Source organism: Glycine soja, chromosome 18, assembly GCF_004193775.1.
Source record: "Glycine soja cultivar W05 chromosome 18, ASM419377v2, whole genome shotgun sequence".
Taxonomy (NCBI): domain Eukaryota; kingdom Viridiplantae; phylum Streptophyta; class Magnoliopsida; order Fabales; family Fabaceae; genus Glycine; species Glycine soja.
The window spans coordinates 48,961,679-49,033,767 of NC_041019.1; the positions used below are offsets into that span (position 1 = coordinate 48,961,679).

General features: G+C 30.4%; 3 protein-coding genes and 1 long non-coding RNA gene across 5 annotated transcripts; 2 read left to right on the plus strand and 2 right to left on the minus strand.

The window, feature by feature from the left end:
• The first annotated feature begins 3,090 nt into the window (after positions 1-3,090).
• Positions 3,091-5,268, plus strand: LOC114396454 (putative GDP-L-fucose synthase 2). The gene is made up of 3 exons (XM_028358435.1): positions 3,091-3,273; positions 3,464-3,550; positions 4,061-5,268. The coding sequence occupies exons 2-3, from the start codon at positions 3,529-3,531 to the stop codon at positions 5,017-5,019; spliced, it is 981 nt and encodes a 326-aa protein (XP_028214236.1). The 5' UTR covers positions 3,091-3,273; positions 3,464-3,528; the 3' UTR covers positions 5,020-5,268.
• A 1,251-nt stretch (positions 5,269-6,519) lies between these two features.
• On the minus strand, positions 6,520-10,628 carry LOC114396455. Of its 2 annotated transcripts, none has more exons than XR_003663302.1 (5): positions 10,127-10,628; positions 9,885-10,010; positions 8,618-8,687; positions 8,439-8,526; positions 6,520-6,865 (listed from the first exon to the last, which is right to left on the minus strand). It is a non-coding gene; the product is annotated as an uncharacterized LOC114396455 (long non-coding RNA). The 2 variants fall into 2 exon arrangements; XR_003663301.1 differs by lacking the exon at positions 6,520-6,865 and adding an exon at positions 6,920-7,246 and having other exon boundaries at positions 10,127-10,626.
• A 10,647-nt stretch (positions 10,629-21,275) lies between these two features.
• Positions 21,276-28,761, minus strand: LOC114397636 (protein SCAR2-like). The gene is made up of 9 exons (XM_028359778.1): positions 28,424-28,761; positions 26,368-26,531; positions 26,134-26,257; positions 25,897-26,026; positions 25,695-25,756; positions 22,386-25,584; positions 22,204-22,290; positions 21,982-22,089; positions 21,276-21,873 (listed from the first exon to the last, which is right to left on the minus strand). The coding sequence occupies exons 1-9, from the start codon at positions 28,576-28,578 to the stop codon at positions 21,823-21,825; spliced, it is 4,080 nt and encodes a 1,359-aa protein (XP_028215579.1). The 5' UTR covers positions 28,579-28,761; the 3' UTR covers positions 21,276-21,822.
• Positions 28,762-43,502: 14,741 nt separating this feature from the next.
• LOC114395874 (short-chain dehydrogenase reductase 2a-like) lies at positions 43,503-45,169 on the plus strand. The gene is made up of 2 exons (XM_028357742.1): positions 43,503-43,715; positions 44,207-45,169. The coding sequence occupies exons 1-2, from the start codon at positions 43,522-43,524 to the stop codon at positions 45,021-45,023; spliced, it is 1,011 nt and encodes a 336-aa protein (XP_028213543.1). The 5' UTR covers positions 43,503-43,521; the 3' UTR covers positions 45,024-45,169.
• The last annotated feature ends 26,920 nt before the right edge of the window (positions 45,170-72,089 follow it).

The window sequence follows — 72,089 nt, forward strand, 5'->3', positions numbered from 1 at the left end:
ATAATTTAATATTCATCTTCCCTTTCTTTTTTAATCATTGTAAACATAACATTATGATAAATGCTTAAAAAAATAGAAAAACAAGCATAAGTTACAACAAACATAACAATAAGCATAATATTTATTAATAAGTACAATATGTATATTGCTCTAAAATTTCTATTGTGACATTACTTTACCTAAAATATGAAACTCAAACAAAAATGCACAATCACTAATTTAATCCTTACAAAAAAATGAGATCCAACTTGATTTTAACACTACCTAATGTTATTGCACAATCATTAAGTTAATCCTTATAGAAGAATGAGATCTGACTAATTCGTCCCTAAATGTGTCACGTAAGTCTTTCATTAACGATATTAGATGAATAGATTTATCGCATTTTTTTTTTCACTTTCAAAGATTAAAATTTAAATTTTTATCTTTGGATGACGAATTTATCATCATTCTACACATTTAAAGACAAAAAACAACTATTTACCTATAGAATAATAAAAATATTTCTAAACCCTTTCTAGTATATATTTTACTTTCAAGTTTCAAGAGCCTTACTTTAAACTATTTATTGATATAATAACGCATGATATTCAACTATTTACGTGAGACTTGGAGTCTTGAACCACAAATTGTGAACACACAAAATACATTAAGAACCACATAAGACATCCTTCAAAAAAAAAAAACACAAGACACATTTGTTATTTATCAGTCCATTGCATTAGTATTTTAAAACATTGTGGAAGACTAGAATATCACTGAATCACTGAGTCTGAAACCACAATAGTTAAAAAAAAAAAAAAAAAAAAAAAAAACAAGTTGGATAGAGTTTTGGACAGAAAAATAAAATATTCATAGAAAAAATTTATTGTTACAAGGGTATGTATTTCCTCACTAAAATCATAACACTTATAGAAGATAGAGTTTTTTTTACAGCAGTACATAAAATTTAATTATATATATTATTGCTATAAAATATTTTTACATAAATGTCTAATTATATTTTAAAGTCTTTATTATGTCATCTTGTTCTTTAATAGGAAAAATGAAATATTTTTCAATTAATTTTTAGTAAAAATATTTTATATTGAATCATATAATATATAAATTACACTCTAATACATTGATTTTTTTAATTATAATTTTTTAAGAAAAAATTAAGAATAGTAAATGACAAGAATATATATATATATATATATATATATATATATATATATATAAAAGAATTTTTTTACATTCTTGATGTATTTAAACGAATATTAACATAAATAATAATAATTTGTGTTTACTAATCAAATGGTTCAGAATTTAAAATTTGATCTGAATTATATTTTTTTGGGAGTACACTCGGGTGAGATGAGTTATGAACTTTTTAAAAATTATAAAATTACTTATTTTATTTCAAAAAATTAACTTAAACAAACTTATTTATACTCAAAGAAATTTTAAAAGACTTATAAATTGTTGATTGGAGTGATCTTCAATTTAATTTTTTTAAGTAAAATCTTAAATTTGAGAGTCTTGTATATAAAAAAATATAATAAAATTTTACTAAAAGAGTTCAGTTAAATTTCAGATAAGAGATTAATTATTTTTAAAACTAATAAATATTGTACGTGGTGTTCGAAATTTTTGTTTGAAGAGCAAGTCCCTCACCACAAAATTCCTTCACGGAGAGAGACGAAATACACTCTGTTTTGGGTGTACGGGACAGATAAAATACATTATATATGCAAGTCTGGAGGAAGATAACTTGGTTGTCATGACATGCAATCACTTGTACTGTAAGTCTCAACCATTGTCGGTGCTCAAGGACTCACGAAAATTTAAGGAAGTTGCTGTGTTTACTGAAAAAATTACTACTAGTACTTGATGCATGTTGATGCGAATTTTGCATAGCTTTTACTTATTCCCAAAATTTTACTATTCTCCATTTTTATTTTGGCATTTGACATGAAAAACATAAAACGGTGTATCCCCCTGCCCAATTTCAGTGTATTAGAAATTGGTAATGGGAGAATAATACTAAAATACATAAAGAGTGGAACTTTTTATTGATACTAAAATTCAGTGTATAAAATTAATATTTTTTAATGAGAATACATAATTAAATAAAATAAGATACAATAGTATATATATTCTAATATTTATTGTATTATAAATTAAAATACTCAATTTTAAGAGTGGAACTTTTTTTTTATTTTTTTCCTCTTTCAATTAAATATTTTCAATATTCTTATTTTCTTTTTATGGTTTAATTATAATTTTAGTACTTCACATATTACAAATGTGTAAATTTTGTCTTTTAGTTCTAATTTAGTCAATTCAATCTTTCAAATATTATAATTATGTAATTTTAATTTCTTTTCATCAGTAAGTAAATGTCATTGATTTGTGCCACATACATGATGATAGTGTTGGCAGGATGACTAATTTGACATACTTATCTAAATTGACATGTTTGATTTTATTCATTCAAGTTTTATAATTCTCTAATTTTAATTTCTTAAATTTTACATTAGTTATAAGATTGATTTTGTAGATGAAAATAAAATTGAAGAGAGAGAACGTCAACTCAAATCATTTTCGCTAAAAAAAAGTTAACAAAAGTAACAATTAATATTTATTTTAAAAAAAAAAATAATTTTATAATTATATGATTTTAGTGTTCTTAATTCTAGTTTGATGTGCTAAGGCTGTAGAAAAATATTTTATTATTAAAATACACTTATATATACATATATATATATATATATATATATATATATAAAATATAAGAAATATTTATTATATTTAATGTATTTAATAAACACTTATTATATGTTTAGTAAATACTCATATTATATATTATATATTTAGTTTAATAAATGTTTTCCATATTTATTAAATATATAATAAATATGCTGATCAGTATATTTTAATATTTATAATAAATATTTAATATATACCATTTATCATTTACAATTTACATACTAATAATTTTTGAAAGGTTTGAATAAAAATAGAAATATAAAATTGAACCACGAGTGAATGGACACAACGTTGTAAAAGATAATGTTCATATATATATATATATATATATATATGGTGAAAAACGAAATGAATAGCATCATAGAGTAAGTGAGTGAGAGAAGGAGATTCTGATTTGATCTCTCAGATCTGAGCTTACCGTCGCCGGAATCCAACTCAACCTGGGTCGGATTCTTGGGTATCATCGCATCGCCATTCGTTTTAGCCTCTCAATAAGAGATTTTAGTTCGCTTAAAATTCGAGGTAAAAATTTTTGTTTGCATCCGTCGTATTGGAAGTGGGTTTCAGATTTGAGACCTTAATTAGTGTCCTTCATTGATTTGGATGGTGGGGTGTTATATCTGTAGATGTTGAGCTTTATGTTCCTCTATAATGAGTTGCTTGTTTTTATTTTTACTTTGAATTTTTTGTTAATGTTATTGATTCGTCGCAGGTTTGATTTAAAGTTGAAAGTTGGAATAGCTTAACTGTTGTGTAAAACAACCAACACACACGAGCATGGGAAGCCAAGACAACAACGGTTTTTCTTCTCTTCATTCATGTCTTCTATCTGTGTATGATTGCATAGAGAATTATTCACTGAAACTCCTTGAAATGAATCCCTACTTGAATTGAATGTCTTAATTCTTGGATGAGTAGTGCTACACACCCTGAAAATTTTGTTAGAACTTAGAATTCAACTAGAATTTGACCAATTAAAGGGTGGTCTAAGAATTCAACTTTAAGGATTAGTTATATTGGTCTAAGAATCAACACCATTGCTGACACATTCTAGCAAAAAAAATGAGATTGATTTTCATGTACTGATAGTATAAGATTTTTATACTGTTAACTAGCCAGAAATCATCCTAGATATGACTTTTAAAATAGTTGTCCTTAAAGTTAACCTACTTATTATACATGATAAATCTGTGATTAGATGACAGTGTAAATGCATTCTTATTAAATTCAAAAAGAATTAGTCCATTCTTTTTGTAATTCTTTGATTTTAAATGTGTTCCTGATATTATTTCTTTTCGTGAATTTTCAGTAGAATTGTCATCCAATTCATTTCTAGCTTACAAATCTGCTAAGGTGTTTGTTGCTGGTCACCGGGGTCTTGTTGGCTCGGCCATTGGTCGCAAGCTCACCCAACTTGGGTTCACTAATCTAGTCTTGCGCTCCCATGCCGAGCTTGATCTCACTCGACAATCTGATGTTGAAGCCTTCTTTGCTTATGAAAAACCTGAATTTGTCATTGTAGCTGCAGCCAAAGTTGGTGGCATCCATGCCAACAACACCTACCCTGCTGATTTCATTGCCATCAACCTCCAAATCCAGACCAATGTCATCGATTCTGCATATCGCAATGGTGCTAAGAAACTGTTGTTTTTGGGTTCCTCTTGCATTTACCCCAAATTTGCACCCCAACCGATTCCGGAAGATGCTTTGCTTACTGGACCCTTAGAGCCCACAAATGAATGGTATGCCATTGCCAAGATTGCTGGGATCAAAATGTGCCAGGCTTACAGAATTCAGCATAAGTGGGATGCAATTTCGGGAATGCCCACCAACTTATATGGACCATATGACAATTTTCATCCCGAGAATTCGCATGTGTTACCTGCTCTCATGAGAAGGTTTCATGAGGCAAAGGTCAATGGTGCTAAGGAGGTGGTGGTGTGGGGCACCGGAAGTCCATTGAGGGAGTTCTTGCACGTTGACGATTTGGCAGACGCGGTTGTCTTCATGATGGGAAAGTATAGCGGACTGGAGCATTTGAATGTAGGGAGTGGAAAGGAGGTTACTATTAAGGAATTGGCTGAGTTGATGAAGGAAGTGGTGGGATTTGAAGGGGATCTTGTTTGGGATTCTACTAAGCCTGATGGGACTCCAAGGAAGCTGATGGATAGCTCCAAACTTGCAAGCCTGGGTTGGACACCAAAAGTCTCACTCAAGGATGGGCTTGCTGATACCTACAAGTGGTACTTGGAGAACGTAAATCTATGATTCAGATGGTTAAGCAGAATGTGCCGTGTCAAATTTTATAGGTACTTGTCATTTCACAACGAAGAATTTTTTGTTAAAAAAATAATTATCCAGAGAACAGTACTTGACCAATTTTTCTGTACCAATTATGTCATGTGCAATGAAAATTTCAGTGCTTTTTTTCGTGTTTTCAAAAGATCACGAGATTAAGAACCATTTGTTGAAAACTATGAACAGAGTTTTTATTTCACAATCATATTAAAGGCTCTATCTCTTGCGTTAGTAGTTTTGTTTCAAATATGCATTTCCTGCACCCCGTTATTTTCCCTAGAGTCTGGGCTTTCGGAAAACAATTTATGGATGTGCAGGAAGTTTTAGCCTCAAACCATCGACCCAGCATCACCATGTTGTTGTGGGCTTTCATCTTCATCACTACAAGCCACCATCCAGTCTGTTTACTGAATTTTATGTTTCGAATGTTTTTCTTTCTATACATGAAGGGCCCTCTAAGGCCACTATGTTTCTCATGTTAACAACATTTATCATGACAACATCTTTCAGAGAAAAAACACAATAAAAGTAAAACATCTGGTGATGGGAGAGCTTCGAGCGACAGTTTACTGCATCACCACTAACCACCATAGCCACCACCAACCACCATCTTGGTGGGAGAGCTTCAAGCGATAGTTTACTGCAGCTGCTCTTGGTGGGCATGACACCCACAAAACACCATAGCCACCACCAATCACCATCTCCTCCCTTAACGTTTACTGCATCATCTCTCTTCCCAACCCCATCACCACCGTGTCACGGGCCACCACATAACCTTCCTACACCATCACCACACCACCGCTCCACCATCATCATCAAATATGTCAAATTTGAGCCCAAAACCATCACCCATCACCAAATCCCAACAAAACAACATCAAAACCACCACCCCGTGTCGCAACCACCTCCATGGCTCCACCCATACCCAAAATTCTGCGCGCAACCCTCCCTCTATCACTGTAAACGTCACGCGCGCATAACTCTTACCATTGACTCTAAATCCCAATGTTTATTTGAATCTAAAATTAGAGTTTTGATTTGGGATAGTGAATCTAAATTGTAGGGTGACACAAAATTAGGGATGAAAAGTGACTTGCCAATTTGTATTCTGGTATGATGTTTGTTGAGGCTTGGAGAGAGGGAAGAGATAAATGGAGAAATGAAGGAGTGACGGCAGTCTCATTTTGCTCAATGGAGAAACATTCCAAAAAGCTATTCCCAAAAAGAATGGCTTTCCAAATGACGTAAATATTTTAAAAAAATCTTACGTGTAATTTCACTCAGGCAACAAGTATAGTGACATGACACGTGACATATCTGTGTGATTAATTAATAGTCACATAAGCAGATAACGGATTTTGACTAATTATCTCGGACAAAAAATTTCAAATATTAAGAACCCGATTTTAAAAAAATTTATTAAGGACCAAATGTCAAAAATATGTATATATCAAAGACCAAAAACATATTTAAAGCTTAAAACTAAGTTAACTCTACCTAATAATTAAGTGGTTAAGAGTTTAAGTAATTTATATGGTATGAGATAGTATATATTCAAACTTCAATGCCACAAATGTACCCCAAAATAAAATAATCTCCACCCAGTAATTCAATTTTCTTTTAATTCCAAGACGGGGTAGGGGGATTGGGTGGTATTTTTAAGATTGTAAGGATCAAACACTGCCCATGAATTAGAATTACATAACTGTCCTCCAAACCATGATGAATGTGTACATTTATTCCCCGCTCCCTCTCCAGAAATTTGTTTTCATTGCAATTAGATATCCAAAGTCCAAACCTTATCGTAAGAGATTAACTAGACGAGCACCAAAAAAAAAAAGTGGGATTAACTAGAAGGTAGCATAGAATGTAGCATGCCATAAAACCAGACAAATAAATATCTAAAACTTGGGTAAACATCATTTGGAAGCCTGAATCTGCATTTCGGATTTAGAAAGTATTAACTTATATACGCTCCTATTCTATTTGCATGATATGGTGATGTGTCAAGGAAAGGGAAAAAAGCCCCTCAATTAACAAGCAACAATTTCATCAAAAAGTAATAATATTTCCTTTTCTTTTTCCTTGATTAAAAAAAATGGTGTAGCATATCATACACAGATCAGGAAGCAAAATGATAACTGGAAATCACTAGAACATATGTGGTGGCTATGAAGAAGCAGGATGCCACACCTACCTAGAAAACAAAGGAGCGCAAGATCAATCTACAAAGAATGACAGTTTAATATGTCAATCAAGAATGGTCTGTTATAATGTGAAGCACTACAATGCAAAGACTCAGCAGTAAACCATTCCAAAAAAATCCATTAGCTCAATTCAGGAAACATATATTGTTCAAAATGATGTCTTCTGGAACAATGGCTCAGGCCAGTTATCCTACCACATTAGTTTCCATTGTAGTTTAATATGAGTATATTGCATTTCCAAATTCTTTACGTATTTTGTTCATTTGATGGAATGTGGAGGCTTAAAAAAAAAAGAATTGATTTTTATCAACACTGTTGCTTTGTTGTTTCACACTGCACAGACTTCGCCACAACACATTATAGTCTATTTAAACATAGTAGATTGACAATGACTTCATTTTTATCAACATTGAATGACAAAGATGCAATATTGTTCTTCAATGCTGTCCTCTAACTTTGAGCAAATAAAGATCGAATTGAGTATATGTTGACCCCAAAATCTATATGCTCCCCCATCCCAGCCCTTGCTAATGATCTAACTTCAAAACTTTCAGCAGACTTTCTCAGAAACACTATCAAACTTCAAGAAGGTTAAAAAGAAAGTGCCATAACCAACTCAATCACCAGATTAATTGCATGTAATATCATCTTTATCTTTTAAACCACATATTGAAATCTTATTCTCCCTCAAATTACATACAAAGTGATAAAGGATAAGCTTAGCATCTTGGCAAGTTGGCAGTCTTTATGTCTCTCTTTTTTAATGTGATTAATTACATCTCATTTTACAAGAACAACACTGTAGATAGGGGGAACAACAAACAAAATAAAAAGAGACATGTAACCTTTCAAGTTCAAGAGAAAGTAAGAACAATACAAACAAAATACTTGAAATTTCTGAAACCCCTCTCCCAGGTAGACTAGACACAAACTCTTAGACTCATGTAGAGAAGTTACATCACACGCCAAATTATGCAATACATATTTCTGGATCTCAGAACATAAAACCCATCATAACACTCCCAAGTCAGAAATAAATTTGAATTACTTGATACAAAATACACAACAATCTAAATAGGAAGAAATAAGGCACACAAGCCCAAGCCTCAAGCTTTTCTATTAGATAAAAAGAGTAAAATCACTAACAACACAAGGACAGGGTTGGGATCAGGATAAACTCACTTTTGAGAATTTTGGACATGAAATCAAATTTAGTCTGTTTAAGAATCTTCTTCCAATTCATCAGACTCAGAGTCACTTGCATTATAACCTAACGAAGATGCACCAAAATGAAAAATAGTCACACTAAATTACAAAGGAAAACAACGACGATATTCTGCTAGCAACAAAGGAGGATTTACCTGGACGTTTACCCCCAACTTTCCAAACTGAAGACCTAACCCTCGACACTTTAGTCAGCCAAATTCTTCCCTTCATTCCCAAACCAATAACATCAGCCTTGGAAACAAAAGAAAAAGACAGACATGTACATCTACATTCCACACATCGTTCAAAATTACACCATTGCTCTTTATATTCCATTAACGGTCCATATATTCCACATTTCACACTACGAACTCTTTATATCCATTTCTACAATTACTTCTGTGAAGTACACATTAAAACAACAAATCTGAAAACACAAATGATTGAGTTTTGACATTTTCAAAAGAAAACCTGACCTCATAATTGCAAGCTAAAAAGACTTTTCAAGCCATTACATCTACACTTGATAGAACTTCTTATATTGCTAGACACATGTAGATAGGGATATAAGCATGATATGTGTGTATGTTAGAATATACACGTATTAGGATCATAGAAAGAACTCAAATGCTTACTTCATCCTTTTACAATAATATTTAGATGAAGTTCCTTATGTACTTTTAGCGTTGTTCTCCAAGTATAATTTAAATTTCACATCAGTAACTGACACAACAAATGCTTGACTTTTAAAGAGTGCTGAATACCGAGGTAAAACTCCAATTTTGCTCAGAACTCGGAAGTCACCAAAAGCACTTAAAAGAACTGCAACTAAGTTGTCTTCTTTTTTCTTTTTTTTTTCAAAAGCTAATTCTTCTTTCTTTGGTCTAGTTACATTGACTCCTTGAAGCACTAGAAACCCCAAAATCAAAACTCAAAAGAAAACAAACAAAGGACAAAACTTATATGCAGTTTCTTAAGTCCTTTTTGGTGTTGTTCCCCCATCAAAATTAGAGTTTCACTTCAGTAATCTACGTAATAAAGGGTTGCTGCATTAAAAATCAACATAGGTCACTGAGGTAAAACTCCAGATAGGAGTAAATCACCAAAAGCACCCTAAAAAACTGCATACAGGTTTTTTTTTTTTTTTTGAGTGCATCAAGATATTCCCCAACCGACTAATTCCTTTCGAGGCATAAATATCACCAACGTGAGTATTATCTCTCCCAACAAAACAAAGTCTTCTCCATTCACATAGGTCAGAAATCAAACCCCTGACAACGTATATAAGTTTTGTCCAAAAACAAACCAACCCCAACCCAATGAGAGTTTCATTGAAGTAGACTGAATCCAAGACAACAACAACAACAAAAACAAACAAACAAACAAAACAAAATAAAACAAAGCAACAACACATCTTCTCACCATCTCTGGGAACACCATAGCCATGACAGTACATCTGACCACCCCTGACAGTGGCACACGCCCCGTGCTCTCTCTCCCACTGCTGCTCTCCATGTCTCAATTCCACAAACCGAGGCTTTCTTCTTCCTGAAAAGGGGTGAATTTTTCATATTTCTTCTGAAAAAACAAAATCAAGGGCATGCTTAGATTGAACTGGAACACACAGAGACCGAGAATTGCAATGCGGAACGTAAAGTTGGTACCTTTGTGCTTTAGGCAATGCTATGGCATGCACTTCGCCTAAGGTGGATCTCGCCACCTCTACTGGCGATTCAAGCAGTGGTTTCACAAACCGCTGGTTTGACTGGCGACTTTGCAGTTGCAGGCGCGTGCAGGAGGAACAGGTTGCAGGCTACGGGAGTGCAGGTGCAGGGAGCAGCCTTTGACTCCTTGGGCTTAGGAAATTAAAGAGGATTCGCCAGTAGGTTTGGCGATTTGGGCCAAGTAAAAGGAGTCGCTGCTGGCTTTTGCGGTTTAGGCACTTTAAATACTTGTCTCCGTGTTTCCCATTAATTCAGTGATTTCAACATTTGCAGTTTTAGTGCTCTTGAAAATTTGCAGTTTCAGTGTAAGTGTTCTTGAGAACATACTGAAATCTTCAAAAAGTGGTTCCTTATTTAAATTTGTTTCAAGGTTCCATTGAACGTTCGAAATTTCCAATGAACCATCTGCGGCATCAAATTATTTTTTTATAAATTAGTTTTATATTTCATATGCATGTTCCTTTGTGTTAAATACGTATCCTGTGTTCCCAATTACTTGTGATTTGAAAATTTGCAGTTTTAGTGTTCAGCGTTCTTGAGAACTTACCAAAATCTTCAAAAATTGTTTTCTTGTTTAAATTTGTTTCAAGGTTTCATTGAAGGTTCGAAATTTTCAATGAACCAACTGCGGCACCAAATCTTTTTTTAATTAATTTTTTTATCAATTAATTTTATATTTCATATGCCTCTTCTTTGTGATAAAAATTTGTGTATGGGTTGAAGTAAAAGTATATTGCGTGTAAAATAAGAAATTTTCTGCCATCATCTTTATTTCAAGAAAATATTTTAAATCTGGAAAAAATATTTTGACTTTTAACTGAATATTGTACTTTTTAATTAGGTTAGTGTTGATAATTTATTAGTGTGTTAAAAATTGATGAATAATGTACTTTTAGTTGTGTTTAAAATAAAAAAAATGTTGTAGCATCATATTTATTTGAAGTAAGTATTTTGGGTGTGAAAATTTTTTTAAATATCAAGTTGTAGTATTTTTTTAATTAGATTAGGTTTATGTTCATGGTTTGTTGGTGTGTTAAAAATTTATAAGCGTTCAACTTGAAGGGTGTTTAAAATAAATTTATACTTTTAAGTTTTTGGTTGGCATCATATTTATTTTAATATATTTGTAGTAATTTTTTAATTACCTATTTTATTTTGAAGTTATGATTGTTAAGATTAATTATTTATAATACTAATTTCGTTTATGATTTATTTTGCCTTTAAAATTATTACCTTAAAATTGTTCATGTTTTTTAAGTGTCTACCATTATATTTATTTGAAGTTAATAATTTTTTTAAGAATAAAGTTTTAATGTGAAGTTCCAGTAAAGAGACTTTTTGTGATTATATTTGATTATTTTAAATTTATTATGATTAATTATTTAAAATTTTGTTTTTGTAGATACATGATGAATCCGGTTATAACAGTGTTGTATTTCAATGGAAGGGTACATGAAGAGAATGATGGTGTAATATTTGAAGGCAGTAAAAAAGCGATTCAGATTAAACGTGAAATTAGTTTCAATGCTTTGAAGAAAAAATTTGGAGATAAGGTAAAGTTAGAAAATAATGAAATTATTTCTGCTATCAGTTGTAGATTTTTAGTGTCTGGAAAATATGTTGCGTTGCAAATTTGTGATGACGAAGATGTTGAAACCATGCTTGAAAGTTTTCAACAACAAGATCAAATGTCAGTTCTGGAATTATACATAGAAAAGGATGTGGTCGGTGGTTCTATGTTTCATTCGGCAAATTCTCTTAGATCATGTGGAAATAATTTATCTAATAATGAGGCGCAACCGCCAAGAAATGTGAGCAATTTACATGGTGATGAAGATGATGATGATTATTATCTTGTGTCTAACTCATACGTGGAAGAGTCTTTAGACGAAGATGATAGTATTAACGGTATATCTGATACAGACGATGAAGTCACCGACATCATTCAACCAGTAAGAATTGTTCACCCAACACAAGGTATAATTTCCTGTAAAAAATTACGTGAATATATTTATCATTTGATGAAAATTGTATTTAATGCTAAATAGATATGATTTGAATTTTTTTTGGACTATTAGGTGTACAAGGAATTCAAAATCCATTTTGGAATGATGCTTTGCATTATAATAATATCAACTGGAGTCATCCTGATGAGGAGGACATTTGTGGTTTGGAGATGCCATCGAGTTTTAATGTTGGCCAAGAATTATATGTTGGCATGGATTTTGATAGTAAAGATGCGGTCAAGAATGCAGTCAAACAATATGTTATGAAGGTGCATCAAAGTTTCAAAGTGGTTGAAAGCAAATCGAATAAGTATGTCGTTTGTTGCTTTAATAATAGCGCAGAGTGTCCTTGCCCTTTCTATATGAGGGCAATTTTATCTAAAAAAACTGATTCATGGAAAGTCACACAATGGGGTGGACCACACACATGTCTCAATATGACCATGACACAAGATCACGAGAAGCTTGACTTAGATTTAATTGTCACTTGTGTAGTAGGTACGTATTTTATGTTCATATTATGCTATTCTTTAGCGTTAATTGTCATCTAAATTTTGTTATTCTATTGACAGGCATGATCAGAGAAGATCCATCAATAAAAGTTTCTTTTATTCAAGAGAGGATTAACAGTGAATTTGCGTACAAGGTGTCATACAAAAAAGCTTGGTTGGCGAAACAAAAAGCCATTGCAATGGAATATGGCGATTGGGAAGAGTCATATGCGAAACTGTCGTCGTGGCTAACACACATGCAAAATCATTCTCCTGGATCATATTTTCAAATACTACATGATGATTTTATTATTGGGAATACGGTTAGTCGCGAACACCGTCAATTTCATAGAGTGTTTTGGACTTTTGGTCAATGTAAAGAGGCTTTCAAGTATTGTAAGCCAATCATACAAGTTGATGGCACACATTTGTACGGCAAATACCGTGGAACCCTCTTAATGGCCACATCACAAGATGGAAATGGTGGTGTCCTTCCTTTAGCATTCGCCGTGGTCGAAGGTGAGACGTTGACAGCGTGGTCATGGTTTTTGGCACACTTGCGTGAACATGTCACAGATAAAAATGGTATTTGTCTCATATCTGATCGTCACACGAGTATAAAGTCTGCTGTGGCTAACAAAGCACTTGGTTGGCAACCTCCCCACAGTTATCATGTTTACTGCGTCCGACACATAGCAAGCAATTTCAATCGCAAATTCAATAATGCCAAACAAAAAGAAATGTTAAAGAAATTGGGTAAGATTTCATATTTGATGGTCACGTTTATTTAAGTTTCATATATACTTAAAATTGTTATTCATAACTAATTTTATGCAGCCTACACTCCTTGCAAGCACATTTTTGATCAAAATTTAGAAAAATTTCGTCAACTGAGTCCAGCCATAGCAACATGGATTGATCGCATCTCAAAGGAAAAATGGACGATGACGTATGATAGAGAAGGACGTCGATATGGCCACATGACAACCAACCTCTCAGAATGTATCAATAAGGTTTTGAAGGATTGTCGCAACATTCCCATAACAACATTGGTCAAATCAACGTACAGTAGGTGTCGAAAGTACTTTGTTGAGCGTGGCCGCCAAGCCCAAAGACAGTTAAATGAAGGACAAGTATATTGTTCAAAGCTTATTAAAGAACTTAGGAAAAATCAAGAACAAGCTTGTACGCACATCGTTCGCGTGTATGATATCCACTCCACAAGGTTTGAAGTAGAGGAGATCTTCAACCCTATAACGCAACGTGGCGGACAAAAGTGGGCAGTTAACTTGAATGGTCATCATTGTCAATGCGGAAGGTATTCTGCGCTTCACTATCCATGTTCACACATTATTGCAGCTTGTGATTACGTGAACAAGAACTACTACCAATATATAAATGTTGTTTACACAAATGAGCACATCTTAAAAGCCTACTCCGCACAATGGTGGCCTCTAGGGAATGAAACGGCTATTCCTCCTTCTGATGACGCATGGACACTTATCCCTGATCCAACTACAATTCGTGCGAAAGGTCGACCAAAATCAACAAGGATAAGGAATGAGATGGATTGGCTCGAACCATCTGAGCACCGACAAAAATGTAGTAGATGTGGAGCAGAAGGGCACAACAGGCGTCGATGTCCAATGCAATCTGACCATGGGAGTTGTTCATTTAATTGATTTATGTATGCTACATGAGTGACTTGTATTGGTTTAAGTTGTCTTGAATGTATTTACTTTGTGGTCTTCAATGAAAACGTTAGTTAGAAACATTACATATTTTGGTTTCTGTAGCTTAGTTATTTCTTTAACGTTACTTATTTTGGAATGTAGCAGCCTTTTAATGGCTTATGTAGTTTAACCTTAGGCCCTACGCAGAAAACACTAAACCCTAAACCATAAACCTTAAAGCCTAAACTCTAACCCCTAAACCCTAAACCCCAAACCCTAAACCCTAAACCCTAAAACACTAATCCTTGAAATGTTTGCAGCTTGTGATGATGAACCTTATAATTTGAGCAAATAGGTCAGTGGAAAAGTCCAGACTAGTGCATGTAATGAAATAAAATTACATTTACAAGTTGAAATTGGTGTTCATCGTTAGTTAGTACCATTACTTATTTTCCTAAACCCTAATCCACACACCCTAAAACCTAAACCCTAATACACACACCCTAAACCTTAAACACTAAACCCTAATCCACACACCCAAAATCATAAACCCTAAACACTAAACACTAAACCCTAAACCATAAAGCCTAAACTCTAACACATAAACCCAAATCCACACACCTTAAACCCTAAAGCATAAACTCTAACCCTAAAACCCTAAAACCCAAACCCTAAACTCTAATCCACACACCCTAAACCTTAAAGACTGAACACTAAACGCTAAACCCTAAAGCCTAAACTCTAACCCCTAAACCCTAAATCCCAAACTCTAAACCCTAAACCCTACACCCCAAAACCTAATCCACACACCCTAAACCCTAAATACTAAACCCTAAACCTAAACCATAAACCCTAATCCACACGCCCCAAACCATAAACCCTAAAGCCTAAACTCTAACCCATAAACCCTAAACCCTAAACCCTACCCCATAAACCCTAAACACAAAACCATAAACCCTAATCCACACACCATAAACCCAAAAACTAAACCCTAAACCCTAATCCACACAACCTAAACCCTAAACCCAAACCATAAACACTAAACCACAAGACCTAAACCCTAATCCCCAAATCTATGCAGGTTCTGATGATGAACCATATAATTTGAGCAAATAGGTTGGTGGAAAAAGTCCAAACTCATGATGTAATGAAATAAAATTACATTTAGAAGTTGAAATTGGTGTTCATCGTTAGTTAGTACCATTACTTATTTTCATTTTTCTACTTTAGTTTTTTTTATAACTTTATTTATTATTCTAGTTTGATGCGCGACATAAACTGTATCCATAAGTAAGGCTTAATAAATGAGATACCATAAATTAAGTTTCAAATTCAAATTACAAACATACAACAACAATTTTAAACAGAGACATCAAAATCATTCATTATGGTGTACGTGATGGCGTGAGGATGTGCCACATGGTCGATCCCACCTTCGGGCTTGACGATCAGGATTTCTTCTTGCGCGCTGTCTCTGCCCTTCTTGCTCAGCTTCAGCAGAAAACTCGTGATGCAAATCAACCCCTTATAAGTCACCCATATCAGGTATTGCTCCGGGTACATTCCATTATGGAGCTAATGGGGCGTTAGGTGTTGCCATTGGGGCATCATGTTGCTGCAAAGGGGTCATAGTCGGCCATGAAAAATGAGGATGTATTTTCGCAACACCACCAAACGAATGTTCGCTTGCAGACATAACATTGTCATGACCTTCGAAAGAATACTGATACATCTGCGAAGGATACTGAGAAAATGTTGGTGGCATGTAATACATTCCATGGCCACGCTGCTCCATTTGTTGGGAAAAATCTTCCGCTTTAACAACCTCCCTTCGTCTATCAAAACCCCGAGTTTCAACACTTGATTGAAGCATGTGAAACAGTTGTGGGGGAAATCGACGCTCTGATGCTGAACCATGTACCACAGGCTCAGTGATCCTCTCTTGCTCTTCCGATAAATCGTTATCTTCTCCACATAAGGCACGAGATCATCAATTGTCCATGTGTTCCTCCCTTGTGGTGACACCATATACTGTAATGTCTCCGCAACTTCACCCTGCAATTATTAGGGTCAGGAAATTAATGTTGATGCTTTAAAAAATAAATTGAAGTTAAATATTTAAAAAGAAATAAATACCAATGTAGTTGTGTTTGCATTGTTTGGGTCGACAAACATCTTTGTTTTTCGCCTATACCAGACCATGTAATCGGAGTTAAAACTCAATAGGCCCTCCTGTCGAAGATAAATGTCGACCCTAAACTCAGCTCGATTGTTTCACTGACTAATCATTGGGGCCAACAGCTGGAACCAATTTTCATCTTGTTTGTCTTTCAGCGTTAGCCCATGGATATTTAGTGGTTGCGAAGGAGACTCTAGAATAGGTTGTTGCATTCCAAATTGTCGCAACACTCTTTCGGGTTGGTGCCACTCTACAACATGGAAACAAATGAGTGACACCACTATGCACCACGCTACACTACCAACCAAACAAATAGGAGGCAACGTCGACATAACAGTTATTGTGTAAGGCTCCCACAGAAACTGCATACAATTACACAGTTGTTAATTTTGACTTAAACATGACATTTTATTTATTATTTAACGAATACATAACGATTTTCTTACCTCATGTCGTTTCATGATATCCAATTTGCGACGAAAAACTATGAGATCATCATTGCCAATTGGTTTCCATGTCGCAGCCACCTACAAAAAAAATATGAAATAATTAGTGGCGACGCGTTACATTATTGATTATTTTCAAATGAAATCTTATTTTTAAAACAACTAACCTGTGTCCGAGTGGTTTATTTTCTATAACAGGAGGAGTCCTCTTTGGAGTCAAAGTCGTGCAGCGTTCCCATGCCCACATTTGGATTAAGATGCACATACCTCTGATTGATTTAATTTTTACCTTTGTGGTTGTTCTACGTTATCGGCATGGATATTTATTTGTGAAAAATGGTGAGCCAGCCAACTTAATATGACCACACTGCCTTGAAGTTCCCCTTCTTGTGGTCTGACTCCCAACAATTTTTCACACAATTCAGCCCAATCAAGATTAGTCTGACCAATTAATGGTGCTCCATCAACACGCAGACCTAATAATACAAAGACGTCTTGAAGAGTAATCGTACACTCTTCGCATCTCATGTGAAACGTATGTGTTTCGAGCCTCCATCTTTCAATCAAGGCTATAATTAATGACGAATTTATTTTTAGGTACCCATCTTCATTATCCAATAAAATTCAGATTGTCGAAGCAGATGAATAATTTCCTCTGATATTTCTTCTTGTCCTTGATAGATGAGGACAGCTCGTCTGATGTGTAATTTTATGTCTGGTTCCCCATTCCAAACATGTTCTAAAACATGTTTAGCTTGCATCCATAAAACGTCTCAATCTATTGGACCAGACTTAATGAGTATACTAGATGAAGATGACGACGAAGATGTCATTGATATTGTAAAATAAAATATGATACAAAAAATTGACAACAAAAATTTTACATTAAAATAATTAACTACAGTTACAAAAAATCAATTAAATATACATACCACATAATTAAAATCTGAATAAATAACAAAATACATCAATTTGAACAACAAAATATATGATACAAATAATAAAATTTAAATATACTATCCAAATAAATTAAAATACAAGCAAAACTTAAAATACTAACTAAAATACTCTACAAATAACAAAATTAAAATTTAAAATACATACATAAATTTAAATAAATGACCAAATTTTTTTTCCAATTAATATAATTTAAATTAAATAACATATATTATATAAATAAATTATAATAAATCCAAAAATTACTATGTAAACATAAATTTAAGCAATATATATAACATCAATAATATCATACAAACTAAATAAATTCCATACAAACATTCTAACTAAAAATAAGTACCATATCCATAATAACATTCTAACGTAATATATAAAATTTTAACTAAACCTAAACTATACAATAACTAAAACTAATTAATATTAACATTCAAACAAAATAATTTTACCATTCTAACTAATTAACTTACTAATAACTTACAATAACTAAAACTAACGTAATATATAAAATTTAAATATACTATCCAAATAAATTAAAATTCATGCAAAATTTAAAATACTAACTAAAATACTCTACAAATAACAAAATTAAAAATTAAAATACATATATAAATTTAAATAAATGACCAGATTTTTTTCCAATTAATAAAATTTAAATTAAATAACATATATTATACAAACATTCTAACTAAAAATAAATACCATATCCATAATAACGTTCTAACGTAATATATAAAATTTAAACTAAACCTAAACTATACAATAACTAAAACTAGTTAATATTAACATTCAAACAAAATAATTTTAACATTTAACTAATTAACATACTAAAAACTTATAATAACTAAAACTAATGTAAATATATAAAATTTAAACTAAACCTAAACTATACAATAACTAAAACTAATTAATATTAACATTCTAACTAATTAACATACTAATAACTTATAATAACTAAAATGAACGTAATATATAAAATTTAAACTAAACCTAAACTATACAATAACTAAAACTAATTAATTAATAAGAACTAAAACTAAACTATATAAAATTAATAAGTTACAGTATTTAAAACTATTTCATTATACATTAATTTAACAGAAACTAAACCTAAACTATATATAACAACTAAAACTAAATTATACAAAATTAATTTAACAAGAAACATCTAAATAAATAAAAGACACAATATATTAAATAAATAACTTACTAAGATTTTCAGAGGAAGAACACGAAGCAGAGATGAAGCTTCTCCTTCTCGCAAGAAATTTTTCTTGGTCAAAACTCAAACTCACTTTTTTTTACCAAGTACCAGCGCCTTGTTCAATTCGTTGAAGTGGATTTTATAATCCACTGGAGCTGAAATCGCCAGCACTAATGGCGATAACTGAAGCCAGTCAAAGCTCCAGCTTGCCACACTGTACCGTAGCCCTGCACTGCTGCACCATAGCCCTGCTCCTGCACCGTGTAGCCTGGGCGCCTGCACCTATAAAATCGCTAGTCAAACCAGCAGTTTGTGAAACCACTGGCTGACTCGCCAGTAGAGGTGGCGAGATCCACCTTAGGCGAAGTCGCTAGCCATGCTGGCGGTTTACGTGCCATGCGTCCATTCCGCAATGAACTCGCCATTGCCAATGGCGGTTTGCATGGTTTATGCATGCATGCTACGTTAAAAAGAGCACCATACCATGTCAGAATTGCTTTCAAAAGGACCCTATTTCGAGAATAAGTTTATAAAAGGGACCCCTTTTGGGTAATTTGTCATTATTAGGCGTCGTTCATAGCTTTTTTTTTCCTCCAACAGCGTTCTTGTTACTTATATATATATATATATATGAGAATTATGTGTCGATAGTGTGAAATTTTTTTTATTGGATAACACTGGAATAGGCAATTAAACTCTCTACTAACTTAATGTCATATTATCTCTCAAAGATGAAGGGAAGAAATCCAATAAGATTTCATTCATGAACAAAAAGTTATTTTAGGGTTTATTTTATCTATTTCATGATTAGAAGTGGGAGATACATTTTATACCACCACCATATCATTATGAATCAAGAGAGATAGTTCAAGAAATAATATATCTATTCATTCTATTAATAATTGACAGAGTAAGATATATTATATCTTACCATATTTGCTTTTTTTATTGATTCCTTCAAATTGAGTCAAAAATATTTCTTGAATGAATTATTCAATTCTAGAGATGAATGGAAAAATCACTCTTTATTGATTCTATCTCCTCTTTTTTATGAAGAGGATGAATCTTTTTACCGATGAATCATAAAAAAATGGGTTCAATCTTCTTGCAGGAATCATTTTTATAGACAACGCACGCTGAATTTATGAAAAAAGGGGTGATGAGCTTTAAGTGTGAGTAAACTCCACTCAAAGATTAGTCTCACGATCGATCCAAATGATTGAAACTTGTAGAAAACCTTGAGTGCCACTAAAGAACTTAAGATTCTAAATATAGTGGTATCAAATAATTTTTTTTCTCTCTCTCTATCTCTCATTCTCTCTCTCTATATATAATTTAAGAAAATAATTTATACAAATAATATAAAATAATTTACACCGCCATCTAATCATAATAACCACGATGTATAATAAATTTACTAGCTTTTACAATAATAACTTTAAACAAAATTTTATTTTTATAATTTTTATTATACCACTCATGTATATTTTTGTGATAAAATAATTTATGATTCAATTTTTTTAAAATTAATAATTAAAAATAGAAATAATAAATAAATAAGGATGTATATATATCAGCACACTTTTTTTTTAATTTAATCTTATTCATTCCTTAAAAAAAATAATCTTATTCAAATTTAAAATATCTATATATTTATATTCTATATAAGTAAAGTCGTTGATCTCGATAAAAAGAAAATTGTCATTTATTAAAATTTTACTTTAAAACAACAATTTTGATTTAATTAGATTTATAGTAAAATTATTCACATCAATGATATTTAATACACAATCTATACAACGATTTAAAATATTGTAATTTAGTATTGCAATTATTTTAATCAGAAAATATGAATGTAAATTGAAACACATTTTAGTGTTGATACGGACTTGATTTTAGCATGATGAAATATTGATTATTGTAATTAATGTTTAAAAGAAAACTTACACTGTATCTTTTAAAATGACATTTGCTCAATTGAAAATATAATTAATTTCATTCCTCAGATTATATTTAACATGCTACTAAATATTTTAAAAATTATTTTTTTTTCTTTTTGTTTAAAAATTAATACACCTAACAAAACAACATGAGATAGATAAATTGTTCTGAATCTATACAATTTTAATTTTAAAATATTGCTTTCAATTTTATACTATTATTTTGATTTTGGTTTTAAAACAGCTGGATACCGTACATCCAAGGTATTTTACACACGTGTACATATATACTATTGTATTGGACACAAACAGATGAGCTACATGATATATGAGGCAATTATGAGAAAACCACTACATCACTGAATTACAAAATTGATAACTCATAAAAACTTGACAACCACAACACGAATATACATGTTCTTATATGAAGAGGAAAAAAAAATTGTTGATAGGTTGTTCGTTGGTCTTGTTTGATACTGAGCCAGCCTGAGTCTGAATGAAGTGAGTTTGACCTTCGAAAAAGGCTCTGAATGGATGCTACGCTGTATGCCTGCTCCAATGTTCGTGCATCTATGTGTGAATTGGGAGGACTAGCAAAAAAACATATGCTGTCTGAAGTATATCATCATATACTATGAACATAGTGTAGGACAAAGAATCTTTTGTATGACTGTATCACGTAGTTTTCCTATTCATTACAGGGAAGTATGGCTCGCTCCAGTACTTTTCATTCCCCAGTAAGATCAAGAATCACTCCAACTATCTGCATCATCTTCATCGCTTCCAGCGAATGCCTAATTCAATAATGAACAATAGTTTAGTTAGTACTTAGTTGGTGCAGGAAGAGGAAGGGGTTGAGGAGCACAAGCTTGTTACAATAAATAAGAGAGTGAAAGAGAGACCTGGCGGATTGCATTTGCTTTTTCCAGGATGGCAGCGACCCTCAAGTTCGTTTTTGGACCCTGAATCCTGGGTGGTCGTTGAACCGCAGCAGGCCTCAAGTTGAATGACTGACAAAAAAAAATGTGCATATATATATATATATATATATATATATATGTTTTTTTAATTTTTTAAATACAAGAAACAAAAGGGTACAAGGTAAAAGTTGCTGGCTCTCTAACCTTCGATCTTATCATTTCTAACAGTGATTCTCTTCCATCTTCCTTTGGTGCTCTGGGGGGCATAACACGTTCAGTGACCTTCCTCAGCTGCAGTGGTTCGGAGGCAGTGTGTCATGCAAGAATTTTAAGATCACATAAAGACTAAAGAGTACATTATATGAGAACAAGAAAACTGTCATTACCCTGCTTTTGTCTAGAGCAGCAACAGGATCAATTACAGGATCCTCCTGAGGAAGAGGACGCTTATTCTTTGGCTTTCCATTTGGCGTCTCAGTATTATCACGCTTGGATGTTTGAGAAGATGTATCCAATGGAAACGCCATTTCTCCCTCTGAAGGTAGCAGGCTGTGATTGGTCTCCTCAATTTCTAGACTTGGCGGTGACATGGGTGAGGTTGAAGGATCTTCTTGTTCCCTTTCCAGATTAATCGAAGACTGCTCAAGAGTTTTAACTTCTAAACTAGTCTCTTCCATTAACTGACTTGGAGATTGTGTTGGTTTCTCTTTTGGAGAAATGGGATCATCTCCAGAATCTGGACATTCTGCAGGTAGCACTAAATGCAATTCTCCAGGTCTATCCTTTGTAACTTCTAAGCTGGTACCTTCCGTTAATTCACTAGGAGATTGAGTTGGTTTTTCTTGTTGTAAAATGGGATCAGCCCTAGAAACAACACATTCAGCAAGAAGTGATGGTGGGCATGGACTTGGATTTATTTCTCCCTCCAAAGCAACAGCATATCCAAGTGGAGACCTGTCCTGTAATGTTAAGAAAGGGTTCTGGATTTGGCTTTGTTCTGGAACTAGGAAATTATATTGACCATTTGCTTCATTTACCATTACAGGAAATTGAAAAGGAATAGAAACAGGCTGCTCTGACATTCCCACTGAAAACCCAGAAGAATATTGATGGATATTACTTTCCACAGCCATGACAGGCAAAAATAGATTCTGATACGGCAAGGTCTCTTTTTCAGAAGTTGGTAAACCAAATTGAGACTTATCATCAAGTTTATTGGGCTGTATTGGTTGGAGTGAGGCTAGGTTTACTTCTATGTCTTCTCTCTGTGTAAAAAGGGAAGCATGTTGAACCTTGCCCGTTCTCCATTGCATTGGAGGCAGAGGGGGCATAGGTGGCATCTCCTCTAGACTGTTTTTAGATGCCTTGGGTAAGAAGTCAGGAATTAGGGGTTTTAATGGATTCATGACACGTTTTGTTGGATTAATTCCCTGACCAGATAACCTTTGCGTGTCTAGCTCTGAACAAACAGGCACCGTTTTCAGGCCATTGATAGAAGAGCTATAATGGATTTTCTCCTTAATAGATGAATGTTGCATATTATTCCTAATTCCAGAATCAGAAGGATCGCATGGAACTGATCTGCTCATGCTCAACTGTACATCAATAGAAGTAATTTCAGGTTGATCCACTACCTTCTGTGCTGCTAATTCTGTCAAAGATTCTCTACTGTCTGCCTCACTGACTATCATCTCTTTCTCACAAGGATCTGCAAAAATAGAAAGAGTTTCTTCCAACTTTGTAAGATTACTCATTGGAGAAGATATGATATCTGAAGATGAATGTTTAATATGAACATCATCTTCAACTAGATCCAAACTGCAGGTGGATCCACTTATTTCATCACCAGGCAATATCCTTGGTACCTCTTCAAAATTCACTTGATGATCAGGAGGCAAAAATTCAACTTCTGCTAAATCTGGCTTGTTTCCACTTGTAAAATCAAAGCATAGCTCCTGTGTAATGCTGCTCTTTGATGTAGTCTCTGCAACAGGAAACAAATCTTCTGAGTTAAGCTGGGTAGCTATAATATCATCCTCAGATTTTAAATTTTGGACATCAAGCAGCAGCTTAGTATCTGGATTCAGGTCTACTTCCATAGATGGGCAAATGGGATCCTCCCCTTGTAAACCAACATCTCCACTAACCAATATTTCAGAAGAGCATTCATTAAGAGATTCTGCCTGAAAAACTTCAATCCCAGAATGACCACCAGATTCACCTTCATGAGCTAAGTTTAATTCATTAGAAGTTTGTAACAGATCATTGGAATGGACATAGGGATCACAGACATCCAAGTTGTTCAAAGAATTGTTATCAAAAGAAACCACTGGGAAAGCATCATCTCTTATTGGGTAGCAAGCATCAGATCTGGCCACTATAGATTCGACAAGACACTTCTTTTCTTCATCATCTTCTATTCTTAAATGAAGCTCAACAGGGCCGGAGGGTGTTTCATCTGATTGCCTTCCTGTCCCTGCAGATAGGGACACTGGTGAGGCAGCTCCAAGATCACTATACAACATTAAATGTTCAGAATCCATCAGACATGAACCAGAAGAGACTGGTCTAGAATCAGAAATCACTTCACCCTGAGCATGTTCATCATCATCCACGACAAACTCACGACAGTAAGTCCTTTGAAACTCAAAAGTAGGGGGAAGCTGGTCAGATGACATATCTTCAATCCTTGATGTGGAGTTTCTGATATATTGAAAATCTGAAAACTGTTGTAGTTGGGAATGTTCTTCACTTATATCTCTTCTGAATGGACTATTATCATCAGATGCCCAGGAGGTCCCTGTTGACAGAGAATCTGACAGCTGACCTTGCACTTCATTATGCTCTCCATTTCTATCTTGTTCAAATGAACTAATTTCTTCAGCAGAAGTTAAGGAGTCACCAAATGATTGAGAATCTGAAAATTGAGCTCGCAGTTGAGGTTCGCCTTTGCCATTTGAATCAGTTAAATTTTGAATATTTAATAATTTTTTCGTAGGTCCACACTCATTGTCTGTATCCAATTCAGACTCAATGGTAGCTAATGCATCCATATAATCATCAACCTCACTAATCACATCATCAGAGTGGTAGCTATCTAAGTTGAATTCTCTTTTATTTTGTTCATCAAATACTAATCCTGCTTCATCGAGTACCTTGAGATAGTCAGAAGACATTTCCTCTGTGACACCACCAGAGATTTGTTCATTCACCTCCACAATATATCCATCCATCTCCCTATCCATTTCTGCGTATGAATTCACTTCTAGTTCCTGCTCATTTGGTGATGACCATGTGTTTTCATTTCCCAAAGACCTATTCATAGGAGTAATGCTACTGATTTCAAGTATTTTAATCCCACTTTCACTAGAATCATCTGACACCAACTTCCCGGGCTGTGGAATTGAAGTTTCACAAACCATTTTATGATCAGGGGAGGGGATTTCCAGAATTTTCTCCATGTAACTTTTCCATGTTTTTGCTTCAACTGCAGATCCATTCAATTGTTTCTTTTTCAACTTCACAAGGCGAGCAGGATCCCCACAAGCATTCTCAATGCGCTCCTGAAGAAGTAACTGATGCAGTCTGCAATAATAGAAATGGATTGAGTCGCCAATTAACCATTTAAAGACCTTTTTGCATTTCTAAAACCAGAAAAATAATTAATGCACCACGATAAAATTAGTGGAGCTTACTTTGCATGTGACGGTACAACTTCAGGGGTTTCACCATTCCGCAGTCGTGTTCCTTTCTTTTGCTGGATAGAAAAATAAATACATATTATACATTCAAAATTGCAGGTATTCAATTTTTCATGCATAAAATTGCTTCATGTGCCATAAAAAACAATTTTGCAGAAAATTACGATATTAAATGATAGAACAAGTGCTTTAGTACCTTAACTTTATGAATTTTCTTTTCCCTTTGAACTTCTACTGTTACTTTTCCAGAGGAAGCAGACTCCACTATAAAGAACGACGGATCAGTATAACGCTTCAGACATGCCCCAGCCCCCGCCACATCAAACCTTTCAGAGCCAAGAGAAAAAAAAAGTTTCAAATATCTATAACATAACATAGTAATAAATGTATTATTTGTTCTAAAATTTATGTTCTACGAATCAAGTCACCATACTTGTCCAGAAGGAACAATCTTGGAGGTCCACGGCACTCTTCATATGAATCCATTATAAATCGAGGTAAGTCTCCGCGTGTAACAAGATTCTGTTCAGACCGAAGATTAGGATGCCATTCAATCCCTGCAATGCAATTGGCTTGTTAAAATTTGTCAAGGGAACGCTATCACTTATTGATGACATATTTCAGACACAAACAATAAACAAAAAGACTCTGTACAGATTAATTTAACCTCCTTTTGTAAAAAATGATGAATGATGAGTTTGTGACAAAAAAACTTTCTCTAGTGCTGGAACTTCAGCCTCAAGCTGTTGAACACGAGACACAAGATTGTGGCCTCTTGCAGCAGTAGCCAGTACTTCTTCATGTAAGTCATGGAACATCTCAGCAGCAAACCTAAAAAAATGATACAGTTAAATGAAGAAAAATTACAGACGATGGTGGCTGTATAATTTAAAATGTTAAATACTGATGACGGGCACACTGCAGAATGGAACTAATTTTCTAATAATGAATTGCAAGGAAAAGAATGACACTATTACTGCAACTTGTGAGATACATAAATTTTCATACCATAAGCATTTGAATTAATCTCACAAGATTAAGGTCCTGTTTATAACTGTTTTAACAGTTTTTTTTTTAAGAAAAAAAAAATATATGAGTAGCTTCCTTCTAAAAGCTAATTTTCAAAACTATTTCCAATTAAATTAATTTTAAAACGGAAAACACACAGCTACAAGCTGTTTCTATTTTCACTTTGACTATGAAACAAAACTAACTAAAAAGTTAGTTGGAAATTGAAAACTAGCTTAATAAATTATAAATATTTGGTAAAATTCTGTTAAAGTAGCTGAAAATGATAAAAGGATAGAAATAATAAAATAATAATTTATTTAAAAAGGATAATAAAGAAATTGGATAGATATATTGAAAATAGAGACGAGAGAAAATATAAAAAATTGAAAGCTAGCATTTTAAGAAAGTTACTTCAAGTAGTGTTTCAAAAAATATTAAAAACTACTAAAAAACTTGTTTACCTAACCGTCAAACAAACTTTTTCGGCTAATAAAAAAAGTTAAAAGCTAGTCAAAATGTCTTGGCAAACATAACATTTTGGGTTTTTTTTTTTAATTCTAGAAACAAGGAAACAATTAATTCTGTTTTTAATCCTGTTTCAAAAGTAAAAACACATTCTCAAAATAAATTTACCAATCAATTTTATTTTTATTTTTCATCTCTAAAACTGTATTCAAATTGATGCTTACCAAAACAAACAGTTCTTCAAATTATTTTACAGAATAGTATTTTAAAAAAAAATCATAAGTTCATAACACAATCAACCAAGCCGTAAGCCACCTGGGATCAGTTCAGGTGGTTGATGAGGAGGTTGCAGATAGCGGATCCCTTGAATCCTTAACACTCACTTAAAATCCATCAAACGAAAAATCACAATATCTGTAATTCTAATCACCTTAAAGGTAAGCTACTTAAATTGCACTTTCTCCTTCAGTGATGTTAAAAATCAAATATCAGCAAATGCTCAAAATCATCAAAAGCATACTTTATCAGCAGTCCAATTATATATAAGCCAAATAACTCGATTCTTCAAATCGAAAACATCAATCAAAGAGTTGTAATCTACGCATCGTTCAATCGAACACCCATACATAGATACAAAGCCATCCAACATGTTCTCATTCTCAACCAAGAATTTAAACCAATCTATGCACCAATCACCTTTTTTCTTCCCTTTTCATCCTCCCAAAAAGTGGCTACATACAAGGAAAAAAGAACCAAAAGCTAATGAAAATTCAAGGAAAAAACACAAATAAACCGAAAAATCAAAAAAATCAAAACGAAAACAAAATGCAAAAACCAATCCCACAGATCAGTTTCAACTAGTAAATCATAAAGCACAAAAATAAACAACAATCACAACACATTTCAAAAAAAGTAAAAGAAAAAAATATCTATTCTGCCACCTACTCCATCCACCGAACGAGCTTTCAAAGTTCCAAACACAGACAAAAAAGAAAAGAAAATGCAAAAAAAAAAAAAAACTCGCTTGAATCAACGCACACTCCACTAACAAAATCCATCAACAACAACATTGAACAAAAATTAAATTTCAAACGTTGCATTCAAAGAGAAACTTATTTCTTTCTTCAAACTCGGTAACACTCGTTTAAGCTCATTGCGATCAAGCAAAGCGCGAGCGCAACTCGAATTGCATAACCACCGCAACGACGATGAAAGCGGTTTTAGAGAGAGAGAGAATGCGAACTGACTGAGCGAGGTCGCCGAGCTGGCGGAGAAAGCCGACGAGTCCGGACATTGCGACGGCTTCGAGAAGAGCTTCGGAGTCGTCGATATCGGCGGCGCGGCGCAGCTCCGGATCCGCAAGAGCGTGCGCGCTCCGAATGTGGTGTCTACAGAGCGGCATTCTTTAAGTTCGTGCAATCGACGAACCCTAATTCTGTTCTCCGGTTGTGTTTTCCGATCTTCACTCCGGCGACGTTGCGTTTTCCGGCGGTTTCACCGTGGGAATGGAAGAGAGCAAGGGAGAGTTTTGTTTTTTTTTTTTTTTTTAATTATTTTATTTTTGTCTTAAGGAAAGAGAAAATGAATGAAAAATTTAATATATAGGGTGGAGTGAGTTAGTTAGAGAGGTGAAGACAGGTACTGTTTTCCGTGTGTGTGGGAGTGAGATATTTATTTCCTATATTTATTATTTGTAGTGAAACGGTTAAAAATATAGTTAAGACTTGAGTTGTATTTTCTACTCTATTTACTCACTTGTAGATATTTTTAGATTTTACTATATAGCTGAATTTAATGATTATATTTCATTTATTATAAAAAAATTACACTATTAATCGATTAGAAATTATTATTATAATATATTTTAGTTAAAATTTGTAATAAAAAAATATCCATAAAAATAAAGTAAAAAAATTTACAACTACATCACGTTTAAATACCTTACCTAGATCTTCTTAATTAAAATTTTATAATTTAAATGTATTAATAGTATAAATATTTTTTATACTATCATTTAATTATAAATTATTCTATATAATAAGTTTTTTGAGTTTTATAAGAATAAAATTTAATAAATATACACTATTAATATACAAGTTTAAAACTACAAAAAGAAATTATCCTCAGTAATTAGAAATTATTTTTAGTATGATTTTTATAAGATATAATAAAAATCATCAAATTTATTATAGTACATAATAATCTTTTACCAAATCATATGCAATAGTTTCTAATTAGATGAGTATAAAATAATATTTACATTGCTAGTGCATATTATTTATTTTTATAATTATTATTTTAATGATAATTAGTTTTAAAATGTATCTAAAATAAATTTTGATTGGTTAAATAATGTAATTAATTATAAATAACAGGTCATATTCAAATGTAAATTTAAATTTAAAAATTGAGAGGTCATAGTGCTGTCACCTGTTTAATCCTTTGAATGGCGCGCGCATTGTGGCGCTTATGATGCGGTAGGTGGTACGGTTGGATGGCGTGACTTTTGGATTCAGTTATAAACTTATAATATAATATATACTAATAATAAAAGAAATACTTTTATTTTGATGTATATATTTTATTAAATCGTTTTATTTTTAATTAATTTTTAAATTTGTATTATTTTTCTCCTAATAATTTCAGATTATTTAATTATTTTTTTAACTTCTAAATCTTTTATTTTTATTTTTAATTAAAATATATAAAGAGACACAATTTTTCTCTTCTCTAATAATATATAAAGATAAATGTTAATCATTGTTATAGAAATATTGATTAAATAACTTTAAAATGATTAAAGTTGTGTTTTTGTTAAGAAATATTATCGATGTATTCTATTGTGATTTTAATAAACTTTTAGCATACTTTTTAATAACTTTTTCATTATTAAATATTTGATTAGTATCCACTGCACGTTATAATAAATGAAAAATATAATCCAGATTAAATACTGTGGAAGAACGAAAGAGATGTAATTAGTGATCAGGTTTGAGATTACCAAAGACTAATCTTGACTTACTGTGCAAATCCGACATCAATTCCTGTACACACACCTATGATCCCTTTTTTTTTTACATGCCAAGTAAGACTACTGCCACTACCAGTATTCATTTCAAAGCAAAATGATACGTATAATTGCATAAACAATAATTAATTATTAAGAGGTCTATTCATTTGAATAGAATGTATAAGTATTATTATAAATTATTTGGTGTCGTTTTTATAAAAAAAGTCAAACTTTAAGAAATATGAATTTTTTTGGAGAAATTTCTCTATAAAAAATTGAATTTCTCTTATATTGATGATAAAAAAATTTTATCTAACTTCTTCAAAATTAAGGGATATATAAATAAATTTTAACATACAAAAAAGTTTAATATATTTTATTTTCATATATTTTTCATAAAATATTTATACAAAAATCATCTAAACTAAACTTGCATATTATTATTGAACAAAAATTTGGAACGATATGAATAAATAAAGTATCTAAATTACAATAAAATAAAAAAGAATAAGTATAATAGTATATTCCACTTTCCACATCAAACCGAAGACATTTTTAAGCAAAAGGAGACAATGTTGGAGCTTGGGGAATAGCTGATTGTGACCCTAATTTATTATTACAAGTATCATCTTGTCTATTTATCATGTTCCCAACTTCTATTTGTTTTGTTTGTTGTTGAGAGAAGCAAACACCGTTTTGCCTTAAAAAAACATAAATTATAAAAGGTCATAAGTATATTTTTTTATGTAGAACTTTTTTTTAAAAAAAAATACTACTAATTTACAATTAGTAAAAAAATTTGAATAAGAAAGTCAAGATTTTTAACTGTTTTATTAAGCAGAATCAATTTTAATATGAGACTTTGAAATTTTTGAAAAAAAAATATATTTATGTTTTTATTTTATAAGTGGTGATATGTTATCATATAAATAAAACTAACTGCTTTATTACCAGGAATTATTAAATTTGACCTAAATTACATCTTTTGTCAATCAATTTTTTCATTTAATTCCAGTCAATTCAATAGTTAAGAATCTCCTTTTCACTTTGTTAACCTATTTAATTATATAAAAAAATAAATATTTGAAACACTAAAATTGTTTCGTGAATGTATTAATTAAAACATAACTACATTTGTAACATAAAAAATCTTAATACTATTTTCATGGACAACAAATAGTACAAAAACAATAAGACCAAATTTTAAGATCTAATTTGACCCTCATGATAATTATAATTTATTTTGCAATATGTCTTAAAATATTACATAAACAATAAATTTATAAATCTAATTTAGGTCAAAAGAATTTAAAATAACTTAAGTCTAACTTTCTTAATTAAATAATCTAACAAGACCTAAACATAAGTACTATAAGTTAGACCATAAATTCTTACTAATCTGACTTATTTCCTCCTGAGTTCTCAATACACGATGCAGTAATTAAAAAGGAATGTCAATAGCTTGAAAAAAAGAAAGATAACATAATTACTAATTTATAATGCAGGTAATAATACCCTCACAAATTCCAAATAATTTTGATTACAGAAAAAGAGCGTTTGTTAGGGAAGACCTTTTGAAAACGTCGTTTGATCAGACAAAAGAAAATCGGCGCCCATGTGGACCCAACGGTCTTGGATGCCAATGGGATATACTCCGCGTGCAATTATGCAAATCACTTTTCGTGCTTTTTTTTTTATTTCTATATATATTCAACGTGTTATTTATTAATACTCTGTCTCTTTCTTAGTCCTCATAATGGGTCATTTTATTTAAAAAGTATTTTTGATTTCTACTTTCTACTTGAAATTATCATGATAGATATTTTAATGTAGATCCAATAGATAAAAATAAAAGTAGGAATTCTGATATTTGGTAAAAATACTTTTTTTAAAGTATATCTTTGAAAAAGTACTTATATTTAAGATAACATTTTGTTTTGTTTATTTAAACTGATTTTTTTTTTAATTTATTAATTTATTTATTTTAAGAGGTAAATTCTATCTATTTACTTAAAAGACATTTTTTTAAAAAATATTTATTTTAAAATTGCTTTTATGAAATTTAAACAAATCTGACTCAATAGTAATTGTGATAGTAAGTATTACTCTTTGTTTCTCTCAATGTGAAAATAATTATGAAAAATAAACAATAAACAATTTCGGAAAGATTGGATAGTGAAATTAACCAGATTTATAAAATATCCGTGAACATTAGTTAAGTCATTTATCTGCATTTAAATTTATCATTCTTTTTCCGTTTTTGACTTTTTTTAGCTTGATTTGGGACCCTTTTTCGTTAAACAGATTAAATTACTATTTTTACTTTGTGGGGGAAAGCATGGCCAATTAGCATGACATTAGGTAATATCTGTAAGAGACCTTCCAGTCGGATCCGTGTCTAAGGGGAAGAAAAAGAAGAAAACAAAATTCATACTTGCTTAGGTGGTTAACTTTAAAGCTTATTTATATGATGTATTGATAGTTATATATCATTATCAACAATTTAATTAAAGCTATGATCCACACGCCATTTTAATAATTCTTAGTCTTTTTTATTAGTTAACAAAGATTGGTTCACTTTATAAATATTGTTTGGTAAAAAGTTTTTTTTTTAATTTATAGTGGTTTTAGTATTGTTTGATTATTTTATTAGTATTGCACCATTCAATATTTTTATTCTGGATCATCTTATTTCAAAATTCACAGCTTGATTAAAACTTATGTTCACATAAATCATATTTACAAAACTATGTTATATTTCATTCAAGTATCATGCTCAGCAAGAAGATTAATTTTGAAAAATACTTGGTTGTACCTTGTCTCACTAAGCGAATATATACTCTTGCTTAGTGAGAGTGATAATAGAGAGCAAGATTTTGGATTGTTTAGCAAGAAGAACTTTCACTCGGCAAGAAGAACATTCACTCAACGGGAATGGATTCCAGAAAGTCCAGAGAAAGCTGATTCATGGAGTAGATGTCTCACTCAGTTAGAAGACTTCCAAAGGTGCAACATTTATTTCAAGCAAACTATCTTAGTGAGGCTATACTCTCGCTAGGTGAGACTTGAGAACATGTCACTTAATGAGCAAAAGACACTTTTAATCTGATTTCATAATTCAATATATATATATATATATATATATATATATATATATATATATTCTTCTTCTATACTTAATATTTTATATGGCTTGATCATCTATATTTTGATGTTTGGTTTGAATTGTGTTGAAAAATACTCTTTAAACATTGAACTGAAGTTAAACATTTAATGAACCTCGTTAGAAATTAGTTAAAAATTAATAGGCTTGGTTTATCATTCATCTCAAAATGTTTGATCTTAAAGCCAAGTTACTTTATTAATTTATCTCAGGTATTAGTGTTTAGCGAGAGAACTTAGGCTCTTTTATCTAAGAATTAAAGTTTAAGTAAATTTATGGATTCATGTCAATATTTAAAGTGTAAGGTTGAACAATGAATATCGTAAAATCACAATGAATATTTATACTTGCTTAAAAACTAATCTAAAACCTGATCCTTTAGTCATTACTTAAAAGCTGTTTTATTAATTGTCAAGTGCAAGTAAACATTTTCTCTTCAAATAAACATTTACGCTACCCCCTTTCCCTTTCGTCAAAGTGAAGATGATATTAAAATTTAATTTGCATATATTTATTTAATAAAAATCATATGATACTGTCTGACTACAATTTATAATTATGCGTTTTGGATATGAAGCTGTCCCTGAACAAGACTATCGAAGAAGTTTCTTTCCGTGCATTTTCTTGGAAAATATTTGCTTACCTTTTAAAGACTTTCTCTCTCTCTCTCTCTCTCTCTCTCTCTCTCTCTCTCTCTCTCTCTCTCTCTCTCTCTCTCTCTATATATATATATATATATATATATATATATATATATATATATATTAAGTAATTCTCATTGAACTTTCGAAGATCACAAAGATAGGAACAAAAGGTTCAGTTTTGTTAGATACATGTGAAATTGAATTTGAGAAGCGCTTTCCATGCCAACACCATGATCTAGTGGACTGTGGAACTGCCTTTTTGCATGCTACCTTCCCTTTTTCATCTTTTACGTACATGCCTTTAAGTTTCCCCCCACAAATTCTCCATCACATGAATTAAACTATTACGGTTCACACACACAGATATATGCAGTTCTAGCGATTATATTTATATATATATAAAAAAAAAACTTCATTGTTCACTTGTTATCCAGACTACAGTGCAAGGCTCGTTGATTTGTTCTGTCCTACGTGTGTTTATTTACCTGATATAATCTGAATTCTGATTACTGAAATATAATGTTTATACACACACGAGATAAGATCAATAGAAATTAGATGTTAAACTTTATGAAATTACACTTTTAAATTTTTTTTATAAGAAATACTTCTATTAATCCTACATTTAAATTTAAAGTTATTATTATGAAGTAAATTAAGTTTTATTTACAAAATTTTAGATAATTTAAAACTAATTAATATTTATCACATACCTTTATTTATACACACAATGTACTATTTAAATTACAATTAAATATACATCTACAAGTATATTATATATTTATGAATGCTTGAGTAATCTACCGTATAATTATGAAAAGTGATCTAGTTTAATTGATTAAATAATATGTGTTCCTATAATAAGTATTTTAAATTTTTTGAAATTTTCTTCTCCTAAATTTTAGGAGATATGAAATTATACGAGACCAAAATTTATAATACAGTGTATAGGTTAAATTGTATAGGTTAAATTGTAATTTTGATTCTCTATAACTTTAAATCTATTATTTTGATCTTTTTATTTGTCAGGATAAGTCATTTTAATATGTTAGTTAATCATCCAAAATTTTAAAAAAATTTAAACTCGTTATCTTTTATTTAAAGAAAACACAATAAACCAATGGAATACTAGTTTTATTTAATTAATTTTATAAATATTATTTTACATGTATCATTCATTAATTTTTTTTTGAATTATAAAAAATTATAAAATTAAAATAAAATACTAAATATTTAAATATATTTAATATTTAATTTTATATTTATTTATTTTATTATAAAATTTTATTTTAATATAAATTAATAAATTATTATATATAAGAATTTATTCTTATTTTATTATAATTTTAAAAGAAATTACATAACCTGCTATATAGATTATTTTAAAAAATTATTTTATGTAATTTATACAAATTACATAAATTTAAATAATATTTAGATAATCTAAAAAAATAAAAAATAAAAAATTTATTACTTTATATAATTAAAATAAAAATTTGTATGAAGATCATAAAGAAACCCGATCTAAAGGGTAAAGGAACCAAAATCAAATTTGGATGATAATATATAGGATGACAAAAATTAAGCATGCATTTAAACTTATTATATATAATATCTTAACATATATAGCAGATTTTAATCACGCGCTCAAACATACAATTGTATAGAGTTTTTACATTAATTTTAAATTTAGTTATCATCTAATCATTAATTGTCATGATAAATTTGTACTTTTTATCATAATTATTTTTAAAAAGTTATAGTTTAAAAATCTTTATGTAGACATATAAAATTAAACTTTTCTTTTCCAATCTTTTTTTTTATAGGGAACGAAAAATATAACCTTGTGTATATATATAAACTTGTATGTATCAAAGTGCATACAATGATGTAAACTTTGCTTGAAAGCTTTGGGAATTGCTTTAGGGAGTGGGGGCAAGCAATTGAGGAGCATTTTTCAATTTTAAGAATGAATTAAGATCACCTTCAACAAACAGTTTAGACACTACGTAGCACATCAACATGTTGGTTGATTAATGCATGTATATATATATACCTTTTCTTCTTGTTAAGCTAACTCTATGCTTTTGGTTAGTTTCTTCTTTGACTCACACATAACTAATATCTAGTTTATTAGTGGAGTTCGGTTATACAGCAACTGCTCTCTTTCCCTTCTGTGTCCCACAAATCTCCGGTTGGTGACCTTCAATGTGGTGTTTTCATCTGCCTAAGACTGAATTAGGATTTTTGGACCCACCAAATGAACTGCTCTTGTTATGTGTTACACACACTACTTATTTTACCTTCACTTGATAATCTAAGTTTTTCAACTCTAAAATCATAAAATGTTAGACCTTAAGTTGGTAATTAATTAATGTTATCAGTTTGTGTAATGCGAGACAATAGGGGAAATTATTAGATAGTTTAGAACTATTATATTATATAGTCTTATTAAATGCATGATGTGGCCGTGTATTAGATATAAAAATCGTTCATAATTTGCAGTAAAAAAAGATCGTTCATCATTTTTCACCAAATAACTTGGTGAATCTTTGGATAGCGAGCAAGTGAATTAATCACGTTTCAGTTGGCAAAAAAGAGCTTGGACAGTACTTATATTATTCACATTTTGTGAGTAATTAAAAAATTATTTATCAATGAAATAGATTTTGAATGAATTAAAGAATTTAAGCTTTTTTTTATTGAATTAAAGAAAGTCGGTTCTTTTAAACCTACTATCTAAACAATTAAAGAATTATTTATCAAAAGTAATTATACTATACTATCTAAACAAAGTCGGTTCTTTTAAACTTACTTTTAAAATATCATTCTTAAATATAAATTAATTTTTAACACCAATTATTTTAATATTAACAGATAAAAAAACAATTCCACGTAATTCTAAACTATACACATCCTTTATCTGTTGAAACAGTGAGTTCTTGACTATCTTGTTATAAAAAATTGTGCTGATATAGTGTGTACCTAACTCTGTACCATCGAGGATACTACTAAGAATACATGGTATAGTTCCTTTCCTTCCCTTTCCCACATGCTCATGGCACATATAGTAAAGCAGTAGTTTTATCAACTAGGAAGAAAATGGATAAAAATAATATTCATGGATAGGAATGAGCTTCTAGAAGCTCGTGATCAGCTATAGTTGAAGCCAAAAGCCAATTAATGAATTTGATATTTAAAGTAAACACTAAAAGCTTAGTTTATCTTCAGTAATTACACTCAATTCTTTCTTTGTATTCACTCTTCATTACCTTCTTAAAAATGACAAAATTACTTCTAATAATTGCAAATGAGAAAACTACAACCTATTATAGAAAGGCATGTACTGAAAACTGCATGCAAGAAATCCGTTGTTAAAAATGAAATAAATCCCCAAAGGCAAGTGGTCAAGATTTGTAATCTCTTCCATCTTTTATTTCAAAACATAAGAAGAAATTTATCAACATTTTATTTTGAATGCATTATGATTAAAGAATACATGGTATAGCTCTTTTCCTTCCCTTTAATTTCCCACATGCTCACAGCACATATATAGTTCTTTTAAGTAGTTCTGGGTCCTTCTCTAGAAAATTCCGACCTAAGATTATGAATCAAGTCAATGTATATTAGTCCAATACTTTCAAACTCAATAGCTAATCCATGAAACCGATAGCTTTCTAATAGTGCACAGACTAAATATAATCACAGAGCACGAAATCATACCCCCAAAGTTTTTTTTTTTTTAATCACAAGAAAATTTACTGGATATATTCATCTTTGGAGCCATTTTTTACTTCTCATCACATAACACTGCCATAGCCCATATAGGAATAATATAAATAAGTCATATATGTCTTAGATATTGTCTCTTAAACTTTTATATATAATCATTCTCCTCCTATGAACACTGACTTAAGCATTAGAATGCAGATATAATACTGAAATTCGGCTGCTACTTACCTAAGAAGATTCTATTCAAATATTAATTTTTCCTCTCTAGACCGGTGTTGAATAAAATATATATTTGAATTTAGTAACTACAATATATATGAAATGGTGGGTTAAAAATGATTGTTGCTATAAATAAAAATGGATATATAAAGAATAAGAGAACCAAAAGCAGAATATATATCCTTGCTCAAAAAGTTAAAGATGAAAATAAAGTATCTCTCTCTTTTTTGGTCAAAGATGAACGAATCAAGATGTAGAAAATTAATAATGGACCTCTCTACTTGGGGACCTCACTATAGGGTGGGTAGGCTATAAGGAAGGGAGTAGCTATTCTCACTCCCAAAATTTCTATTCTCATCTCTCATGTGGGTGAATTTTCTCTAAATTCCTAAAATACCCTTTTGACAGAAGTATGATTTTGTTTCATACCTACCCAACAAAATCATACTTTCAATGTAAATTTTGGGTTGTGGTACAAAAATCACAATAAAAATATGATTTCGTTGCATACTATATAACATAATTGCTTTTTGGGTGTGGGAAAATTCAACTAAGGATAATCAAGTAATTTCAAACATTTTTGAAAAAGTAAGAGGTGATTAGCAATTTTAGGAGTGACAATAGCAACTTCTGTAGGGGAATTGTTAAGAATTAAACTTTAGCCCATCAACAATACGAACTATGAAGCCAATATTTGGCTAATTTATAGAAGTTGGTTGTTGTCAAATAGTAGGGGTGTTTCTAGAATGGATTAAATCGATTTTGATAAGAAAAATCATCTAATTCAATTACTTTGATTTTCCTAATTTAGCATCCAATTGATTTAGTTTAAAATTTTAATATGATTCAATCCATTTTATAGTGATTTGAATTGGATTGATTTTTGGTTTTATGTTTATATAAGTTGATAATTATATTTGCGCATCTTAACTCAAATAGTTAATAAAAAAATTATTTGATAAAACATATTTTTCATAAATAGGAATAAGTTATGTGATAATTTTACAAATATATTAGAATAATTAAACATGGGTGATATTATTAATTTATTAATAAAAATATATACACATGTTCAAGTTTGATTCGGATTGGATTGGACTAGTTTTAAAATCAAATCCAAAATCCAATCCAATCTAATAAAAAAAATTGGGTTTTCAATTTTTTGATTTATTCGATTTTCAGTTTATTCGTTTTTAGTTTTTTGATTATTTTTTTTATTTTCATTAGATTGAATTGGTTTATGAATATCAATATCAAATGGTGAATCCTGGTCAATTGATGCCCAAATGGGCTAAATTGATGCATAGCCTCAACATTTTTCTTTTATAAATTCATACCATTACTTTTTTGTCATTATTAGAGCATTTGGTTCATTGGTGGGACTCTTTGATATTTCCACAAACTTCAATCCTTTGAATTAATTATGAGACTAATCTTCACATTAGTGCTTAGTTAGACTTAAAGTTTATCATCTCTCCACAAAAGTGTATTCTATAAGGATTAAACCTAAATTATCTCCCACAGTCCTCAAACTTAATGTGTTCCCAACTAAGATATCCTTTGGGTAAAAGCATACCAATAATTAGTTAGTGAAAACTTAAAACCAGAACATAATGCAACAGTTTAATTGTGAAGCCCTCAGATTTGTGTAGGAGTTGGTTATTGCCAGTTAGTGCACGCATGGGTACCAGATGCCTAAATGGGCCACAGGGATGCATGCTAGGCTCACTGGATGTGGTTATTCCTTGAAATCATACCTTAATATTTCGTTTATGATTAGAAACCTAAAGATCATAAAAATTAACAAAACACTTTTCTTTTCCCTAATGTAGGAAAAGCTTTGTTATTCTCATAACTTTTTTTTTATATCACTTTATAACTAATTACTGCCGCCGGGTCCTCCAAGTGTTTTAAATGAAGCACATATATGTCAAAAGCATGAAGCATATTTCAAAAATGACGGTGATTGATAGATGTTGGGCACAAAGCATGAAACACGACATATACTTTAAAAATGTATTTGGCCACTTAAAAGTTGTTTTTGTTGTGTTATAATACAATAACTATCTTTACCTTCGTTGTTTTGTATGTTCATGTCACTTATATCGTGGTCCAAGTTAATTAATGAGCCTGTGCTTGAGCACAATATTTCTTCTTTATTCCTGTTGCACTCAAAGTTTTGGTTTTAGAACGTACTTGTTACAAATTGAAGCAAAAGCATTTTAAATAGGATTATAAGTGACAGTGTCGCGTCTTTTATGCAAAGTTGGTCTTTTAATTATGATGATGGAAGATAATGCACAACTAAATAACAAAGCGAATAGGGCCAAGTGATTGTATATTTCTACTTTCTTTCGTTATCTCAGTTTTCTATGAACATACGTTTGGGGACCAGAAGCGCAATACAGTAGCAACAAATTGGAAGCGTTTTGCTAAGGTCTTTCGTGGTGTAAATCCATCAACGATGTGGTCCTTTTCCTTTTGTTTTTTGGTCTCAAGAAGTCTTCCTACATATACTATTCTTTGATTTAATGAGAATTGCTTTGTTTGTAAATTTAGACGTTATTAATTAACACGTGATTCATGTGAAACACATAAGAATATTTCTAGGATAGGAAATAAAGCATAGCTTATAAGAAAATATTTTGCTTAGTATTTAATTTATATATACATTGATTTTAACTAATTTGGTGTGGCATTGACATACAATATTATCTATGTGGTAAGATGTTTAATTTTAATCCATATGAATGCAAAAGCATAAGTAAAGAGATGTTAATCTTTTAAATGAATTTCAATATCTTTAGGGAATGTTTGGTAGGAGAACTTTTTTTTATTCACTTGGGAAGAAAATCATAAATCTTAAAAATTACAATTCCTAGAATGAATAAATTTTATTTGTTTGGTCATAAATATGCTTAAAAATATTTATATAAGTTACTTTAATTATTTACCGGTTAAATATAATTTAATAAGAATAATATGATATTTTAATTTTAGTAAAAAAGATTAACATGAGAGAGTTAGATTCTCATCCCTCTCTATGAGAAAGTTTTTGTGATAAACCCAAAAACACTATCCATTGATTCTAGAGATGATGTTGTTGGTCTTATTACTCATTTGTAAAGTTAAGTATCTAGATCAACCCATTTGATTAGGCCCATCCAGTAATGACCCACAACTTAAATGGGTTGAACTAATTGAAGCTATAACATAGCCTAGCTAGTTTGTTAGTCCCATATATGTGAGAATTGGTCAAATCATACACACTAATTAATAAATAAAAACGTCAAAAACACAAAAAAATGTTAAAATTAATTAAAAGAAAAAATAAATAACAAAAAAACTAAAAATATCAAAATCAAACATGGTCACCAATTCTCATAAATCATTCTTTTTATTCATAGAAATTAAATTTAGGCATCAAGATATTTCCTCATAAATCATTTAAAGTTCTAATAAATAAAATATATAAAACATTTGTGCCTTGACTATAATAATATACTAATAGTTTACAAACAAACTAATGTCAAGCTTCACACTCAATCTTATTGAAAATGATTATATTTTGTAAGAAATGTTACAAATGGCACAATCATGCCTTCAAAAATGAATGTAGAGATCAACAAATGAATCCAAAATAAGAAAAAGAATCATGTATGAATAATTTTGTATATATATGTGTCAGGTATGGGTGGGTAGGAACATACTCATCCTCATTCTCATCCCTGGTTAAAAAAATTGGATATTATTTATATCTATATCCGCGTCCAATCAAAGAGGAAATTTTCCATCAAAATTGGAATGGATGCAGAGAGAGAGAGATATCCGTGGGTATGAATTTATTTGTCATGTTTACTTGTGAATCATGTGAAATGAAGTTTTAACATATATACAAGATCCCTATAGTTTTTTTTTCCTTCTTAATTTGTATGTATATCATTCTCATTAGTTTATTGATCTTAAATTATTGTGAGTTTTTAAATTCTTGTTTGTTACAAAAAAATTATTACTTTAATAAATTAATAAACAATTAATTTTTAAAAAAATTATCATTATATGATGTAGTATCAAGTTTCAATGAAGGACACTTTAGAAAAAATATCTTTAAATGTGATTAGTAGAATTAAATGATATTTTTCTAGTAATTAAAATTTAAAGGGAAGAAATAGTGCCCTAGTCCCTAAGACAAGAAAAACCTTTTGCAATCTAAGAGAACTTACATATTTACTTACATTTATCTCATCCCAATAACACAAGTAGAGTTTGAACATGGGACTTGTGATATGCAAAACTTTACATGCTCCATTCCACCAATCCCTTGGGGCTAAAATTAAATATTACTATTAATTAAGTTTCTTTAACTATTGCAACAATTAGTTAATTTTTCTTATATTTGAGTCCATTGGAAGTATAAAATAAGAAAGCTGTGGTGAACTTTTTCTTGCCCAAAATAAGGGCACTGTAGATATTTTTTTAGTTATTTATTTTGATTTATTAAATAAATTATATTAATTTTTTTAAATGCACATTTATTATTATGTATTATGGAAGAATAATGGTTTTAATTTTGTCATTAATGAATATTTGGAATCTTGCATTCATTTATTATTATGCATTCATTTATTATATTTATAATTTTTTTAAAATAAAAACATCAAATTAAAAAAAATCTATTGTAATATAAAGTAAGAAAGTTTTGAAGCATTTTTTCTTGTCCAAAATAAAGACATTTTAGACAATTTTTTTAGTTGTTTTTATTTATTTAATAAATCATGTTAATTAATTGAACATTCAATAGAAAGTAATTTTTAAATACATATTTATTATTATGTATGGGGGAATATAATGAATTTTAATAACATCCTTAATGAATGCTTAAATTTATGCATTTATTAATTGATTACATTCATGCATTCATGAATGGTTTCATAATATTTTTAAAGGTCGTGTATAATTACTTTTCTAGGATCTATTATAAAATATTTCTTCTCCAAATTAAAATACAATATGAGGGAAATGGTTTCTCTTTTTTCATTTTTATGGATTAATTTTGTAAACTTTTTATAATATTTTTTTAAAATAATAAATAATTTCATTTTAAGAAAAATATTAAATTACAAAAATATATTTTAAAATTATTATAAACTATTTTTTATGTAATTCATTAATTTCTTTTTCATCCATTCCAACAAACTGAGTAAAATTCTTTTATTTCCTTCTTTCTTATTTTTATCCATATAAACAACATATATTTTTTATTCTTTTTTTTCCCTCTATATATTATTCTTAATCCAAAGAAAAACATAAAGTGACAACTTCATATTTAAGCCTCTTTCCCTGCAGAAAAACTTTACTTGCAATTGCGATATCCATTCACAGCGACCAATTTTGTCTTTTTTAAAGCTAATTCAACAGCATTTCAAATTTTCAACTTTTTAAAAAATGATTTAACAGTTAATAAACGACACTAAAAGATAAATTTCTTGACAGATTCATACTATTTAAGATATCAAAAATAGAAAAGAAGACACAAATTTGGATGCAAGCAACCCTCACACACGACACATACGTGTTATGTGTATATATATATCGACCGGTTGTAACACCACGCACTCATTCATTTGTCAATCCCCTCTCCTTCCTCTGTCTTTGTCTCTCTCCCCTTTTGCCCCCTCTCTAGTCCCAACCATGATTGTAATGTCTGAGAAACCTCTTCAGGGAGTTCCTCCACAGATAACAGACACCACTTTTTCCTCTTCATCTAAAAGGTACCAAATGTTTATATATATATATATATATATATATATATATATATATATATATAAAATCTATTTCCTCTGTTTCTCTTTGCATTTTGCAAACCATTTTGTTTGACAAAGAAAATTGGGGAAAAAAGTCTCTTCCACCCAATGTTTAGTCAACAATCTTCAAACTAAGGAGAAAAAGCTAGCACAACGTTTTATAAAACTGTACATTTTTTAGCGTGGTCTAATAATATACATGTATTTATTTATTTTAACTCGAGAGTCGGATACTTATCCTTCAAAGTGTAGAGATTTATTTAAAAAATTGACATTGACTTCTTTTTGTAGGTGTTTTTTCATACATTAAGAATTGAACCCCTGACCAAATGATATATGGAATTAATTAGTCCTGTTAGATTACACATAAAAAGAACAGACTTAAGCATAACATTTATGCTTATTCTTATTCTTCTTATTGTTACTTTTTCTACTTATGTTTGATACTAATATTATAGGTTGGAAGGCAAAGTTGCTATAGTAACTGGGGGTGCCAAGGGCATAGGTGAAGCAACCGTGAGAGTTTTTGTGAAGCATGGTGCAAAGGTGATGATTGCTGATGTTGAGGATGCAGCTGGGGCCATGCTTGCAGAGACACTATCTCCTTCAGCAACCTATGTCCACTGTGATGTTAGCATTGAAAAAGAGGTAGAAAAATTGGTCAGTTCCACCATCTCTCGCTATGGACACCTTGACATCATGTTCAACAATGCTGGGGTGCTAGGGAACCAGTCCAAGAACAAGAGCATTGTCAACTTTGACCCTGATGAGTTTGACAAGGTGATGTGTGTGAATGTAAAGGGTGTGGCCTTAGGGATCAAACATGCTGCAAGGGTGATGATTCCAAGAGGAATTGGGTGCATTATCTCAACTTCTAGTGTTGCTGGGGTCATGGGGGGGCTTGGACCACATGCCTACACTGCCTCAAAGCATGCCATAGTTGGGATTACCAAAAACACTGCTTGTGAGTTGGGGAGATATGGGATTAGGGTCAATTGCATTTCACCATTTGGGGTGGCCACTTCCATGCTTGTGAATGCATGGAGGCCTTGCGATGATGAGGGCACCAATTTTGGGGTGCCATTCCCAGAGGAGGTTGAGAAGATTGAGGAGTTTGTTAGAGGGCTTGCCAACTTGAGAGGACCAACTTTGAGGGCTTTGGACATTGCTGAGGCTGCACTTTATCTTGCTAGTGATGAATCCAAGTATGTTAGTGGCCATAACCTTGTTGTGGATGGTGGAGTTACTTCCTCAAGAAATTGTATTGGACTGTAATAACTTTCTACTCTTGGTATATTCATGTTGGCTTATTTTATTAGGTAGTTGGTAGTAGCTATCAGTTTAGGATCAGGCACTTTGTCAAGCTTGTATAATGATCCCCTATCAATGATAATTCAACATTATATATAGTGTTGCAGCTATTTTTGAAGAATAAATGGTATATGTACGAACAATAATTTTTTTTATATGTTGTTATTTAATCAGAAATGATTATACATAATAAATTTATTAATATTTATAATAATTAAATAAAAAGTTATATTAATATTTTTTTTATTAATGCTATATATGTAAATTTTGACACTAATAATACATGTATATTAAACTCATTTTGAAATCTTGAACGCTTACTCATTCTAGTTATAATGTCACACTGAATGTTTGGAGTAACAAGAGGTGAAATCCAAGACAAAAGTTTTATGAAAGGGAGGAAATTTAGGTATAGAGACCTATATTTAAGAATTATGATCAATAGTAATTCCTAAATTATTGGTATTGAATTTATCAAGTCTTTTTTAACGTAATAGTAGCATAGAGTAGAGTTTTAGGATATTGTATGGTAAAATTGCAATTTTATTCTTTGAATCTTTATATATATATATATATATATATATATATATATATATATATATATATATATATATATATATATTTGTGTGTGTATGTGGGATTTGTACGTGCTTCGTGTGAAAGTGCATTTGGACTAATGGTGGCTTAGACAATGTAAGATACTATGATTCGGGTTATGTGCGATGTACGGCAATGGAAGTCAAGTAGTCAATCATGGAGACGTCAAGTATCTAATTAATTAACTAACATTGTATTACATAGAAAAAAGGTAAACCTACATCACTAACATGAATAGGATTCCTTGGTTAAGTCAAGTATTTGCTCTCAACTCCGTCTCCTATGGTTGAATCCATGTCATCAAAATCAAAGTTGCATGGTCTCAACGTGGATGTTTTGGATTTAGTGGCTAGTTTGTCAAAGGTCAATCATCAACTATTTATTTTTCAGGGGTAATTTTGTTTATATTAGTCATAGTAAAACTTCAGGGAGGGCTGCGCAATTTATTTAATCAAGTGTTCAATCCAAAGGGGCAATTTCAATTCCTTCTCTTGCTTGACTCATATAACTTGATCATGATAGGCTTTAAAATGGTAAAATTATTCATACTAATTAATTATATTGGGTTGTCACTTGTCAGCTTTCAAACGAACAAAGAAGTAGATGAAAAGAATAGGACGTCACCAATTGGTGTGGTTAACGGGGCATCTTTGTTTTCATTAGTAAGTGGATTATCAGTGTCAATTTAATTAAAAATTGAATTTAGCGCCTCAAAACATAAATTAATTTACAGCAAATTATTTCGATTTATTCAGAAATTTCATATGTGAATTCTGAATATTTAAATATACAAATGCATTGAATATTTAAAGAAAAAAAAATTACACCAACACTTCTTATATAGTATTACACTAATATTCTTTAATTGTTTAAAAAATATTATACTGTGTTTTTTCTATAAGGAGATAGGTTAGTGTAAATGTAAAATATATATATATATATATATATATATATATATGTAATTTTATGAAATTTTATAGGTATTTCGTGTAATTTACTAGAAAAAAATTTCTTAGAGAATACCCTTGATCTCATAACCAAAAAGGAAATTAAGTGTTAAATCGGGAAGCATTAATTGGGGCCACCCACTACAGCTTCCTCATGCCCTCATTGATTTTGAATGATGATCCGAGATTTGGAGAGGATGATTATAGTAACATGCATAATTTAGCAGCTTCATTAATTTATATTGAACCATCCAATGTGTACTCTATAAAGTACAACCAAGTTGATGTAAATGCTAAGTTTTTCTAATTAACAATGATCTACAAACATCTTTAGAAGGGCACTTGGCATTTTTAACGTTAGAGAAGCCCCAAATTGGGCATGGTCTAAGCTGTCAGGGTCATGATCTACCCCTTTATTTGAGGGCTATGTGGTTGGTTGACCTTATGAAATCCCATTCTATGGGAATCAAACACAAAACTGATTATTCGAAAAATCGGATACGACAGCCATGAAAAGCATGGACAAGTACGCAGGACGCAGGGCATTTTGGTGTTTTAAAAATTGTGAAGCACAAGATCTTGTTCATGATAATTATGGTCCGTATCTTGTTTTGGTTTGGACCCCTATATATGCCGACGCACTAACTACTCCATAAGCTACCAAATTGTGATCATAGTTTAGTGTATTATATTAATTAGAAATGTTTCTTTGTGGTTAGTAACCTCAATTATTTGGAAATGTTTTCATTACTAAAATTGGTAATACATAATTAGTTAGTTTTAATAATGTTGTGGTAGGAATTCGTATTCAGTAGTTGCCAATCGTTTATTAATTGTTAATTTTATAGTAAATGTATAAAAGTAGATCATGAGAGATTCTTAGGTGGTATTTGAAATAAAATAAAATCTATCTTGTTATATATTATTTCAGCAAAATTATACTCTTTTTAAACTATACCGTTCCTTTTTTATATATTGAAGATTACTTTTTCGCTTGAGAAATATATTATTTCAGCCAAATTATACTCTTTTTAAACTATACCGTTCCTTTTTTATATATTGAAGATTATACTTTTTCGCTTGAGAAATTTATTTGTGTTACATTTTTTATTTATTTATAGGAATTAACAACAGTAGTAAGTTTACCCTAATTCATAAACTTTATTCAACTAGCTTAATTAGATTCCCTTAATAATATGTTATACTCTAATTTATCCCTTAATAATATGTTATACTCTAATTTATTTTAATGTGAAACAAGTCTTTTGATGTCAATTATTCTCTTTTTGTGATTCTTAACATTATCGATATTATATTTGAATTTTGTTATCAAATTTGAGACTTTAATAAATGAAATCAAAGATTGTAATATATAGTGAAGTTTCAAAATTGATAATATTAATATTTAAAATATTATAGTCTATTAAAATGATAATAAAATATTGAAAATTAGTTGTTGATAATCTTAAAAATTTATAAAATTAAAGAAAATAAATATCCTTAGAAGGTTTACTTGCAATTGCTTACCACCATTAAAGGACTCATTGTATTAGAATAGGCTAAAGTATAGTATATATTATTTTTAAAAGAGTGTAAATTTTAAAATAAAAATATAATGTGAACATCTTTTGGAAGAGAAGAATGTAATTCAATGTATATTTATGAATATTATTTAAAATTTAATGTGTCAATTAATAAATAAAAAACATGAATTCTTCCTTTAGTTAAAAATCTCTCTATTTTATAACTACTAAAATTAATTATAAAACACAAAATATTCAATAAAAATATAAAAATTAATTCAATTAAAAAATAATAAAAGATCTTTCAAAATTTAATATATATAATTAATAGGAGCACTTCATTAACCAAAGTTGGTGTCTTTGCTCTAAGGACTTAGCTTCTGTTTGGTACGCATTAAATATAGTACTGGAAAAGCACAGAAGAGGAAGGAAATGCATGAAAAAGTGTTACTTTTGTTTTTTGGAAGCACTGAATTAGGCAAATTTATTTTGGGGTTCACACATAAATATTTCTTCCCTTATATGCAAAGAAATATGTCTCAATTAATTGATTATGCATACTTGCATATTTGATTAATCAGGCAACACTACTTATATTTATCATAATTGATTAATCCTCTCTTCAATCAAAGAATAATTTTTTTTATCTCAATCATATAAATCAATTGATATAAAATTATACAGCTCAATCAAGTTTAACCTATTTCTCTTTTTTTTTTCCCCTCATCTTTCTACTTTTTCTTCCTTGCTACTAAACACAAACTGTCCCTAGAAAACAACTTTTGAATTTGATACTCAGATTCGATCGCTATTTGTAAGTGTTACTAATATAACTTATAACACAGATTTCAAAATCATCAAAGTTGTTACCATGTCACATACAGCTCAGAATACATCAACTCGTTGTGAGGCATGAATTTTCTTCTTTCTAATGTGCTCCGATTGAGGGACCTAGCTAAATAGTAGTACCTCTACCATGTAGCCTAGTTAGTCGGGACAAATATTACAAATAAATTAAGTGGACTTGTAGTGAAATTCGTGTACCCATATCGAAGCTGTGAAAATCATGTGAGTGAGCCATCCAATTATATATGAATACTAACAGAGACGCCTTTCATGTGATCATATATAAAGCTGAAGATAATACTGCCAAGAACAATTCATTATAAAAGAAAAGATTAAATTGGTTTTAATTCTTATACAAAAGATTTCATTCATTTTTATTTCTTTAAAATTGAAAATAACATTTTTTAGAAAAAAAATTTTAAATCACCATAATATTGATACGAAATATCTACTAACTTAATTTTCATCAAAAAATCTGACCAACTATCTTTAGGATCGTGGATAGGACAAGGCATCATTTGACTTAGGTCCCATATGGATTCATTTGTTATCATATAAGCTTTTAATCATATGTAACAACATTCATTCAATATATGATTTTTCTAGATGTTGGTCCATGACCATCATAATTGATTATGGGAATAAAAATATCAAAATTATCTACAATTTGAAATTTAATTTTATTGCTTATTAATAGAAAAGACTTTTGTTAATGTCATGTGAGAACCGAATTAACATGCTTAAACTATGTCAATAGTTGTTAGAGGTAAAACTTAATTAGAAAAAAAACAGATAATTTTAATGAACATTTTATGTGTCTATGATTCAAGACAATGAAAAAATAATAATCATGAAAAATTTAGATATTTAATGATAGAAAATGAAATGATTAAATGTAACAATTTATAATATTCTAAATCTAAAAGATTAAGATGTAGATTGATAATTTATATTAGATAAATGCTAACTAGTGGTCTAAGGGCACTGGTTAAGTAAATAATGGAGGAATTTTTCTTTTTATTGAAATGCAAAAAATATAATCTCTCATGATTTTCAAAATATGATCTTATGTTATTTCCAGGAAAATTCTTTCTCTCTTGATTCCTTATATTAACTTCTAGATACCATTTGCAAAATCCTTTATATAATATAAACTTTTTAAAGAAAATTTGCATAAGACCACAAACTTTCTAGATACCCATGCCTCTAACCATTTTCAGTGGAGTCTATATTTTCAATATTTATAAAACTCAAATTTAAAATCTTACTTAAAGAAAATGAATTCAATATCACTTGAATCAATTATTTCTTACTTAATAGAAATAATTTAATTCCTCTTACTTATTTTAATACGAGTAAATAATTTATGCATTATTATCAATCACACTTTATTAATTTTTATAATACTTACGTTAAAATACACTTACCATAAATTTTAATGAATTATCACTATAAAACTTTTTACGTGCATAAATAGTAAACTGTTGTAGTATTTACTTAAGTATAATACTCCAATAAGACCAAGAAAAATCACAAGAACTCTCCACGTGCGGGAGTGATACTGTAACTTTGAATTACTTAATTAAGAAGCCAACTTAGTTGCAAACTTGCACTGAGTTCCGTAAATAGAAAGATGGGGGGATTCAGCAATCGGCACCAAATTAAAAGGAGTAAATTGTAGCATTTCTTGGTTGTTGTGTACAAACTCTGCAAGGTTCTTGATTTCAGGTGCCTAGCGATGGCTTCTAGTATGTGTGACAAAAATTAGGGGGAGCAGGAGCAGACCACAATGCTTGTATATATTTAGTCAAACCATTTTTTTAACCTATGCACTTGAAGATAAAAAAAAGAAAAAATTAACCCAATAAAATCATTTAATCACTATTCGTTTAGCTTGTGTTTGTTTATACAAGCAAAAGAAGGAAAATAAGATAATTTGATTGAAGTGAAAGAAAGTGAAAAAGAGAAAAAATATTTAAAAGAAAAAAATAAAAAATTGTCTATTAACAAGTTTTGTTTTTACTCTCTTATTAAATGCCTGCCCTTTTTTATTAACATGAACATATTATCAATTTCGCCTAAGGCTTATATACTCGATCATATGTGAACCCATGTTATAAAATCTTTTTAATTTGGTGACATATAATCAATTATGTTCCACTTTAAGAACCAATTACTTTTTTACATGATAAGTGAAAGACCAATTTACTTAGTGGAACAACAAGATGTGCACACACAACAACTTTGCAAAATGAAATACCAAATTAAAGCAAAAAAAAAGAAGTCATGGTAAGTGTTTATTTTGAAGATCACGGTGTTACTTTTCACTTTCATTTTCTTTCATCTCGTATTAAAACTGAAATGTAAATAGGTGAGTCCTATATAATTTTTTAAACTTTCCATTATTTTTCATGCTAGCCAAACAACAATAATTTATTTTATCTTTCTATTGTATTTTACTTTCATTTCTACCCAATTCATGTCTCCCAAACACCGTAGAAGGTGCAATTCAATTCTAATACAATAAATTAAAGTTGCTCAAATTACACATTTTTTATCCTTTTAATTTGGATTATGCAATGTTTTTTCCTCTAAAATTAAGCAAAATTAATCGATGTATTGATTTTTATAGTTCAAACCCTTAAATTTCCATTTTTTATTCAAATTTCCCTATATTGAATTGATTAAGTTGTTTTAAGCATTCTTTTATTCGAGAAATAAGTTAGAATGAAATAAGATTTTTTATTATTGCAAACGTTATATACGGGAAAATTGTTCATTTTTGTAATAATTATTTTAAAAAACATATCTAAGTGTTGGTTTATTTTTTTAACAGTATAAAATCTTTTAACTCACAGTGCATTAAAATTAAACTTATTGAAAACTCAACCAAAAACATCAAACTTCACCTAAATAAATAAAAAATCTTAATTTTGTATTTCAAAATCTCATGTCTTATAAAATCTTTCAAATTTAATTAATTCTTTTATTAAATTTCTAAATATAAACTTTTAAAATTATTTTGTATCCTAAGTTCATCATTAATCACCAAATATTTGGATAGAATATGAGAGTTTAAAAATGTAGTATAAAAGAAAATTATTGAAGAGACTAAATTTAATTGATTTTAAAAATAAAAGAATTAATCGAATAAAATAGTTAAATTAAAATTACATATAATTTAAATTAAAATTAAAAAGAAATAAAATAGTTGTAGTTCCAGCCCTGTGATGATGGCAGTGGCCACACCACCCTAGATTTCCAGCAGGTTGGAGTAATTAAAGGCTGCTATTATCTGGATTTTGTGAAAGCACGATTCAATAAATTAATATTATTTTATGCAGTTATATATAAATTGGACTACCATAGGTAGGTAGTTAATAAAAGTATTTACAGGGTGAATTGATTAAAAAAAATTTAAAAATAAATGTTATACAAATAAATTAACTTATCATACTAGTAATTTGTTATTAAATAACAATGAAAATGTCTTTTACATAAATTATTTATTTTTATATTGAATAAATAGTCATTTTTATTTCTGAATGTATAGAGTGCTAATAAATTTATTCTCAAAAGATGAAAAATTTAAATTTTAGTCCCCTAAAGTGAAAAAATGTAACAAATTCATTCATTTGTTAACTTCTGCTTGTTACCGTTAATGAAAGAGCCTACGTGACATATATGGACAAAAAATACCACGAAAATAATTGCCAACATGACTTTTGAATAGATTTGATCAAAATGTCAGTAAGTTCCCGTTAGACGACTAAGATGTCACTAAGTTTTCTTTGAACTAATTTGTCATCCTAAATTTTGTTTCATTTAAGGATAAAATATAATTTAATTTTTATTTCTCCCTTTTTTATCCTTACAAACATAACATTACAATAAACACTTAAAAAGCAGGAAAGCAAACATAAGTTAGAACAAACAAAATAATAACCATAATATTGATTAATAAGCATAGTCTATTGGTTGTCTTAAAATTTCTAATGTGACAATACCTTACCCAAAATATGAGATTCAAATAAAAATACATTGCCATTAAATTAATCCTTACAAAAAAAAAATGAGACCTAACTTAATTTTGTTACTACTTAATGTTGTCACAATAGAAATTTTAGAACAACATACAAATTATGCTTATTAATTAATATTAAATTTATTATTATGTTTGTTTTAAAGTATGCTTGCTTTACTATTTTTTAAGTGTTTATTATAATGTTATGCTTGTAACAATAAAAAAGGGGAATAGACAAAGATTAAATTATATTTTATGCTTAAATGAAATGAAAGTTAGGATCTGACAAATCAGTCCAATGAAAATTTACTGACATTTTGGTTAAATAGAAACTTACTGGCATTTTGGTCCAGTTTATTCAACAGTCATGTTGGTAATAATTTTTATAACATTTTCGTTCTTGTATGCAACGTAAATTCTTTCATTAATAATAATGAACGAAAGTTAACGAATAAATAAATTTTTTGTATTTTTTTCACTTTCAGAAACTAAAATTTGAATTTCCATCTTTCATGAATGAATTTGTTAGCACTCTACACATTTAGAAATAAAAATGATTATTTACTCTTTTATATATTAATACAAAAATTCTTTCTTTTATTAGCTGTCAGAATAAAATTTTGTTGACAATGGCATTGGATAAGACACAGGCCGTGAACCAAACCAAGCCAAAAGAAAAAGTCTCAAAGCACCTATTATATATTATATTCTACTATTTTTGAAAGCTAAAAGCACTACTCTTATTGCAACTCCCTGATCCCCTAAAAGATAAAAGATTAATTGTGGGATTGGATCAACGGTAATAAAATTAATTTTGATTAAAATTAATTATAAACTAGTTTATGTTTAAATATTTTTTATTATAAAAATAAAAATAAAATTCAATATAAAATTTTGATCCAAACACAAAAGTTATTTAAATTTGTTTCTATTCATAATTAATTTCAGATCAAAATCAATATTAAACTGTTCAGGTGAAATCAAAGATAAAAAAATCATCTAGCTAAAATCAATTTTAAATTTAAAATTAATTCTCTAATAGATTTAACATTAATTCTCTAATGTGAAAACACTACAACCACCTCTTAACATGTTAAAAGTTTGCTAAGCTGTCAATCCCACCAGCACCGAAAGTCCCCTAAAGAACTAAGATGTCTGTTACATCTGATGTTTACATCATCTCTTTGGTGAAATATCAGCCATAGCATCCAGTAATTCAAGCATAATAAACCAGAAGACCATTTATGCAGCATGATTAACATTCCAAAAAGCTACATAGAATAGACAGAAACAATATATATCTTCCACGACGACCTTCCCTCATCAAAACAATTCCGCTCACTGTTTTCACTTATAATAAAATGCACAGCCTCTAATAAGTCCTCATACATATGCTAAGCACCCTGAGCACTTAGGAGAGAATTTCTATAAATTAACATGTTTATAACTTAAAAATTGAACTTATGGAATTTTTGTTTCTTATTATCTTCTCTTAAAAGTAATTCTAGATAAGCTTATCCAAAAAGGTTCTATATCCATATAAACACAACTACTCCATCCCATTAAAACCACAGAATTGTTAAGCTCTATCACCACCATCCCTCTGAATCCCCCTAGCTTTCTTATACATAGCTCCTAAACAAGCGTTTGGATTTAACATCCATGCCGATAAAGAATAAGAGAACTCTCTTTTTTCTTCATCCAAAATGTCTCGAGTCTGAATTTCTTTTTGTCTAAATATCATATTATTCCTTCGTAACCAAATAGCTCCCATCATCGTGGATCCAAAAAAATTTGTTAGGAGGGACGATAAATTAGGTTTAACTACTATTTTGATCTTTTAATTTATTTTTTAGGTTTAATTTAATTTATTTTTAAAATTTTCAATTTGATTATTTAATTTATTTATTAAATTTAATTTGGTATCTTTAATTTTAATTTTTTTTAGGTTCATTATTTTTCAAAATTAATTTAATTTGGTCCATTTAAAATTAAATTTGATATCATTTTTTGAAAATATTCTGAGGAAAAAAAAGGACAAAATTGAATTCATTTTAAAAAATAAAGGACCCAATTAAACTTTTTTTTAAAAATATATCAAATTGAACCTAATAAATAAATTAAGGAAATCAAATTCAACCTATTAGAAACAAGAAGAACAAGTTGAACTTAAAAAATAAATTAGAGAACCAAAATGGTAATTATACCTTAAAAAAAATAAAAGAATGGAGTAGTAAAATTATTATCAATATATTCCTTCTTTTTTAAGAATATTCTCTCTTTTTTATTTTCTTATATTTTTGCACTTATTTTAAACAATATCTTATATGGACAATACCTATTTTTTATGAGAACAATTTAAAATGAAATGTTGTATTAAATTTTTTATAGAAAACTTTTTTCTAATAAAAAGAAACTAGAGAAAAAGACTCTCGAGACTTTCATTTGATTCTAAATTCTAAGTATCGACAGGTTTGTTCTAAAAAATATTGTATATAAATATTTTTATCCGGATTCAAGTAGTGAAAAGGAATCATTAATTTTGAAATGATAGTCCTTTCAGTACATAACTATTATATACAAATAAAAAAAATTCTTGTTGTCCCCACGCCATTGCACATGGATCCGGCAGTGCATCATTATATTCTTAATATATACAAAAGTTTTAATTGTGTTTATCTTTTATACCAACTATATAAAGGGATGGTGCCGTATAATCGAGGATGAAAAAAAGTACTGTATTATAAATTCGTGTTTGGTTATTGGGTAGATAGTATGCAAGTTTTTGCAAAAGGGTTTTTGATTTACATTGTATAACATTGATATTGATTATGGGAGTATTAGTTTTTGTACGTGTCACCGTTGTTCATCTTATAAACCTCGAAAAACCATTATTTAAATTCAAGTTGAGGTTTTCTGTCCCGAATAACATCACTTAATTAATTTTGTGGAGGATTTTGTTTTTAAATTGCTTCCAATTTTTGGGTGCTTTGTTACTAAATGTGAATATTCTACTTTTCACCAAAGGCAGGAATGTTCCAGCTTAATATCTTCTCGAGTTTGATATTTGTGTATATAATTTGGGAGAAATTTTTTTGTTGTCTGTAGTATTTTAAGTACAATGAAAGATACTCTGTCACAAAAAATGTCATTCTACACCTCAAGAGGGAGAGAGCTTTCAAAGAAAATTTTAGAATATTTGAAGAGAGATTTGTGATCCACTTATTGTATTCTAACAAAAAATTTCTTTGATTACACGGCTTTTAATCTAGTGTGTGATTAGAGAAATTAGGTACCTTCAAAAAGCTTTTGACAAGCATAACGTGATTAAATGAAGCCAAAAATTTGACCTCTCACTTTCGAAAAAAACAAAAGAACTTTTACGCCAAAATGGAAAAATTGAGTCCAAAAGTGGAGTGACACAATCTAGTGCTTGAATTAAGTTGAAAATGTGAGGGCTGTGTAATGTAAATTCAACATATAAAAGAAAACTGAATGTAAAAGTAAGTGTCATGATCGTTGGTAAAATTATTTTTGGTTCAAATGTAATTTTGTAATGGATTCCCAAACATGATCATAATCTTCTTTGACTCAATTGTCTTCATTTTTTTTTTTTTTGGTAAATCAATTGTTAAGAATTAGGAACCAAGCTCTAAATGGGTCACTGAGAACATGCACCAACAACCCAAATGCAGGAGCAATCCACCCAAGCACTTGGAGGATTACATCTAACCGAATCTGTCAGAAGCACTGAGTTGGCAGGTCCTTATTGGTGGAAGGAACCATGCTGTGTGCTGCTTGTCTCCATCTTCTTTGTAGCGCCATGCATTCTGTTATTTCAAGCAGTGTATAATGCAGCTTCCATTTCTGCTTTTCCTGCGATATTGGAATTAATCAGATTCTGTGAGGAATTGAATGTACAAGGATGTAAGCTAGGCTGCCACTCCTTAACTTATTGAGTGAAAAGTTCAATATATTAGTGAAGAACTGAAGATATCAAAGACATTCTTTGTTCCAACCACCAACCATATCTCTTTCAAGATTTTTCTGCATTTCTCCGACAAGGCAATATATATACTGACTGGAATTATAATTAGCTCAGTCTACTACTAGAGATGGCTTGTGTCCTATGGATTGTATGTCTCATGGTGCGTAACATATTATTGTTAGACCAAAATAAAGTTACATTTAAAGTAAATATCACTACAACAAAAAATAACATTAATTAGTTATCACTAAATAATTTATATATAATTTTTTAAAAATCGTCATTAAATTTTTTGTGACCTAGTATTAATAAAGAAAAAAGTGTAATTTTTACTATTAAATTTCGTTACTAATTTATTTATTTGTTGTAGTGGTACTAATGAGCATGTTATGTCAATCAATCTATCTATACTGAATAATTGTGTTTGAGCGTTTTACTGGTGATATAATGAAGTTGTTAAGGATCGAGACCCAAACCATTCCATACCATGCAGGTTTTCATATTTTCCCAATTTTGGAGGGTTTGGACTTTGGAATATAGAATATTTATTTTTCTCCAGTTTTTTTTCTTCTTATAGTAATTCACGATTTCTTAGAGTGATAACATATACCAAGTAAACTCAAATTCTAAACCATGTTAATTTACAGCTTTTACTGTAATTCTCTGAGTTCCAAAAATGCCAGTTCTAATATATGAGAGATCAGAAGGCACTAGTTTGATCCTAGTTTTAACAAAACAACAATATTAAAAGTCTTATCTTTCTTGATGAGGTTGGTTACAGAGATATTATTGAGCTCGATTTATAAAGACCAAATTCTTAAAAATATTATTCACTACAGATAAAATTCCTCATAGAAATTCTTTCCAATAATGTTCTTCTTTTTATCTCTATTTCTTTTCACAAGTTTAAAAACTATGTGATATGCTCTTCTTGTTTCTTGTGGCCTTATCGTTTACAGTTGTTCAAATTCAAATAATCATGACTGATTTTAAGTCATCTTTTTCTCATAGTTCACACCAATATTTTCTTATAATTCTTTTTTAAAATATGTTAAGATATTTTGTAATTACAAATAACTCCTAGCTACTATCTTTTTTTTTTCTCCTTCTATTTTAACCATTCAGTGATATCTCGTAATTGAACATGAGGCAAAAAATTAATTGCTTATATGAAGAGACACTAAGACAACAGACCACCATGTTAGGTAAACACAAATTCGAAGTTTCTAAATGGGATTTGAGATATTTGTACAATTGTTTGGAAAAAAAATTAGGTCAATATTTTAAAATGGTGCATTCAACCAAGAAGAGTAGATACTACCATGCATAATTTAAAATAGTGCATTCAACCCATGGATTGGTTTAGTTGGTTAAGTAAAGTAAGTGAATTGTTATAAACTTTCATACTTGTCTTTGATTACTACTAATAAAAACAAATGGTGCATTCATACACTTGGTTATTCTATCATCTATTACAGGTTGCTCACCAACTATAAATGCTTTTACGCCAAATCAAAGGCTAGAAATTATAAGTTTATACATTCACCCTGTATTCAAAATGCATATCGGGAAGAGTTTGACTAACAAGATTTAGTACAATTGTTAGATAGATGAGCTTTTTATGTTGTCAAGTTTAATTCCCTTGTGTGTGTATGAACAAAATTTTGTTAGGAGAGACAAAATTTACTTCAATAATATCTATATCTAAAAAAAAATAGTCCATGATTATTGATTAGAGATATCCTCAATGAAAACCAAAAATAAATAAAAAAAATATTAGAAAGAGCTTTGAAAAATATTAGTAAACATAATCCTAGCTTAATTTTTTTAAATTTATCATGAGTCTCTTTGTTCAAAGTCAATCATATATGTGACAGAGTCATATATGCGACCACGTCTTAACTTGATCCACCACAATACAAAGAAAGCTAACAGAATTAACTCCTATGTAGATTTTATGCCGGGAGAATTTCATAGTAATACTATAAATAGAAAGCTAAAACAAGTTTGTTGAGGAAACTTTTCATAAGAATATAACACTTCACAAATTTTTCCATAAAATGGATTATGTATGCAAGACACCACCTAGTAGAGCCCGATGTGTTATGGGCAGTTTAATCTTAGCCTACTAGTTGAAATATGGGTCACAAAAAAAAAAAGCAATTGCCCATTGGGCTAAAGGCAGTGTTTGCAGTGCTATAGTAAAACACTCGTAGGTTACTTCCACTGTTCTGGATAATAGGGTGCGAATTGCGATAACTAGACTACCTCAAAATAGTTCAAAAAAAATTAAATAAATTTTTAGGGAAACAATAATTATAATAACTTCAATATTATGCTTGCAATATGCATGCTTAGTTTCACATTGTATATGATGTTGTGTATAATAAATAAAACATTAAAATTAATTTTCATCTTAGCAAGGTGGATTCAATTATATGCTTTTGTTTCTGAAATAGAGAATATCTTAATAGGACAAAAAGGATTTCTTTTATAAAATATTAATTAATTAACATAATTTAATAAAGGGGAATTGTAGGATTAATTACATTACAATTTCCACGCTTCCAAGGAGTTGAGGTGTGCACTGATAAGGTGTGTAGTGTGTACTACCTGCTACTTGATTGTTTGAATTTTGTGTCAAGTAAAAGAGTTTTTGCTTTTATCCTACTTTTGAGTGATAGAAGATATGAGGATTGAAGAGTATATTTAATGGGGTTGTTCACAGAGTTGGTGTGCATGATCAATTCTGATTTGCAGGAAAGTGCCAGAAAGGTGTAGAAAATTGGCCATAACTTTGCAGACACGCAGTGTATTGCTTAAAGAAGATTTGATGTGTCTAATGGTTTCACCACATACGTGTCAGTCTACATGCTGCTGTCTCTGACCCATTTTGATTCTCTCCCCCAACTTTCTTTTTTCTTTCTTGTCTTGATTTGGTCACTTCACTCTTCTTGCTCCTTTCATTAGACCCTTTCTTAGTTCCTAGTCTTAACTGAAGTACTTTTTCCATTTTAAAATGTTTTTCACCTTAGAGTATATAATAATAATTAATGAATTCCTTTTTATATATCCAATAATTAAAGAAATTATAATTATTATTTTTTTTAAAAAAAGTGATGATAAGATTAAATTATTATTTTTGAATCAATATGTAAACAATAATTCATTTTATAAAAAACAAAATAACTTAGTTTTATAATTATCAAAATGATAGTTAATAAACATTAACATAAAAGGAGAAATAAAAAAATTAACAATTGTTTGCCGAATCTTATAAATAAAAAATAATTTGAAAATATTAACAAGTATTTCAAATTAAACACAATATTAACAGTAATATTTGATAAAATTCTTAAAAATATTGAGAGAAAAAAATTATGTATAATGTAAAATAATTTTATATTATTATTTAATCATAAATTATCATAAATGATAATTTTTTTTAAAAATGATAGTGTAAAATTAATGACTTATGCTTTCCAAGAACTTTTTCATTTAGCATTTTTATAAAGTATTAACTAATATACCAAAAAGTAACATTTTATAATTGAAAAGACTTTAATATATACCATTACACAAGCTAAGTATTAACTTCCAATTGCCACCACAGCAAGAGTTATATTCTCATTGGGATTTTGGTCCTTGGCCCCTTTACTCTTTGCAAACTCACTGGAAAAAGTCCTGAAAGAAGAGATGGGTTCAGAGGAAACCAATTTTCCAAGCAAACCTTCAAGAAGGGTCTCTCATCATGTTCAGTCTGATGCTACAAGGGAAACAACAACTCATGCTTGGCCACAACATAGGTCACCATCACCACCACGACCATGTGTTAAAGGTAACAACAACAACTCCAACAATGAAATTGATGTGTCCATGTCTTCAGGTGCACAATATTGTTACTACATGTTGGAGGCTATGCCTCAGCCAGGGCCAACATGGTCCACAACAGGACCTTGTGTATTGGCTGAGCCAACACCAACACCATCCCCATCAGCACTCATTGAAGATTCTTCATGTACTTGGTGGCTGGGATACCTTGAAGGCTTAGATGGCAATTTGACCACTTTGAAATTGGATCCCCCATTTGTGGAAAATGTTGTGATGGAAAATGGTAAGGGGCTTGGTTATGAATCCACTCTTGTGGATGCTATAGATCTTAGTTGTTGTTGTCCAGATGATTGGTTGGTGATTCCAACAATGGACCAGGATTTGGGAGACATAGTTATGCCATAGGAATTTGGTGTTTTTTTTTTCTTGTTGGTATTTTGGACAACTTACTGCAGCAAATTTATGTGTTTTTTTTTTAAAAAAGAAAATATAATTGTACATTAGAATTTATAGTCCTTTTCTTTTCATTGTTTTTTTACCATCATTTTACAGTTTACTGTGTGAAGTTTCTCAAATTTCCTTGTCCAACCAACACAAACTTCAATTGCTCCTTTCCCTTTCAAAGTTGTGGGGGATGGAATGGGCTTGATGTGGAGTACTCTTTAACCGTGTCTTATGAGTTTCAAAGCTCAGCTATTTTATCGAAAGCAGCTACTTATTAGAGATTTTAAAATGAAAAAAAATATATAATATATTTCCTTTTTTTTTTAAAAAAAGAATACTCTTTCACTGTTCTATTTCTTGTCAAGTAAATTTTTTCTGAGTGGGGCTCATATAATTTAGTCAGACTAACCTAATATTTATATTAAAACAAGGAGCATAATTAAAAAAAAGTATGTCAAATAATGTCTTCCGGGCATTAGTCAGATTCTGTTATTTTTCATTCTAACATTGAAGTAAGTTCGGAATTTTTTACCAAAAAAATACAAAAAAAAATTAAAAATTATTTAAATAATATAATCTAAAAATTATTTACATACATGATATAAATTATTATTCATGGTGAGTAATCAGTTCCTCAAATCGATTTCTCAGATTCTTTTTGTGTTGAGATAAATTTTTTAGAAATTGATTTCGCGTGTTACTTTTTTTTAAACCACCTTACTACATCGGTTCTTGGGAAACCGATATCGTAAGGGTTTTTTTTAACATATGTCAGATAATTATTTATTTATTTGATTTTTTAATTTTGTTTGTCTTTTATTTAAAAATTAATTGTTTATTTATTTTAGCTTTTCGTTTTATTTATTTTGTTTTTTTTTTATTTAAAAATTAAATATTTTTTTAGTTCACTAATTTATATATATATATATATATATATATATATATATTAAATTATAAAAAAATAGAATTTATGTAGAATAAAATTTAAGAAAAATTTATATATTTAAATACCTAATATAAATATAATTTAGTTAAATATTTACGAAAAATATGTATATTTATGTGATTTAATTATTTTACCAAAATAAATAAATAAATAAAACATGTTCAATTTTGATAGTTTGCATTGGTGTAAAACGTACTATGAGTATTTAAATATAAATTAATCTACAATAGTATTTTTAAAAAAATTAATCCTTAAATGAAATCAGACAATTTTACAGATGTGTCATCCCTCTCAATATGTATTTTCCCAAATCCTTAGTACATAAATAATAATCCATAAAATGAAACAATATTATGCACACAAAATAAAAGCAACATTACACATAAAAATAAACATAAATGATAAATCCATTGGTGAAACACATTTGAAGACATGTTGCACGCAAAAAACACAAACTGCTTGATAAGAGATCAATTCTCCTTTAGAAACATTTGCGTCAAATATGAATGACATATGAGTATATTATGCAAATTTGCGAATACCAAAATTATTGGTAACCTAAAATGCAAAAATACTACCTTGATAATATTGTGCAGTGTAATATTCAAATAACATTTGGAGTGAGGAAAAAGGGACAAAACACAACTGCTTGTAGGGTATACCATTTAGTTCAATAAAAACTAAACTATATATGACACAAAAAGTAAGAAATTAACAACAACAGTAAGAAACTTACGTCTCGTAGAACTAAGCAAAACTAACATGAATGTCCATTATATATGGGCTACAATCTTGACCTTCTATGATTGTTCGCTTCATGGTGGCATCAATAGTCCATGTAGGATCCTAAAATTAAAACTCTTATGAATGAATATCTGAAAAATAACAATGTAATCAGTAGAGAGCGAATTAAAGTTGAGACTACCTTGAGCGTAACTTTGATGTTGCCAAAACTATTGGGGTACAACTTTTGACAATAATGACCGTTAAAGGTACATGATCAAAAGTATAATTAATAGACCCTAATAGTGTCCCGTGAGATGAGTCATTAATATTTACCAATCCTACAATTATACGAATTCAACAATCAATTGAATGTTTAGGTGTATCAAATACAATAAATGTTTTAGGTAGTCGACCTTGTGATCTAACAAAATCTAAAGCATAAAATCATGGATTTTTGTTAAATTCACGTTGGGTTACTTGGTGGGCTACTTGGTGGGTACACATTATGAATTCTTGAGTTGGGAGTGGCTCCCTAGATTGTCGATTCATCATGGCAACTTGTACGACCCCAACCAGACCAAGAATAAGTGTTGTTGGATTAGAGAATGACCAATTAGAAGGGCAAATAAAGAATGGGAGGTTTGAATCATCAATGTTGAGAAACTCCTATAGATTGTTGTCCATGATGAATGAGACTTTGTGATAAAAATAAATGGTTTGAAGATGATGAGATAGGGTGAGTAGCAGACAAAGGTGTTAAATTGCATCTAACCCCCTACTCTATATATAATAGATGATCTACTATTTTCAGGTGACTGATACCAACCACTGAGATCGCAATGACAATATAAATGGTTTAGATTAAGTCTTAATTAATTACGTTTGGTTTGTGCCATTTGAGGTAAAAATCGCCTCGTAGAAAGCATTGTTTAGTCACATAATCTTGAAACAAGCAATGTGAGGTAAAAATCATATAGGGAAAAGCAACGTGAGATGACATCTTTTTTCTGGCACAATGGACATATTCCTGACAGGTGAACATGACCCTCGTTTTTGTCATTGCGTTATAGGCCATTGATTGTCGTCAGTGCTATCTCAGCCACTCATTTTTTGGCATAGAGGACAAAACTCTACAAGATTCTTGACTAGTGAGTAGTAACCTCGTTTATGTCAATACTTTATGTGTCATTGATTGTTGTCGATGCTATCTCGGCCACTCCTTATTGCCAAAAAAGACAAAGCTCAGCAGGATTTTTGACTAGTGAAAAGTTACCTTGTTTACGTCAATGCGTTATGGGCCATTGATTGTTGTCAGTGTTATCTCAATTACTTCTTTTCTGGCATAGAGGACAAATCTCTGCAAGATTCTTGTCGTGTGAACACTAATCTTGTTTACGTCAATGCACTACGGGTCGTTGATTTTCATCGGTGCTATCTTGCCTACTCATTTTCTGGCATAGAGGACAATGGTCTATAAGACTCCTAACGGGTAAAATATTAAAGTCTAAATAATTTTTACTTTTTTTTGGCCACTTTGTTTTTTTAAAATCATTTTCTATTCTTTTCTTACACTTTTTTTTTTAAAAAAATGAACTGTTTTGTTTTTGTTTTAAAATTTTTATGTTATTGATTGACATATATTAATTAATAACAAAGTATAATTTATCTCAAATAGTATTTAAGAAAAATGCATATATTTGAATACTCAATATAAATTTAATTTAGTTAAATATTTATAAAAAATACATTTATTTAAGTGATCTAATTCTTTTACCCAAACAAATTGAATAAATTGAACATGTTTAATTTTAATAGTATGCATTAATTCATGTAAAACTATCCCTTCATTTGTTAAAATCTTGTCACCATTGCAATATACAAGAGCGGATAAAGTCTCCATGGTTTAAGCAAATGTGTTTAGTTGCATTTGACCCCCTATTGGTATATATATTAGGTGATCTATTATTTTCACATGACACATATCAATGATTGAGATGACACTAAAAATATAAATGGTTTAGATTGAGTCTTAATTTATTACATTTTGTTTGCACTATTCAAAAAAATCATTGTTTAGTTGTTAACCGATTGACAAGTGTACTAATTTTATCACAAGTAGTAAAGATTAAAATGGAAGTCCAAGCATTGAATCCACAAGGACTTTGATTGTACTTAAGTGATGCAATCCCAATTATTAAGCAATGAGAAGAAAGAGACAAAGAATTGTAAATGTGAAATTTGGAGTAAGACAAAGAACAAGAAGAAAGATAGCAAGAAAAAATAAACAATAATTTGAATGCAAAAAAGATGGAATAATAAACAAGAAGAAAAAAAAAGATAATTAAAAGATGATATTAGAATGCAATTATGTTGGGGCCTAGCATGCCTTATTTACCTAAGATGTATGATTTTAAATTTTTCTCTATCAATTTGGTGAATTTTTCCTACACACATCTATTAATATGCTCAACCCGGATCCCTCATGATGAAGAGCCTAATTTATGTATTCTCTCTCCCAAATCTCTTTGCAAAGATGGAATCATAAACAACATTAAGTATAAAGATGCATGCGGAGGCACAACAAAGTCACTTTATCCCTAGCAATGCAATGTTGAGATGTCCTTTCCCAATTCTTTAGACATTACCATTTCCTAATGAATAACCCCTAAAACTAATGCGTGTAAGATCTTCCTTGTATTTCTATTAAGGATTGCCCTCTCCCACGCGACTAACCACTAAAGATGATGCAAGAATGAATGATACATGAAATTAAAATAAGAAAAGATAATAGAAAAGAAAACACCTGATTGCATTGATAAATATGAAGCATTACAATACATCTGTTGGCTTTTTAGGTCTGCCAAACCCTAACTAAGGGGGGGTTTAGCCTCTCATTGTCATGAGAAACTTTTACACTTTAGGGGGTTGATGTGAATGGAAGAAGATGATGGATGACTAGTAACAAGAAAATGGGGAATGACTAAAGAGAGAGGGTTTCCCCTAAGGGATAGACCCAATGTGTGAATTTTGTCTTTTCCTTCTGTTTCCTCCTCCTTATATAGGCACCAGATAGCTTACTTTTCTCACTAACTTCGCCCATAGCGCGGGCTTTCGCACTAAGCGCGTCTTTGGGCTTCTTCGTTGGTCTTTTTCGCGCTAAGCGTGTGTTGCACGCTGAGCGAGAGTGCGTGCTGGGCCTGTCTTGCGTGCTAAACAGACTTTTCAATTCTTTCAATTTTTCTTCAAGGCTTTTTTCTTCCAATTTTTGCTTTAATTTTTCCTCTAAAACACTTGAAATCTTCTTCTTTTGAATTTTGATGATAAAAAATAGCAAAGATGTTAATTTCTTCATTATTTCATTAAAAACAATAACAAAGTAAAGAAATTACATCCACTTATTAATCTAAATTGACTATCAACTTAGCTTATATTTTGCAGTTATCATTAATCAATTCGTCTTGTAGAAAACATTGTGCAGTCATATTGTCTCGAAACAAGCAACACGGGGTCAAATCGTCTCGAATAAATGAATGTTCAATCAATTTGTATGAGAAAAATGCAGTGCTCAGTCAATTTGTATGAGAAAAATGTAGTGCTCAGTCAATTAATGCATTGTTTACTGTTCATTAAGTCAATAAGGGAAAACTGATAATGAATATAATAGGATATAATTAACAAGGGCAAGAAATTAATGTCATTTGTGTCCACTAGTTCCACATCTAGGTGGTTGCATGTTTCTTGCTGGTTATTGATGTACTCGTCCATGTTCTTGTGGTTCAACTTGTTCATCAGGAACAATAACTTGTTCTTCATGGACGAAGTTATTAGTTGAAGAACTCCCAACAATAATTTAGTGAAAAGATGCAAACAAAGATATGGACATACTTTGCATGTATGTATAAGCAAACTCTAGTGTTCAAAGATCTGTACCCATGAGATTGCTTATAAAGTCTTTTCCACTTGCACTGAAGAATTGTGGATTGTACCCATAATCTTATTGATGATCATAAGGTTGTGGAGTGAATTTATATGATTGAGTATGTGGTGGCAGTCCTTCATCATGCATGCTGGCAATCGCTGGTTGACTTTGTTGTAAAGGATGTTGTTTAGTTTACATATATGGAGTTGAATGCGATGTCGCTCCAACGTGTGAATAAGTTACAAACCGTGTTAGGAAAATTTTAGAATTTTCTCGATACCAATTCGTGTAGTGACTTATATGTTCAATCTTTCCTAAAATTGGTTGGCCGATTAACACATATTTGCATTTTTCTTTCCAAATTGGTATCCACCGTTGATGTTCCTCTGCCCAATTTGTGTCATTGTGTCCTCTCATTTTGGTATGATGGACTTTGAGAAGATTATGCAATGGATCTGGTATATCTTGACAAAGTCCAATTGGAGCATGACACTGTCAGTTTGATGTCATACTACCATTGGAAACCAAATTAAAGCTACACAAACAACCATATTTTGGAATCCTTGTATGCATTTTTTTGACAAAAATAACTCAAAACCTCTACAAGGCATCCAATGGAACTGAAAAAATAATTTGCGTTAGTAATTTTAAAAATAATGTAATTGACGTTTGAATAAATAAAACAAAAAATAAATCATTCAACCTCCTCTTTACACATGTTGTCGAATCTTCACTTGTAGCTTATCACATCATCGCATGGGATTCCAAAAAACTGTAGCCCTCTGCCACTCCATCTAGTGAAATGTGATATGTTAGTATCAAATACATTATTGAAAAATGGACTTTGTTTGAGTTAGAATTTTTTGTTTACCTATTTGCAAGTGGATATGACGACTGACGCTTGACCCTTGGTTGAATGAATGACATGTGATATCATGCCCAAGACTATCACAACAATGTACATTCTCCTATTTTTTTGGATGCGGGATAAATAGCCCTACATATTTCTCTATACAAATGTGCTAAACATGCCAAACCCCAACTATACCAACCAGCCCGATCAAAATCTACTAACAGTGGTAGGTACATCAGGTGAACTGTATTCCCTAAGTTATCTGAAATAAACACCCCACCAATCAACCCTAAAATGAATGCCCTACAATGGCCTACTAGTTCTTATGGTGTGAGTTCTGCTGAGAGAGTCAACATGTGCTCTTTTAACCATTTTAGTTTAAGTGTTGATCCTACTAGTGTATTCTTTGGGGGAACAACACCTATATATTTTGTGACACCCTCTACCCTTACAATTATAACTAACTAATTAAATAATCAATTCAAAAGGATAAAGGTTCACATCCACTTAGTGAAAACATAATAGAATATTATTTTTTTTATATATAAAAGATAAGATTATCCCGGTTTAAAACAAGGCCGTCCACTCTAAATAAATAATAAAAAGAAACTAAAGTAGAAAAGTATAACACAATTATATCATTCAGTAAATCATAATCCCTATCACAGACTAAGTCTCTCCATCTCTAGCATGTGACTCATCATACAAAGGCTCACCTGAAACAAAGTGGCAATCAGCCCAAACACAAACACACACCGGGAGTGAGTTATCACATTCGTATATAATAAAACATTAGAGCATGTGAAACATATAATACTTAAAGCTGAATTTATATAAATAACATTACTGCACAAAATCGTACACATTATTCACACCCATTCAAGTTTACACACTCCATAAAATAACATCAACCACAATTGTTAACTCAATGAAATTCAAACACAAGCGTTAAGCAACAATTATACTAAGACTCAAGCCTATATGCAATATGGTACCATGTCAGTGAAAAACAACACTGGGGCGCTTAGGAGTACATGACAAAGCACACCACACAATGGGTATACTCGGTCACTCTCACTAAGTAACATCATAAGGTGACCAGTCAGGGTTACTCTGTTTTGCGAGAATGCCCCAACCACATGGGATCAACATGGGCTTAAAGGAGCATTCAAACCAAGTATCTTTACCCCCAAGGCCTAGACTCCGAAGAATCCGTTTGGGCCTCACCTTCCTGATTCAGGTCCAACCCCTAAAATATTCTTTTTTTTTTTATTTGCACGCAGACACTGTTTATGAGTTATATAATACCCACGACCTCACTCTTATATTTCAAACATATTTAACAAATTGCGCTATAGTTTAACCCTTCAGGATCCTAACTAGGAATCCTACAATTTTCTTTAACACTGCGCATAAAAGTTCTCTCAAGGTACACACTGATCGGGTTACTGTATAACTCATAACTCACATGACAAGTAATATCACTACAAATATCAATCACACACTCATTCACAACCATATTTCATGTCTACAGTTTAACATTTCACACTCTAACTAATTACAAAATATACTCAACAATTAAATAACAATGTATCATAATAATAATAACATACAATATTTAACTTCAAGGCTTATAAACAAGTAACTATAAAATGCACGTAAAATATATATATAAGTATATTATATTCAAAATATATAACAAAATATATATTAACGTAAACGTAAACGTACATATTATATATAACATATAAAAAGTATTAAATATATATTAATATAAAATAATCACAATAATATCAAATATATCATTAAGTAAATACAAATTATATATAACAATAAAATATATACTCATATTGATTTCTATGAACAACATGTATACCTATATTTTAAATATATTTCAACTAAGTTGCCAACATCAAGAAAATGCCTAATTACAATGTGAATACAACTTTAGTTAATTTCTTTAAATGATTTTAGCCAATTCAATTATCCAACAATCCCTACACCTATGAATTTCATGACAAGAAATCACCCACGTGAAATAAAATATAAAGTTTGTAAAAAAAACAGTATCAATATATATGTACACGTATACACTGCGGTGTAAAAATAATTATCTGGACACAATATACATTAGCACAGGAACAAGATTGAAAGACCAACATATCTGGTATAAACAAAATCACCACCACACAATTTTTATGCTAATTATAAAGAATTCTAATTCCTAAGGTATACACCTAACACAAAAACACATCAATCCTACAACAAACTCGCAACAGAACACATCAATTCTACAACAAACTCGCAACAGAACACCAATTGGTTCATCAAATACACTCAATCCGTGATTAAACATGAAAACATAATTAAATTCATAAACACCCCAAAATAACCCAAAAATTGATCCTCTAGGGATCCCTACACATGTTCATTCTAATCCCCAAGCGTGAGTAACTCATCCCTTACCTCGAGGTTGTCGCTTAAATGTTCTCTGTTAGCAATGGTGGCGTCTCTGGTGCTCTCTAGAACTCCTCCTCTGATTGCTCTGTTAGGGTTCTTGTGCGTCAGAAAAGAAGAAAGGAACAAAATGTGTTTTCCCAAAAAGCTGCTCTAGGTTAACATTTGGCTTATATAGTGGGAATTTATGACCTAATAATTTTTATTTTATTTTTTCTTATTTATTTATGTATTAATTTATTAATTTATTATTTTCTTATTTATTTATTAAAGTTACGGCTATTACATATTTTGCACACATTTGTTTCCAATCATTAATGTTAGGTCAGTAACTGGTCTACCATCAACGCGTAAACCCAATTGTAGAGCTATATCTTTAAAGGTGATTAGGCATTCACCAACAAGAAGATGAAATGTGTGTGACTTAAGTCTCCACCTTTCAACCATAACAGTCACTAAAGTGTTGTCAATTTTAACTTGCCTAAGCTTTGCAACATTTGAAAACCCAACTTGTTACTTGAAAAGGGCATTGCTTGAGCATATGACTGGATTACATCGTTTGTTACTTGAAGAAATCAAAATAATAACAACATCATCATTTCTGAATCATAACATAATTAACATTCAATTAAGCAAAATGTATTACTTACTTCTCCAAATCTATAAAGGTGTTGCTTTCAACGAGGAGCAGTGTAGATGCTATGGTTTAGGATTTAATGCTAATGTCAAGAAGTTAAAGAGTGATATATAAGAATGAGAGAAATTGAGTCTGTGAGTTAGTGTATATGATGACAATACATGAGTTGTATTTAAAGGAAAAATATACTAGTAACACAACTCATCCGCTGATATCTAGGTTGTTTATTTTGTTGGTGGGATCTTGGTCGTTGAATGTGTGTTGCTCTAATTGGTGATATCTATGTTGTTTATTTTGTCGGTGAGATCTTGACTGTTGAACGTGCATCGCTCCAATAAGTGATATCTAGGTCGTTGATTTTGTCGGTGGGATTTTGGTCGTTCAATGTTCATTGCTCCAATCGGTGATAGCTAGGAAGTGGGATTTTGTCGGTGGCATCTTAGCTATTCTTTTTGAAGTGTATTTGACAAACCATTAAACATTATAAATATGATTTGCAGTAAGTTAGTTTGATCCATCACCTTAATCAGAAACCTTTCTGCAACCCTAAACCCTAAACCATGGCTTCATCATTAGTCAATGCGATTGTGTATTATGTGTGAATGTATGAATACATGATTTTGATGATGCCAAAGAAGAATCAAACAAGGTAAATGATAAGCATTGCTTCAAGATTAATACAAGGTTGCTTCAAAGGATAAATATTGCTTCAAGATTAACTCAAGATCAAGCCTTGCCTCAAAACAAAGTATTTCCAAGACATCCAAGGCTCTGGTAATCGATTACCAGTCAGTGTAATCAATTACCAGAAGACAATTTGGAAAAATAATTGTTAAAAAGGGTTTTGAATTTGAATTTTGAACATGTAATCGATTACCAGATGTTTGTAATCGATTATCAACAACGAAACTCTTGAAATTCAAATTCAAAAGTCATGACCCTTCAAAATATAAATGTGTAATCGATTACCAGAAACCTGTAATCGATTACCAGTGAAAAATTCAGAAAAAGCTGTTTGAAAAGACACATCTCTTCAAACCATTTTGAAAAGGCACGAAGGGCTTATATATGTGTGTGTCTGATTTCAAAAAGCAAGAGAAAAATATTCTAAGAGAACTTCATTGTCAAATGCTCTCTCAACAACTATTGGGCAATCACTTGCAAATCTATTGAGAGTTCATCCAGGAATTTCAAAAAGAGAGAAATGTGTGTATTATCATCTCTAAAAGAGATAAATTCCTCTAGGAACTTGAAGTTGTATTATACACTCTAAAGGAGAGAAATCTTTCTGT

Excerpts from the sequence above, each read along its gene's own strand:
- LOC114395874 (XM_028357742.1), top strand. The coding sequence starts at position 43,522 with ATGTGTATATATATATCGACCGGTTGTAACACCACGCACTCATTCATT. Across the intron at positions 43,716-44,206 it reads TTTTCCTCTTCATCTAAAAG|GTTGGAAGGCAAAGTTGCTA; the intron begins GTACCAAATGTT and ends CTAATATTATAG.
- LOC114396454 (XM_028358435.1), top strand. The coding sequence starts at position 3,529 with ATGGGAAGCCAAGACAACAACG. Across the intron at positions 3,551-4,060 it reads GGGAAGCCAAGACAACAACG|TAGAATTGTCATCCAATTCA; the intron begins GTTTTTCTTCTC and ends GTGAATTTTCAG.
- LOC114397636 (XM_028359778.1), bottom strand. The coding sequence starts at position 28,578 with ATGCCGCTCTGTAGACACCACATTCGGAGCGCGCACGCTCTTGCGGAT. Across the intron at positions 26,027-26,133 it reads AGATTGTTCCTTCTGGACAA|GTTTGATGTGGCGGGGGCTG; the intron begins GTATGGTGACTT and ends TGGCTCTGAAAG. Across the intron at positions 22,090-22,203 it reads TAGAAATGATAAGATCGAAG|TCATTCAACTTGAGGCCTGC; the intron begins GTTAGAGAGCCA and ends TTTTTTTGTCAG.